Raw genomic sequence first — 72089 nt, 5'->3', positions numbered from 1 at the left:
CCAAAGTAGCACAAAATTATTGCCAAGCAACAAGAGATCTTGTTATGCAACATGCTTACGAGTCAATCGACTAAGACAAGATCAAAATCCGTAGAATTTCACCACCTAAATCGAGCATCGATAGAGTTATAAAATATTATCATATCACAAAAAAAGACACTGGCCACCCTAATGGGTGTTGGGTACCACACCATTCAATCGATCCAATCAGCGACAATCATCCTTGACTTGATTCAGCCGATTGCAAAAAGCATTATACTCTCTTCTCACCTCACTGATGGTCCTGACTGTAAGTATTCTTCATATTCGGAACTATAACATCCCGACTTCCAGGTATAAGAATTATCATCTGTATGATTTTCCATTCGAACTTGGCGATTTAGGTAGCCTTAACTCGGCGTGTTGAGGAATGTTTTGGCCGCGGGACATAAGGAAGCAACTCAGCGAGTTGAGGAGCCTCAACTCGGCGAGTTGGCAGCTGCGAAGGAAAGCCTAATTTTTAGGGTGTTGCACCCTATTTAAAGGCCTTAACTTCCTTCGCTAGCCTCCTTACCAGCCTCCTCTATCCAAAAAACCTGAATTCGACTATCATCTTCTATAGTTGAGTGTGTGAGCTAATGGAGAGCTTTGAGTGTTGATTTTTGGTACTCTTTTGAAGTAGCCTTGAAGTTAAGGTGTCTACCTTGGTGGAAGGGATTTAGATCCAGAACATCCCCACTTATTGCAGTCTCTGTCAGGTATAAAGCTTGTACCTTTCTTCTTCATTGATTACATCTCTTCTTTTGGGTTTTTATCTTGATTATTGGATTCTTTGATGGACTGTCCAACGATTTGAGTGTTTCATGGGTTGTCATTTTAGATCTGGCCATTTTGTGGCCTCATTTGGTTTAAAGTTACAAGATTTATGAGGATTTTGGTGTCATGCATGCATTAAGTCAATTCTCAAGTCCATTTTAAGCTTAAGAGCTTCATTTAGATATGCATGAACGTAAAGTTGGCAACTTTACGTGGTTTTCTAGCTCAAGGAACTCATATCTAGGTTTGGGGGTCTGGTCCTTATGGATTAAGTGCTTATTGTATTAAGTTGTTGGGTTTTAAACAGACTCGACGAGTTTATTGATAAACTCGGCGAGCAGGATCGGTTTTTCCTGACTATGCAGTTAAATGGAAAAATAGGGCGAGTTGAAGGAATAACTCGGCGAGTTAGGGCCAATCAGGTCATTGACCTTTTTGACTTTTTTCTTTGACTAAGTTGTCCTAAGGGGGTACTTGAGGTAACCTGAATTGTAATAGAGGAAATTATAGGCTTAGGATAAGACTCATATGAGGTTGGTCCCAATTTGGAAAACTGGACCACTAGTAAGAATTTGTGGATCTTTTGGTTAATGGGATTGGGCCTCAGTTTTGGTTCATGTTGGGTTAAGGGTAAAATGGTCATCTTACCCCAAGTATGGACGACATGCCTTAGAATAAAACCCAATTGCTAATTGGGTGTTATTTTGATCTAATAGATTGGAGTTGTCGTCGGGGCAACAACTATGGATTCTTGTAGTGAGCTTCAATATTCGAGGTGAGTTTTCCTCACTGTAGTTGTCGTCGGGGGCAACAACTAAGAATTCTTGTAGTGAGCTTCAGTATTCGAGGTGAGTTTTCCTCACTGTAGTTGCGGGTCGAAGGAACCAAGGCTGGTCCTTTGGATTGTTATCCTGGTTTATCGTATGATGGTGTACTTTAGTGATCTGTTATATCTATATCCTAGTATGTAGGACAGTGCTATGCTTAGTGATCTGTTAGATCTACCTGTTATCTGCTCTGACTATATGTTTACTGGTTGTATCTGTTGATGTAGTGTGGTTGGGTTAAGACTATACTGCTTTGTGTTGCCAGTCAAGAAACCCGGTAATAATTATATCGATATTTTATATGTATTCTTATCTATTATGTATATGTCGACATGGTTATGTGTGGTTAGGTTGAGGTGGACCTGCTTTGTGCTGAAGGCCAACAGTATGACATCCCCATTTTCACGGCCAGAAAAGACTGATTTTGTTTATGCTTTATAAAAATCAGAGTACCTCTTTTAATAAAAATGTTGCGGAATTTGTTCCCAGTAAAACATGATGAATACGTTATCAAAGCACTTCCGAAGAAAATTATTTTTATTCATTTTTAAACATTTGGGATGTCATAGTTAATACAGAAACATAAGCATAAACAGAACTTACATTCATGATCACTACTGATTTATATCTCCTTAATCTCTCAGTGTAATGTGACTTCATATCAACACCTATGATATAAATAAACTGAGTGGGTCTGGTTGGGAAACCTGGTGAGTACATAGGGATTTCAATCCCACAATGTTATACCATATATATAGTTTAAAACTCACAAATTATACAATTTCACCATATATATAAACAACTCTTATCCCACCCCGTCGATCCTCACAACGAGACTATCCATACTCTCGGACCTAAGATTAGCCGTTTTACCTAATCCATACTCCCGGATCAGAAATGAACGACTTTACCTAATCAATACTCTTGGACTAGGGACGAATGACTAATCCATACTCTCGGATTAATGATGAATGATTATGCCTAATCCATACTCTCGGACTAGCGACAATGACTATGTCTAATCCATGCTCCCGGATCAATGACATATAATAAGGTTTTATTCTCTGAGTATAATTCACTCGTACTCGTAAGAAAAACTGCCCAATATTCCTCATAATCAATTTAGGTTTACTCTTTATCCTAAATCAGCATATATAATCAGGTATGTTCTTTAACAAGTATCTCAGGCAACATCAAATAATTTGCACATAAACATATGCTTAATACTTCAATCGATACTTGTATTAAAATCATGTTCATGAAAGGGACTATGCACTCACTTGAAAAGATGGTGATTGCGAACTCAGACAGCGCTTCACTTCTTAAAAATAATTTCCTTCGACGAAACAGTGGGTTTTATAGAAAACCAGGCTTTGCTTGGAGCAGCGTTACCGAGCCGAAAAGCTCTTCTTCTCGAAGCCGTCAAGCACTCCGGGGCTTCCGCCTCGTGCTAGGGAGGTTCCCTAGGCTTTTCGGGGGGGGGGGGGGGGTTCGGGGCTAGAGAGAGGTTCTAGAGAGAGAGAGAGAGAGTAAAAATAAGAAAGAATGGGAAAGGTGTGAAGAAAATGAGGGTGAGAGAGGTTCTATTTATAGGGTGAAAATGGTTGAAATTGGTGCCACATGTCACCATCTAGTGGCAATACTTGGGGAGAAAGCAATGGCCAAGGTTTTGCCACAACACCCATTTTTGCACAACACATTTCCGTTTTTGACGTTCTTTATATCCATGCATAGGTAAAAATAAGATCTACAACTTTCATCTTGACTCTGTCAGCTATTTCTCGACCGATCATAAATTTAATAGTACGAGGAGATTATACTATTAAATCTCCGCGTAAAATTCATAACTTCTACATACAGAATCTGTTTTCGTCTGTCTTTTTACCTTTGAGTTCCTATTAATGAGATCTTCAATTCTCATTTAGGTCACGTAGGCCAAAAACCGCTCGAACTAAAATTCGAGTTTCGGGTCATGCACTGTTATGCCAAATCTTAGAAAATTCATAACTTCCTCATACGAAGTCAGATTTAGGCGTTCTTTTTTGTATGTTCTCGGTTTAACATATACTACAACTTTTATTTGGATCGATAAGGCTAAAAATTTCTTTATAAAAAATTCACTATTTACGTCTCCCGGTGTCGTGCCGGTTTTGCCGTAAAACTTCGACAGACCATAACTTCTTCGTTATAACTTGGATTTCGGTGTTCTTTATATGTACGGAACCCTTGAGACATATTATAAAACTTGGTTAAGATTATTTATTCTAAATAATCTTTTGAAAAGTCATTTTTGACCGCTATTATCTTTAAATTGACTAGCCCGGATCTACGGGTGTTACAATTATCTCCCCCTTAGGATGATTACGTCCCGGAATCATCAACGAAATAGGATCACATGATGACTCCATACGTTATCTCTTCATCCTAAGTAATAACCGTAACTTTGATGTTTCTTCGAATGAATATGAAACTCTAAGACTTGCTGATTGCATGCAGTGCTCGATCTTGCACTTGCTCCCTATCTCACGTTAGACTCCAAACTATGACCTTCAAGTCACAATCTCGATCCTTATTGTAGACTGCTTCTTCTTCTTCTTAACAAACTTAAGATGAGTTATTTTATTACAAAAATGGATCGATGTGTCCTATTCTAATGGCTTGTCATCGTATGTTCCCACGCTTAGACTCAGGTTTCTTAGAGTCTTCCAGAACAGACTATACTTTCGTTCATGTTCCAATCTCATCTTAAAAGGTAGAATTTCTAGCTACAAGAAACTATCGCGATACCTCTACTGATCACTTTGATTGTTTTTCTCTTCACACTTTTAGTTTAAGTTAGTTGCTACATCGGACTTGATTCTCTAAACTATTTATCATACTTATCGTAGTCAGACTCAATTTGATATGACCGCTAGGGTTGGTATAACAAACACCTTCTTAGTCATTACTGAAACGATGGTAACGATATTCTTGAATAAAACAGTACCAATTACTAGTTTCTTGGTAACCTTGTGACCATCCCTGATCCAAGTGCAAGTCATGTGCTTCCGGTAGTATAGGCCTCTACTACCATTCACACCTACTCATACTCATCCCAAGTATCATCTCGCAGTTTTCCCAAGTCACCATAAAATAAAATCACACGACAGCCTAACACATTGGATAGAAAAACGTAGGTTTTTATATTATTCCTTGAAACGATTTCATAGGTGTTCAAGTTCACCCTAGACTATGCCTCTAATAGGCCACATCATATGATATTATGGCTACTGCATAACTCAATCTTTGGATATGAAGTCCTCATCCTTGACTCCTCGCGTTGTCATCTGCTTCGTCAAGGATCATCTGAAATGCTCTTGCCTTTGGTTTTGGCGGCATATTTGGCTTTGTAGCTTCTTCTTTCCTTAGGCAGTCTTGCTTGAAGTGTCCCTCTTCACCACACTTAAAGTAGACTTCTCTCTTGGTTGTGCATTCACTGACGTAATGACCAGTCTTCCCACATTTAAATCAGGTCATCTCTTTAGAGCATTTCCCAATGTGCTTCTTTCTGCACTTGTCACACCATTGCGTTCCTTCTTCGAACTTCTTTGAACCAAACTTTGAGAATTTTCTCTTCTCGTCGGACCTTAAGGATCCTTCAAACTTTCTCTTCTTGCCAACCTCCATCTTGTTGGCGACTCTTCCCTTGATCATATCTTCAATAGACTTGGCAGCCCAGATAGCTGCCTCCATGGTAGGTGCCTGACGTACTAGCACTGCATACTCCCATGGAAGTCCCTTTGCGTATGTAACGACCCAATTTTCATGACCAAAAATTTTGTTTTAAAAACATTACTTTTGGAAAATATTAAAAGCTAAAACATTGTCTGATCAAGTCATCACACAAGTGAACCATGTCTAAAAGCCAATTCATACATTCGATCAAAATATCAGAGTACAAATCCCAGTGAAGCTCGTAAATGCGGAAATCTGAGAGTGTGTGTGTGACGTGTCGCTACCGCGCCGGCTCCTTTCCCCTAGCTGAGGAGGTACCTGAAACCAAAACTGAAAACTGTAAGCACAAAGCTTAGTGAGTTCCCCCATAATACCACATACCATGCAACATATGACAACCATTGCTCAGCTAGGAGTTACGGGCCTTGCCCACACTCGGGAAGATACGGGCCCTGCCCACACTTCGCTAGCCGAGAGATACGGGCCCTGCCCACACTTCGCTATCTGGGAGATACGGGCCTAGCCCACACTCCAACCTCGGAGAGATACGAGCCCTGCCCACACTCAACCGCCAACTCATAACATACAAGTATCACGCAGACAACAAGTATTAGCAATTCTACCATATTAACACATATATCATACTTGACTAAACCCAGAGATACGTGCTCGGCCCACACTCTAGTACTAACATCTCGTCTACACGGGTCGGCCTTGGTGCCTTGGACCCGTTCCTACTGGAAAGGAAACTCACCTCGAAATAGCTGCTAGTCTGTGTGGGAATTGATCACCTACTACTGCTGCTGCTGCTCCGGAAACCCTCCGGCTGCAATTCCCACAATAAACTCAATCAAACACTGCTCACTGACCTATGGGTAAAATGACCATTTTACCCCTGACCTTGCCCTAAGTCAAAGTCAGAGTCAACTTTTCAGTTGACCTCGACTCGCCGAGTTGGCTTTCTAACTCGCCGAGTCCCTACGCAAACGACTATCCTGAATCCTGGTCCTACTCGTCGAGTTAGGCGACGACTCGACGGGTTCACCTTCTTAACCAATATTCAAGTCCTTCATCCTACTCGCCGAGTTGTATGAACAACTCGCCGAGTTCATCTTCATCCGATGAACACTTATGCGAAGACTCGCCGAGTTGTATGAACAACTCGTCGAGTCTGTTCTTGATCTAAGGAGATTGCCTTGAACTCGCCGAGTCAGAGCATTGACTCGCCGAGTACCTCCATAGATGAGTTAAGCTTCCGACTCACTGAGTCACACCCCATGACTCACTGATCACTCGATACTACGAAAAAGGGGACAGACTCGGAGACTCGCGAACAGACTCGCCGAGTCATATGAACGACTCGCCGAGTCGTTGCCATGCACCTACTGAATACACGGATTTGCTCGATTCCAGTCCATGCCATTCATAGATCTGAACTTCTAGGACACGAATCACACGTAAAGTTTCCAACTTTACGTGTGGATATTCACCAATGTGGATTTTAGGGCTCAAAATGTCTCAAAAGGGTAGATCTAGGGCTAATAAGCAACATGGGGCCAAAAAGCTAACAGATCTGAGCCCCTGGAGCTCAATCTTGCCTAGATTCAAAGGCCAAACGCCTTATTACAACATACAAGGCACATACAAGCTTGGGGATTTGATCAAGAAGGACCCAAATGAAGTTTTAAGCATAGAATCAAGGGGAAAACGGGTTATACCTCAAAGGAACTGCTGGAAGAACACAAATAACGCTTGGATGGCTTCCCTTCTTCTGGATCTACTTCCTTCCTCTTTCAAAGCCTTCAAAAACACACACACTAACCTCAAACTCTCAAAGAATAGCTTAGAACGAGAGATACAGGGCTCTAAGGGTCAATGGGGGCCGGCTTGGGGCTGATAAGTCCTTTAAATAGGGTGCAAACCCCTGAAACTTAGGGTTTCATCCAACAGCTGTGACTCGCCGAGTCCGGGATATGGACTCGCCGAGTCACCAACTTAAACGTGTCCCGGGTCCCGCATCCACTCGGCGAGTCGGACCTATGACTCGCCGAGTCCAAGGCTAAAAGAAAGGAAATACTCAAATAACATTTACGTACCAGGAACCGGGTGCTACAGCGTACTTGTCAATTTTTGTCAGCTCGTCCAAGACAAAGCGCAAAGCAAACTCCATCTTGTCCGTGAAGTTGTTGGTGTATTCATCGATGGTCATGTTTCCTTTCTCCAAGGTTAGGAATTGGTTCTCCAGCTCGAGCATGTTTTGGGCAGAACAGTACTTACGTTTGAATTGCACCAAAAACTTTGCCCATGTCAGTTGCAGGGGATCATTGGGGCTTAAAGTCTTCCCCAGGGTGTTCCACTAACGAACAGCACCTCCTCAGAACTGTCGTACTGCAAACTGTTGGATATAGTGTCTAAGTCCATAACTATATTTGGTATGTACTTGACCCGACCCGGCATGGTCCATTTGGGTTGCAGTTCACCCAAACTATTTATGGATAATCTTTTGAGAATAGTACAAGTTATGATTTATTAATATATTATAAGTTCTAATATATTAATATAATATCATATTATTTAATTAGTATTGATCTATAATTAATCTAGGATTAATTTAGAGATGAAAGATATTACTAATTAAATATGGGCTTCTATATTTATATAGTGTGGGCTAAGGCTTATTTGGAATGGGCTAGGCTTGCATGGAAAAGTCCATGGATACTCCATGGAGCTTTAACCCATGGATCTCATGGAAATGAAGAGACATGGGTATTAGGGTTTACATGGATGTAACCTTAATCCACCACACTATATAAAGGAGGCTTTGGTTCTTGAAATCACACTAGTTGACACTTGTTGAGGTGAGGGCCGATTTCAATATAGTAGTGACTATTCTCTCAAAGTTCCAAGTTTGTGGTGATTTGTGATTTCCATTTGAGGCATCCACACTATTGGTGCTAGGCTCTAAAACTCCAAGGAATCAACTACAACTACAAGGTAAGTATTTCTACTAGCTTTATTTGATTCAAGTTCCCCATGACATGCTAGTTAGGATATGAACCTTGGAAAAATAATTATTTGCATGTATCTTAGACAAACATAGATCCAAGGTTTATTAGGGTTGCATGTACACTTAGGAAGTGTTAGAATGCTCAAAACCCATCAGTGGTATCAGAGACTAGGCTTGTTTGTATGATACTTGATGCAAAATAGTTGAAAAAGTCGAAAAAACTTGTTGTCTGCCTGATGAACTCGCCGAGCCCATGGGGGGACTCGCCGAGTTCATGTGTATCTTCAACCTACTCGCCGAGTAGGTTCATGCACTCAGTGAGTAGAAGCCACAGAGTGCAGATTTTCGACTTTAGTTGCTGGAAATGGACTAGAAACATTAGCCTAAACTGTTTTGGTACTTGAAAACTTGTTTTAGATGGTGTAATGTCTTTGCTAATCCATTTACAACAACTTGTTATCAAAATTACAAAGTCTTATGTGTAATTTTTTTGATTCATGAAAGTGTTCATATTCATGTTCTTGATCTTATGATGTTTAGATGATCATAGGAATTATTTGTAACCTATGTGGTAGTTTAATTCTTGATCATAATGTGTTTTAATGGAGTCCATAACTTGTCCTCAAGTTATGGAAAATCAAAAGTCACTTGAATTAAAAACCATTAAAAGAACACAAGAGTTAGAAAAATGAAGAGTCTTCATTTTTGTTACTCTATTAAACTCATAAGTTACAAGAAATGAAAAGTTTTGAAAGTTTACAAAACTGGCCCTCAAGTTTTGGACCAAGTAAAGTCATATTAAAAACTTTATTTCCAGCCCTTAGAATTTTAAAAGTTAAAATTCAACCCTTATACTTATAATATTATAAGTTAATAATATATATATATATATATATATATATATATATATATATATATATATATATATATATATATATGTATTTATGTATGTATGTATAAGATTAAAGTCGTCTTACCGCTAGTACGCCTCATTCACGAAGCCGGTCTATAAGAAATGAAAAGTTTTGAAAGTTTACAAAACTGGCCCTCAAGTTTTGGACCAAGTAAAGTCATATTAAAAACTTTATTTCCAGCCCTTAGAATTTTAAAAGTTAAAATTCAACCCTTATACTTATAATATTATAAGTTAATAATATATATATATATATATATATATATATATATATATATATATATATATATATATATATATATATGTATGTATAAGATTAAAGTCGTCTTACCGCTAGTACGCCTCATTCACGAAGCCGGTCTATAAGGTGGGTATAAGGTTGTTGTCTATAAAATGGCAACTTAATGGGTGTCCACTCTCACCACCGCTTGCTTGACTGGTGGAGGGTCGTTAGCCTAACGGGTAAGACAAGGACTTATAAATTCTCATTAAAAGTATGATGAATATTATAAAGTAACTAAATGTTTTATTAAATTCCCAATCTTAGTTACTTTAGGAAAAATGTGAATAAGGTGCTAATCCATGAAATTACACTTTACACTTTGTCTAAGTCGTTAGTGGAGCGTGTGTGGTTAACCGGCACACTAACTTGGACTTAACAAGGTAGGTAAAAGGTGACTTAATATTTATCATAGTATCGATGGAGCGTGTGTGGTTAACTGGAACATCGATTGAGGGGTAATTTATTAAGAGTACCAAGTAATTTGCATGGTTACTTCACACCTCGTTTTGTGATCCTCGGCATCCCAGTCACAAAACTTGGAGGGCACACTCGAGATTGAAACATGCCTTTGAAAAGTTCATTGAATCTCAAAAGAATCTAGGAGTTTCTTAGAAAAAAATTAAATATTTTAATATTTCGACTTTGGTGGAAATTGGTGAATCGTCATTCACCTACCTTTGAAATATGTTATTACTTAGATTACGGCATACCTCTTCTAAGTATAATATATTGTGATTGGGTCCTAGCCTTAATACTACATTTGGGTGTGTTATTAAGGACTATCTCTATATCTAAACTAAACCTTCTTTCTTCTCTTATCAGATGTCTGCAAACAACGCTGCTTCGGGATCTAATCCTAATGGCTCCTTTTCTCTTATGAACTTGTGTGGGAAAGTCACTTTTGATGGATCCAACTTTAATGAATGGATCAGAAACATCAGAATGATTACTCGCTACGAGGACAAGGAAGATGTCCTCGATAAGGAGCTTAAGGAGATTGATGAGACAATTGCTACTCCTCAAGAGATCGCTGAGTTTAGGGCACATAAAAGGGATGCCACCAAAGTGGCATGCATCATGATGGCCACTATGACCGCGGATCTCCAAAAATCCTATGAAGATTTCTACCCCTATGAGATGCACCAAGATTTGATGGAAAGATACCATCAAAGTGCTCGTCAAGAGAGGTATGAAATCATCTCCTCCATGATAACAACTCGCATGAAGGATGGTGAACCCATCACGGGCCACATGCAGAAAATGCAAAGATTTGTGGACCGTTTGCTGAAGCTAAATGTGAACTTCCCTGCGGAGCTTGCAATAGATATCATTTTGCACTCCTTACCTTCATGTTATGATCAATTTCGCATGACATACCACATGAACAAGGAAGAGGTCACACTCAGAAAATTTCAAGGACTCTTAAAGACCGCGGAAAGTGGTCTTAAGGGTAAGGCGATTGTTACTCCTACTCCTACCAACTCCGCCCCTGTCTTGGCAATCGGGAAAGCATGAGGGAAGAAGAGAAAGAGTTCTTCGAAGGGTACCAAGGTTAGGACCCTTGATGGCTCTTCTTCAAATGGAACCAAGAAAGGTTTCATCACTCCTTCTTCTGACCCAAAAGAGGCTGAATGCTTCTATTGCCATGAAAAGACACATTGGAAGCGGAACTGCCCAAAGTACTAGCAAGATGTGAAGGATGGGAAAGTTAAACCCAACCATGCAGGTATTTACACTATCATTTCTAATAACTCACCCCATTCTAAATCTTGGGTCCTTAATACCGGTTGTGGTATTCATATTTGTTGTGACTTGCAGGGACTAAGAAGAAGTGAGAATATGGAGCAAGGAAGAATAAACTTAATCATGGGGAGTAGGAAAGTTACACCTGTCACCAAGATTGGAGTTTATACTTTGTCGCTAAGTACTGGGTTAAATTTAGATTTAAATAAGTGTTGTTATTTGCCAGAAATGGCAAGAAATATTATTTCCTTTCATGCATTGTATAAACAAGGTTTCACCTTTTCATTTGATAATGAAGTTGGTTCTATTAATGCTTTCTTTAATAATGCTCTTTATTTTAAAGCATTACCTTGTGATGGCGTGTATGAAACAGTATCTGTGGTTGATAACTTAGGAAATATTGTATTGTGTATTGATTCTGTTAATAATAATAACTTGGATAAAGCATCATTATGGCATTGTCGTCTTGGACATATAAGCAAGAAACGCATAGGCCAACTCCAAAAGGATGGAGTCTTGGCGTCGTTTGACCTAAAGTTAGATGATAGTTGCGAATCATGCTTACTTGGAAAAATGACAAAGTCACCCTTCGCAGGTTCTTGTGAGAGGGGTGAAGGTTTGTTGGACCTTGTACACACGGATGTGTGTCGACCATTCAAACATGCCACAAGGGATGCTAATCGTTATTATTTGACTTTTACTGATGATTACAGTAGATATCGATATGTCTACTTGATCAAGCATAAGTCAGAGACTTTCGAAAGGTTTAAGGAATTTAAACAGGAAGTCGAGAATCAATTGGGCAGGAACATTAAGATGCTTTGATCCGATCGAGGTGGTGAGTATCTTAGTTCAGAGTTCCTCGAATATCTTAGGGAATGTGGGATTGTCTCACAATTGACACCTCCCAGGACACCACAGTTGAATGGTGTAGCTGAGAGGCGTAATTGAACCTTGTTGGATATGGTTCATTCCATGATGAGTCGAGCTTCGCTACCAATCTCATTTTGGGGGTATGCCTTAGAGACTGCCGCCCATATTCTTAATCTAGTCCCTACAAAGAAAGTTGCCAAAACTCCTCACGAGATGTGGACTGGTAAAGTACCCAACCTAGACCACATCAAGATTTGGGGTTGCGAGGCTTTTGTGAGGCGCGAGACTCATGAAAAGCTAGAACCCCGAAGCGAGAGGTGTATTTTCATCGGCTACCCACAAAGATTCTTTGGTTACCTCTTCTACAAACCTAGTGATAATGTGGTCTTTGTAGCAAGAAGAGGAGTCTTTCGAGAGAGAGAGTTTATAAGCCAAGGAGACAGTGGGAGGCAAATTGATCTTGAAGAAATTCAAGAGTCAAGTGGTGAAGGAACTTCAAACGCTAGCCCTCAACTCGAGGAGGAAACTCCTATTGAGCCAATTGACGAATCTGTACCTCTGATGCGTTCCACAAGAGTTAGGAATGCACTTGAGCATTACTATGGTTTCCATATTACTGCAGAAGGTGAGACACTTATTAGTGATGAGACACTAGTAGGTCTGGATGAACCTAACAGCTACACGGAAGCCATGGCAGGCCCTGAGGCTGCTAAATGGAAAGAGGCTATGGATAGCGAGATACAGTCCATGTATGGCAATCAGGTTTGGAACTTGGTTGACAATGTACCTGATCGTAAGGTAGTTGGGTGCAAATGGATCTTCAGGAAAAAGACCGACATGTATGGTAATGTACATACTTATAAGGCACGACTGGTTGCAAAATGTTATTCTCAAACTCCGGGAGTTGATTATGATGAAACCTTTTCACCAGTAGCCAAGATAAAGTCTATTAGGGTTCTGTTGGCCATTGCTGCATTTCATGACTATGAAATATGGCAAATGGATGTCAAAACTGCTTTCCTTAATGGAAAGTTGGCTGAAGATGTTTACATGGTTCAGCCAGAGGGTTTTGTCAGTACAGAGTACCCCAATAGAGTGTGTAAACTCGAGAAATCCATTTATGGATTGAAACAGGCACCTCACAGATGGAATCTTTGCTTTGATGAGAAAGTCAAGGAATTTGGCTTTTCAAGGAGTGAAGATGAATCTTGTGTCTATATCAAGGCTAGTGGGAGCATAGTCAGTTTTTCGGTACTGTATGTGGATGACATACTACTCATAGGAAATGACATCCCAACCCTGCAGGATGTAAAGTCCTGGCTTGGGAAGTGTTTCGCTATGAAGGACCTCGGTGAAGCTGCCTATATCCTAGGGATAAAGATTTTGAGAAACAGGAGTAAAAGACTTTAGTCAAAGCACCTATGTGGACAAAGTGTTGAAAAGATTCAACATGCATAACTCCAAGAAAGGTGAATTACCCATTCAGAGTAATGCCAGATTGAGTAAGACACAAAGCCCTAGTACTGAGGCTGAGATAGAAGAAATGAGTCGACTACCTTATGCTTCAGCTGTAGGATCGATCATGTATGCTATGACGTGTACTCGACCTGATGTAGCCTTTGCTTTGAGCATGGTTAGCAGGTATCAGGGGAACCCTAGCAAGGCACACTAGACTGCGGTAAAGAATATCCTCAAGTACCTACGGAGGACTAAGGACTGGGTTCTTACCCTCGGTGGGAGTGATGACTTAAGAGTTGTAGGGTATAGTGATGCTAGCTTCCAGACTGATAGGGATAATTTCCGCTCTAAGTCGGGCTGGGTCTTTACCTTAAACGGAGGAGCAATCACTTGGAAGAGTTCCAAGCAGGAGATAGTGGTTGATTCCACTTGTGAATTAGAGTATATAGCAGCAAGCGAGGCAGCAAAGGAGGCTATATGGCTAAAGAACTTCATCAGAGACCTTGGAGTTGTACCTGCTATAAAAGAGCCAATGGAGATTTTCTGTGACAGCAATAGTGCGGTTGCCTTAGCCAAGGAACCAAGAGATCATGGGAGATCCAGACACATTGACAGAAAATATCACTTCATCAGACATCGAATAGAAGAAGGAATCTTCGTGGCAAAGAGGGTATCATCGGATGAGAACCCAGCAGATCCCCTCACGAAGGGACTGAGTAGGGTTAAGCATCTTCAGCATGCTCGGAGCATAGGGCTGAAGGATGATATAAATTTTAGTAGTTAGATAAATTTTGAAATTTGTAAAGTGTAATTGACATTAGATGATGAATAAAAGGTGTTTTATTTATGAGTAAAGTGTTGCTATCTCTTGTCGATCGTTTACTATATTTCTTTTGCATGTTTTGACTTCCAGAATAATTATGTTTGGTATATTATATTATTCAAACCTCCACAGTCGGTCATATGTCGGAAGTAGGTATGAATCAAGACTGTCATGATTGGTTGCAGAGGTCTAAGGTGTTGGACATGGCTACAACAATCATGAGTGCTCATAAGTTCTGAGCATTGGACTCAACCCACGTTCACTGGAATCACTTCATGTAATTTTATCTCGAGTGATCGTGAGACGGTAATATCATATAAGTCTTCAAACCTAGAGATATGATTTGTTACTTATGAGTTGGTTATGCATTGATTGTACGAAAACGCATTGGTAACTCGATGTTATAAAACGTGCCTTTGTGTATAATTCAATGAGTGGTAGAACAAACATATGAGTCGAAGTTTATCTGTTCCTTCTTGGATTAGAAGCTGATATCTGGGCCCCTCGATGATTTTGTTTTGACCTATGTACCGGGCCCAGTCAGAACTAAATTGATGTGTTCAGTTAAGTTCTATGTTAAACAAATCGGAAATCGGGAAACAAATGCTGGGCAATAAGTAAGACCATGTTCCATGTATTTGTCCGGCTGATATCTAGAACAGAGAATTATATGATCACTTATCTAAAATGGCGCGTTCTAGTTCAACAGAGTTTAAAGAGCTACGATTGTTGATCGGTTCCTGAAGTCATACTCTCAACTATAGTTATTAGACTTATCCAAGTGGGAGACTGTTGGATATAGTGTCTAAGTCCATAATTATATTTGGTATGTACTTGACCCGACCCGGCATGGTCCATTTGGGTTGCACTTCACCCGAACTATTTATGGATAATCTTTTGAGAATAGTACAAGTTATGATTTATTAATATATTATAAGTTCTAATATATTAATATACGATCATATTATTTAATTAGTATTGATCTATAATTAATCTAGGATTAATTTAGAGATCAAAGATATTACTAATTAAATATGGGCTTTTATATTTATATAGTGTGGGCTAAGGCTTATTTGGAATGGGCTAGGCTTGCATGGAAAAGTCCATGGATACTCCATGGAGCTTTAACCCCTGGATCTCATGGAAATGAAGAGACATGGGTATTAGGGTTTACATGGATGTAACCTTAATCCACCACACTATATAAAGGAGGCTTTGGTTCTTGAAATCACACTATTTGACACTTGTTGAGGTGAGGGCTAATTTCAAGATAGTAGTGACTATTCTCTCAAAGTTCCAAGTTTGTGGTGATTTGTGATTTCCATTTGAGGCATCCACACTATTGGTGCTAGGCTCTAAAACTCCAAGGAATCAACTACAACTACAAGGTAAGTATTTCTACTAGCTTTATTTGATTCAAGTTCCCCATGCCATGCTAGTTAGGATATGAACCTTGGAAAAATAATTATTTCCATGTATCTTAGACAAACATAGATCCAAGGTTTATTAGGGTTGCATGTACACTTAGGAAGTGTTAGAATGCTCAAAACCCATCAAAAACGTGGTCTTTAATTTGCCTTTGCAACCACATGTCATGAAGGCCAACTCCATCTCCGAGATCCAATCCATAACTCCGATCGGATCTTCCTTTCCAGTGAAAGTCGATGGCTTGCAAGTCAGAAAATCTTTGTACTTGCATCCATTCCTCTCGACTCTGTCATCTTGATTAATCCATCTAATTCTCCGGTGCATTGGCTTGACCAACGGTCGCACTGTAGTTCCCTTCCTCTGACTGCCCATCATTCAGTTCGGTCTGTTCGATAGGCATCATAAGTTCCTCTCGAGTTTATTGAAGTAAACACCTTGTTTCCTCCTTTTGACAATCCAACATCATCTGGATCAACGCTTGAACTTCGGCCATTATGATTGGCTTAGGAGCGACTACTACAACAGGTATTTGCTCAATCACTGGGGGCAGATCTCGGTTCCCATTTGCATTCACGTTTCTGCTACGTGTCCTTGCCATCTTGATCTATACACCGAATAAGGTGAATCTAGATCTTTATTTAGGATTGACGTTTAAATCATCCTTATCACTCTGAAACGTTTACATGCTAGTTCTAATATCATAGTTAAACGCTTAGAATCCTAAACACATAAGATTTCCAGATCCAGTCGGCAATAAACCATAGATCCGAACAAATAACAGCATATCAGGCACAAGCATTTAGCACATAAAATCATTTTACGCATAATTCCTAAAATAAGCTAGTTCTCACACCTCACAATCATCGCTTAGCATTCTATTTTTAAGTCTAGAAATAAATCCATATTCCTAGTTCGCTTAAACTAATGCTCTGATACCAACTATGACATCCCCATTTTCACGGCCAGAAAAGACCGATTTTGTTTATGCTTTATAAAAATCAGAGTACCTCTTTTAATAAAAATGTTGCAGAATTTGTTCCCAGTAAAACATGATGAATACGTTATCAAAGCACTTCCACACATAGGTAAAAATAAGCTCTACAACTTTCATTATGACTCTGTCGGCTAATTCTCGACCGATCTTAAATCTAACAGTACGAGGAGATTATACTGTTAAATGTCCGCGTAAAATTCATAACTTCTACATACGGACTCTGTTTTCGTCTGTCTTTTTACCATTGAGTTCCTATTAATGAGATCTTAAATTCTCATTTAGGTCGCGTAGGCGAAAAACCGCTCGAACTAAAATTCAAGTTTTGGGTCGTGCACTACTATGCCAAATCTTAGAAAATTCATAACTTCCTCATACGAAGTCAGATTTGGGCGTTCTTTTTTTGTATGTTCTCGGTTTAACATATAATACAACTTTTATTTGGATCGATAAGGCTAAGAAGTCCTTTATCAAAAATTCACTATTTACGTCTCCCGGTGTTGTGATGGTTTTGCCGTAAAACTTTGACGGGCCATAACTTCTTCGTTATAACTCGGATTTGGGCGTTCTTTATATGTACGGAACCCTTGAGACATATTATAAAACTTGGTTAAGATTATTTAATCTAAATAATCTTTTAAAAAGTCATTTTCGACCCCTATTATCTCTACATTGACTAGCCCGGATTTGCGGGCGTTACAAATAGACCCAGGGCATCCCGAATAGACTGAAGGCGAGTGGGGTGTACTAGTCAGGCTGAACGCCTGGAGAACGTTCCAGATAGGCTGAAGGCCCGATGAGGCATACTATTCATGCTTAAGGTTCTGTGAGTGTATAAGATAGAGTGCAGGCCGATGGGGCGTTCCAGTCATACTGAAGGCTCTATGGGTGTACCATATAGACTGCAGGTCTGTGGGGCATTCCAGTCATACTAAAGGCCCTGTATGTATGCTGTTATTTGTACATGTTATCCGTTTGTGTGTTGGTACTATGGGGGAACCCACTAAGCTTTGTTCTTATAGTTTTTTGCTATGGTTTCAGGTGTTTCAGAGAATCCTGGCAAGGCAAAGGCGTGACCGTACACATACTAATTTTTATGTCATTGATCTTGGGAGGCACTAATTTTTAAATAATTTTTTGAAGAACATTAATGTTGTAAACACTTTTATTAGATAAAGCGATATTTTGAAAGTTTTTAATTGGTTGAAATTTTGGAATGTTACAAGTTGGTATCAGAGTCTTGGTTTGAGTGAATTGTAGGAACAGTCATGTGAATCCAGTCTCAAACTAAGAGAAAAAAGATTTTAAAAATAATTTACAAAGTAAAGGTTTTAAAAATAACTTTCATAGTTGCTTTAAAAATAACCAAAAGAGGATGCGATGTGTACGATCAATCGGAGGCAGTAAGTTGAACCCAAACTACCACACTGTTCTTTGATATTGTGATATGTTAGAACAACATGCTAGTGATAGGCTAGGGATCTTCAAGAATTGCATGATAGAATTGTCTTATTATATGATGCCTTGTCTCATATAGAATCCTTGATTGATTGTGGTATGACTCTTTCGTGTGTGAACTAACTATTGAGCGAATGCGCTAATTCACATGTTGCATGAGTTAAATGGTGTTAGGTTAAGGGATTTGGTCCTATTGCGCAGCTCTTGTCTGAGTCCAATCGTTGCAGTATTGAATCTTTTATCCAAATATTGTTTAAGTTGTGTAGTATGTGATAGTGTTGATGTGATAGTTATCTGGCACCAATGGAGGGTCGTGGGGCAGTAGGTGGTAGGATGAGTTATGTGGGGTCAACCAGCTGTAACGCCCATAGATCTGGGATAGTCAATTTAGAGATAATAGGGGTCGAAATGAATTTTCAATAAAATATTATTTAGAATATGTCTCAAGGGTTCCATAAATATAAAGAACGCCAAAATCCGAGTTATAATAAAGAAGTTATGGCCCGTTGAAGATTTTCGGCAAAACCGGCACGACACCGGGAGACGTAAATAGTGAATTTATGATAGAGGACTTTTTAGCTTTAGTGATCTAAACAAAATTTGTATTATACGTTAAAACGAGAGCATCCATAAAAAGAACACCCAAATCTGACTTCGTATGAGGAAGTTATTAATTTTCTAAGATTTGGCATAGTAGTGCACGACTCGAAACTCGAATTATGGTTTGAGCAGTTTTTGGCCTACGCGAACTAAATAAGAGTTGAAGATCTCATTAATAGGAACTCAGTGATAAAAAGACAGACGAAAACAGAGTTCGTATGTAGAAGTTATGAATTTTACACGGACATTTAACAATATAATCTCCTCCTACTGTTAAATTTAAGATCAGTCGAGAATTAGCCGATAGAGTCTAAATTAAAGTTGTAGATCTTGTTTTTACGTACGTGTGGATATAAAGAACGTCGAAAAGGGAGCTCATATGCGAAAGTTACAGGGTTTAGAAGTCGGCAGGGTGCTGTGCGAAACCGGGTGACGTGGCTGAATATGGGCCAAGGCTTTCTCCCCAAGGCAAACCACCAAATGGTGACACCTGGACATGGACTCGATGAGTAGGACCTCCTACTCAACGAGTAGAGTAGGATACTAGCCTATAAATAGAGGTGTCAGGTTCCCTCATTCTACACACCATCCCAACTTCACTTTCTCTCTCTATACTCTCTCTAGCCTCCTTTAAGCCCCCTAAAGTCTAGGTAAACCCCCTAGCACCCGAAGGAAGCCTCGAGGCTCCCAAAGCCCTGAGAAAAGAGCCTCTCGGCTCGGGAATGTTGCTCTAGCGAAGCCCGTTTTTGTGAAAAACCCATTGTAAGTAAGCTATGCCTACCCTATCTTTAGTATATCTTATGTTTTAATATAGTAATGTTATTATGACCTTATAATAAGTATTTGGGCTATTATTATGAGTTATATAAGTGTTGTTATAATATCTTTTAACCACTCATGGTACGGGGAATCTGGTTTAAAGGGTCGTATAGGGTTGTTGGATTTCAGAAGTCCTATATGCCAAAATGGTCCTGCCCTCTGGTGTTTTATGTCTGGCCCCTGTCTATATATAGTGGTTGAGAAATATTGTTTCATGCTTATATAATAGTAATAATAGCAAGACTATTAATTAGCCTCGGTGAATATTAGACTAAACTCTAGTGGTAATGATACTAGGTTTTTGTCAAAGGAAAATTGTGTTAAGAGTAACGAAGTGTTGTCCGAGTGCCAAGTCACCACCTTTTCAATTGAGTGCATGGTCCCTTTAATCTTACACATAGATATAAAGTATTTTATATAAACTATGTGCTATTTGTGCATAATGTCTGTATAATTGCTATCTATGCTGGATGATTGATTTTATACAAGTTTTATATGATTTAAACTGTATATGTATTTATATCTACATAATATGTTGGGTAAAACATGGTTAGATGAAATATGAGTTGGATGATGAGTTGAAAGGTGATATAGACCATGAGGTAAGGGTGAGAGGGGGACGATGTGAGAAGCCTTGTTCCCAAATGCTGGCCCCGTCTTCTAGCAGAGAATGGATGACAACCACGGACTACTCTAGACAGTCCAGTGGAACACTAGCAGGCTCGCAACCTGTAGGTGTTGTGAACGATGTGTTCACCGGTGTACTCTAAAAACCCATTGACATGTATTGCGAGTGAACTATCGAAAATGATACTGTCAATAAACGAGATAACCCTAGCAACTGTGCCCGAAGGACAATACTCGCAGCTACGCCTCATAGAGAATGTCATAATTCTGGCAGTTGTGCTTAAGTGATAGAACTAGCAGCTTTGCTTGACAGCTGTGTCATTGATAATGATGGACTTCATACCTATTCCTTAGGATAATTCTTAGGAATGAATGAATGAGAAATAGTTGATTCTTAGGGTAGATCCTTAAGAGTAAAGAAGATAATGGGGATGGGTAATTGGTTTAACTGTTTGATGATTAAACATAATAATTATATTGTTGTGGGTTGAAAACCCTATGTATTCACTAGGTTTCCCAACATGACCCACTCAGTTCATTTATATCACAGGTGTTGATATGAAGTCACATTACACAGAGTGATTAAGGAGATATAAATTACTAGTGATAATGAATGTAAGTTATATTTATGCTTATGTTTCTGTATTGACAATGACATCCCAAATGCTTTAAAATGAATAAAAATACTTTTCTTCAGAAATGTTGTGATAACATATTTATCATGTTTTACTGGGAACAAATTCCGCAACATTTTTATTAAAAGAGGTACTCTGATTTTTATAAAGCATAAACAAAATCGGTATTTTCTGGCCGTGAAAATGGGGATGTCACACCGGCCAGTCGCGATATGTTTATCCTTCCTATAGGGAATGAGGATGGAGTGCATGAGTATGCTAGTATGTATCAAGGATGGTGGGAGTTAGAGATCAGACCTTCATGCAGGAACCCGTTGGCTTTTATTATGTTTCAGTACCAGTTGACTCCATTGCTTGAATGATGCTTGCTTTGTGCTTTGTTGGACTCTTAAGTAATGTGAGTTAGCTATAAAGTGAATATGTAATGTCACATGTAATTAAGCTTGAATAAGCTTAGATTGATGGTTTTGACCCTATTACGCAGCTCTTGTCTGAGTCCAACCCTTGTAGGGATAAGTCTTTTACATGAAGGATTATCTAATCTTTATTACATGTGATTGTGTTCACAAAGTAGCTAAATGACATTATGAGGACTTCTTCAGCATCTTATGGTAGGGGAGATGGGGGATCCAAGGAGAGCCTAGGATGTATTTTAGTGCGGTTGTTTCGTTGTTGAGCAGGTATTGGGAGTATTATCATGATTAGGTCTTAGAGGACCCGAGATGATCTATGAGGAAAGTATGGATATGTGTTGAAGGTAGTATTAGGCTCGTACTACTGGAATCATAGGATCCATACTCGAATCATGGAGGTTTCGGGTATTCTAAGGACTGGTCGGGGAAGATAACATGGTTTAAGGAAGTGTTTCCATATATGTCGATCTTTTGGATTATGCTGCACAGGGAGGAAGCGGTTGATACAATCAGTTTAGAAATTACATCTGGGATTTAAGTGGCAGAATGTCAGATTAGATTCTCTTTATCTATGACAAAGATCTTCCCCTTTAGATTTCCGAGTTCGAAAGAGTGAGCAGGCTTGTAACCTCGTGAGTTAGGTTGGATTCTCAGCTTGAGGTCTGTTGGTCGCGGTGGTCGGCGACAGTATGTCAGCGTCGGTGTGTGCAAGTGGTTTGAGGTGCCACGGGTACCTTAGCGATGCGAGCAAGGGCCGTATTCTTGGGAGATGGGAAAGTCATGTGTCAGATTTTCGTTTGGGTTGCAAGCAAGGGGTGCATGTTTGGATCGTAAACCGGTAGTTACATGTGCTTTGTAAGTGGTTATTATTGGAAATTCAGAGTTTTTTAGCTTGAATTTAGGTTTTTCTTTGGGTTCGTTTGATCTGTATCAGGTGGACCATTTTGCAGATGATATTCATTCTATGGTCAAGTATGGTTGTACCTGGTTGGGCTGGTTCGGTTATGTTTTGGTTTCACTGCCAGTGGGTGGTGATTTGAGTCCCAATTGGGTGAGAATTGGGATTCTCAGGTTGCATGTCAGTCATTGAGTAAATTCTCAGTGCACTGCCGGATTACTGCTATCAAATTTGTTGGGCAGACGTTGATTGGTGAACCATTTCTAGAAGCGGGCATTTTTAGCTCAATGTGGCTTTGTGGTCCTTTGGTTTAGGTGTCAAGGTGTTCTAGACCATTGGTAGTTACGTTCGTCATTTAGAGGGAATTCTTCGAAGGATTCAAGTGGTGGAAATTAAAGATCAAGGAATGCGTCTCCTACCCTCCAGTGCAGTATGTTATGTTCCCTTGGTCCCTGGGTATGTTTACCCTCAATGGTGAAGTGGAATTTTGATTCGTAGCAGACTCAGGTTTTGGTAACATATAGGATCATCATGGAGGTCTTCTCGAGCTAGTGGTGTAGTGATGGAATCCGTTCAATCTCAAACAAGTATGGGGTCTTGTTTGACCGATCATGAGGATGTTTTATGTTTTGATTAAGGTGGCCTTTCGATTATCTTTGGTGTTTCTTTTCTCTTCGGATGAGATTGTGGGTTTCTTAAGTATGTGTATGGGGGTTCTCTTTATGAGCTGGGCAAGAGGGCATTGGGGTCTTGTTCGAATTATATGTATGGTTCACTTGGGTTTTAGCTTCCGATTTTGATCAAGAATGCAACTGTTATCCAATCTGTGGATCGTGTGCAACTTCGTTTTCGTAAGGTTTTGCTTTGGTAGCAATTATGTTGTGCTCAGTTGCTGCTGTGAGAGTGTCGACAAGGTCGGTGTGTTATCAGGAGCTTTCCAATCATGGGCTATGGGCTTAGTGATCATGATGGTTCATTTCTTATCCTTATAATGCTTTCGGTGTTGACACGCTGATGGGACTTGGGTGAGTCGAAATTATGTTGGTTAGATAAAGGGAGCAATAAGGGTTGTATGGAATATCAGTTAGGTATATGAAAGTCTATGCATGATGTGCGCATTATATTTCCAGGTGTTTGCAAGCTTGTAACGCCCCGATTCTCAGGTATCGATTTTATAAGAATTTTCTTGTTTTCAAGGTCTACCGGATGAGTTGGTTGCCTTACTCGTCGAGTAGTGGTGGGTTGGTCCGCGTGTTTTAGTGACCTACTCGCCGATTCCATGAAGGGACTCGACGAGTAGGAGCTGGCAGATGAAACCCTAAATTCCAGGGATTTGCACCCTATTTAAGGACCACTTATTCCCCTTAGCCTCTCTTACTACTTCCCTTGAGTTCAGAAACCCTAATTCGTGGATGCTCTCTATAATTCTATGCTCCTTAGCTTGGAAGAGGGATCTTTAGAGTAAAAAGCTTGGAGTTCAAGAAGTTTGGAGCAAGGGGTTGTTGTAGATCCGGATTCTTCTCTGTCTTGGCATCATTTTGGAGGTAACAAGTTGTTACCTTGGTTCTCTCTTAGTTAGATCTCTTCTTTATGGGTTGGGATTTTAGGGTTTTGTGTGGTGGTTCTCCGATTTGGGTCAAGATCTGAGGTTGCAACCTTAGATCTGGACTCCTTTAGCCCCTCTTTGTCATAAAGCTTCAGTCTTTGTTGAGCTATGACCTTTCCCTTACATTAAGCCACTTCTTTAGCTTGTTTTTGGTCATTATCACCTTGCATGCACGTAAAGTTTGCAACTTTACGTGATAAACATGCCTTGGGAAGCTGGATCTACAATATGGAGCCTTAGCATGGCTAAAAAAATCTATATGGGTGAAGTATTGAAGGGACTCGGTGAGTCGCAAGGTCGACTCGGCGATTCATATGAAGATGGCCATGAACTCGACGAGTTGATGAAAACTCGGGCAGTCCGATGGATATTGCCTTGGGCTCGGCAAGTCAGTCGGATGACTCAGCGAGTCGGCTAGGGTTTTCCCAACCTTTGGACACGTATGAACTTGTCGAGTTGTAGGGAAACTCGACGACTCAATCAAGGATTTCATGACTTCTTGAGTTCAGGGAGGACTTGACGAGTCGGTGAACTGCACTCGACGAGTCGGGTCAACATGGACTGTTGACCTTGACTGTTGACTTTGATATTGACCAAGGGTTGACCAGTTGACCTGTGAGGGTATTTTGGTAATTTGGGAAATTTATGGAAAAGGTATTATGGTAACTATAGGTGGTAGAGTTCGCGTTGGTGACTCGTGAGTTTGAGCCTATCACTTCAGTGCGACATCTGTGAGGTGAGTTATCCTCACTATACTCAAGGGTCTAAGGCACTAAGGCTGGCCCTTTAGATTGTTATCTGGTTATATTACGCTAGTATAAACTGTTAGATCGGTATCCTAGAGGGTAGGATAATATTATGTGGTACGTGGCACGACCTGTTAGTTCGATATCCTAGAGGGTAGGATAATATTATGTGATATGTGGTATGATCTGTTAGATCAGTTGTTGTCTATAGACTGTTATGTGATTATCTGTTATATGTGCACATGTTTGTTTGGCGGTTGAGGCTTATATGCTTTGTGCGAAAGCCAATAGATATGGTCATTCCAACCTGTTGGTTGTGGGCCATGAGTATTCCATCCCGAGGATGATTGGACTCATAGTATGTGGGCATTCCAACCTGTTTGTTGTGGGCATGGGGTATTCCAACTCGATGGTTGATTGGACCCATAGTGTGTTGGCATTCCAACCTGTTGGTTGAGGGCCTGGGGTATTCCAACCCAATGGTTGATTGGATCCATAGTATGTTGTTTATGATTATATGTGTATTGTTGTGGGTATGGGTATTTTGGGGGAACTCACTAAGCTTTCGGGCTTACAGTTTTAGTTTATCGTTTCAGGTACATCAGGGGATCGCGGCAAGGCGAATGCATGATCGTACAGCTCCTCATGATTTGTTTATGTTTCTGGGAAAACTTTGATATTAGATATTTTGAAAACAAACTTTGTAATGACAAATGGTTTTAAATGTTTTGAAAAAGTTTTAATTTGGCATGAAATTTTTGGGTCTGACAAGTTGGTATCAGAGCCTTGGTTTGACTGAATTGGAGGAACCCTCATGTGACTCCAGTCTCAAATCAAGGAAAAGATTTTCAAAATGATTTTCAAATGGTTTTCAAAATAAGTAATGGAGGATGAAGTGTGTACGATCAGCCGAAGCCAATAAGTTGACCCCAAAATACCATATAGTTATTTGATTATGTGATATGTTAGAACAGCTGCTAGTGCTAGGCTAGGGATATTCAGGAATTACATGATAGAATTGCCTGGTTACATTATGTCTGGTAGCCAAGGGTTTTCCTCATATGAGATTGACATCATTACTGTAGTTGCTTAGTGTATACATCTCGGTCGTACATAACTAACATCTTATAGCTTGAGAATGTTTGGTTTGGCCTTATTTCCTGTTCTTGTTTGATGAAGGGCTTAGGGTAGGATCAAGTATTCGAAAGTCTATAGGGTCCAGCGTTATGTATGACTAGCATACACCAGCACTACAGGGTTGATGGAAGTTTCATAGATGAGTGGGTTGTGCGAGACTAGTAGGTCAGTTCTGAGACAGTTAGCCTTCCTATAGGAGTGAGGTTAAGCGACCACCATGTATCTGTATAGTGTTAGGGTGTTGTGGTGATACTTGAGACAAATATAGGTAGGTGTGGAAGGTAGTAAGGGCCCATACTACTGAAAGCACATGACCCATACGCGTAGCAAGGAAGTCACAACCCCTAGGGTTTAATCGGGAGTTGGTTCCTGGCCATTTATGCATATTTGCGGATATCTTCCTGTTATATTTTCAGTATGGTGGTTACGAGGCGTTTCGTGACATGATCCAAATCGGGATCAGGACAGGGTGCTCAGGAGGCCCCAACAACACTTGAGATTATCGGCCAGGAGGGGTCATTGTTGACAGAAGATCGAGTCAGGGAGATCATCCGCAAGGAGGTGGTTGGGATTGTCCGGGGTCAGATTCCGGAGTTATTTAGGACTATCAAGTCCGCTATGATGGAGTACTTTGACGACATATATTCAACCCTTAATGAGACAGCTGCCGCTGCAGCCACATCGGCTGTAACAGCGGCAGGAGGGGGAGCGGGTCGAGTTTTTCAGTATCGGGACTTCGATAACACAAAGCCCCCGACTTTTGATGGTACTCAGGATCCGATTGTATCCATGAGGTGGATTTCGGATGTGGAGGGGTGTTTCTTTACATGTTTATGTCCTACTGACCAGAAGGTCAGGTGTGCCCTAAACCTGCTGAGGTCCGGGGCAAAGGACCGGTGGAGATTGATGACAGGGTCGTATACGGATGACCAAAGAGCTGCTGTTACTCTGGAGCAGTTTAGGGATATGTGTCGTGCTTGCTACATTCCAAGGGTCGAGCGTGAGCAGTTATCTCAGGAGTTTTTGGAGTTGAGACAGGGTACTGAGACGGTGACAGAGATCACCCGTATCTTTACTGAGAGGGCGATGTTTTGCCTAGAGTTTGCCTCGGAGCAGGCTCCGATGACACGCTATATGAGCATGCTCAAGACTAACATCCGTCAATTTGTTGCCACTCAGAGATGCGATACTCTAGTGGAGTTACAGGAGGCCGCCAGGCTGCGTGAGTTAGAGCTTGAGATACAGTCGACAGAGCAGTAGCATGCACCAACATAGTCGCAGCCGGCGCTGAAGCGGTCCAAGACCATTGATACCAGGACTGGGGGACAGCCAGGCCGCACTTGTGGGAAGTGCGGAAAGGCTCATTCAGGGACGTGCCGAGCAAGGAGTGGGTGCCACCGATGTGGAAAACAGGACCATCTGGCCAGGGATTGCAGGCAGCCAACTCCGATTTCCGGAGTCAGGCTTTGCTATCATTATGAGCAGGTGGGCCATATGAAGGCCCAGTTTCCTCTACTAGCTGACAAGCCGGCGTAGGCTCTAGCTCCGACTACTTTGAGGATTGCGGATGGGGGACCAGTCAGGGTAGAGCCTCCAAAGGCTCAGGTTCGTGCCTTCCAGCTTACAGCCGAGGAGCCCAGGGCAGCACCAAATGTGGTTGCTGGTATGTTTCTATCCTTACTCTTATTTGTTATATTTATTATGTGCTTATCTATTGTACCTGTGATTAGGTACGTTTTTAGTCAACTCCTTACCCCCATTGGTGTTATTTGACTCGGCGGCGAGTCGGTCGTTCGTATCTCAGACTTTTAGTAGGGAGTTCAATATGCTAGTAGGTGAGCTAGAGTGTTTGTTGCGAGTCTCCATCCCCATTGAACATGGGATTTCTGCTTCTTCGGTCTACCGAGGATGTGAGTTGGATTTTTTTGGAGTACCCTTTCCGATTGACTTGATACCGATTCCCATGAGGGAGGTGTGCGTGATTGTAGGGATGGATTGGCTTAGTCAGTTCGGTGCCATGATAGATTGTGAGGGCCAGCGGGTGGTAGTTCGCACCCCAAGTGGGGGAGAACTGATTATATATGGCGAGGGCACCAGAGTGGGATCAGGGTTCTGTTTAGCTGACAGGGCTCGACAATACATTCAGCACGGGTGTGTGGGTCATACTGCGTATGTGGTGGATACGCGGGCTAGGGACCCGACTCCAGTTTTAGAGGTTCCATTGGTTAGAGAGTTTGCTGACGTGTTCCCGGAGGAGTTTCCAGGACTGCCTCCAGAGAGGCAGGTCGAGTTTTGGATTGACCTGGTGCCGGGTGCGGCTCTTAACGCCAAGGCGCCATACCGACTGGCGCCACCCAAGATGCAGGAGTTGTCATCACAGCTGCAGGAACTGCTGGGCAAGCAGTTCATTCGACCTAGCAGTTCTCCATGAGGAGTACCGATCCTCTTCGTCAGGAAGAAGGATGGCTCGCACAAGATGTGCATTGATTATAGGGAGTTGAAAAAGTTGACGGTGAAGAACCATTATCCACTCCTGAGGATAGATGATCTCTTTGATCAGTTGCAGGGGGCATCTTGGTTCTCCAAGATAGATTCGAGGTCGGGGTATCATTAGGTCCGGGTCAGAGAGGAGGACGTGGAGAAGACACTGTTTCAGACTCTTTATGGTCATTACAAGTTCGTGGTGATGCCGTTTGGGCTTACCAACGCGCCAATAGTATTTATGGACCTAATGAATCGGGTCTGCAGACCGATGCTAGATCGATCGGTCATCGTGTTTATAGATGATATTTTGGTGTATTCCAAGACTCGAGAGCAGCACGAGGAGAATCTCAGGGAGTTGTTGGGAGTTCTGAGACGAGAGTGACTGTATGCCAAGTTCTCGAAGTGCGAGTTTTGGTTACGAGAGGTCCAGTTCCTCGGGCACCTCGTTAACCAGGATGGGATTTTGGTTGACCAGGCTAAAATCAAGGCAGTTATGGAGTGGGAGGTTCTGAAATCTCCCTCGGATATCAGGAGTTTTCTGGGATTGGCAGGGTACTACCAGAGATTCATACAGGATTTCTCCAAGATTGCAGTACCCATCACTCGTCTGACGAGGAAGGGGGTGGATTTCTGGTGGGGCCCTGAGCAACAGAGGGAGTTTGAGACCCTCCGTCAGCGGTTGTGTGAGGCTCCATTTTTGACACTCCCGGAAGGAGTTGAGGATTTCGTGGTGTTATGTGATGCATCCATCACAGGTTTAGGGGCGGTCCTCATACAGAGGGGATGGGTGATAGCTTATGCATCAAGGCAGTTGAAACCGCATGAGGCGAGATACCCTACGTATGACTTAGAGCTAGGGGCGGTGGTGTTCGCTCTCAAGATATGGAGACATTACCTTTATGGGGTCTGTTGTACCATTTACACGGATCACAAGAGCGTGATACATATCATGGATCAGCCAAACCTGAACATGAGGCAGTGTAGGTGGTTGGATGTAGTTAAGGACTACGATTACGAGATCCTTTACCACCCCGGTAAAGCAAATGTGGTGGCGGATGCTATAAGACGCAAGTCAGCTGGGACTCCCACCCTAGCGATATGTATGAGGATAGTAGTGGATTCCCCACTTGTGAGTTTGATCAGAGATGCTCAGGCGGAGGGTATACGGCCAGAAAATTGGAAACTGGAGAGGATCAGGGGCGAGAGCGCCCGGTTTGTGCAAGATAGCCGGGGGTTGTTGACCCGATGCGGTCGGGTATGGGTTCCGATGACTGGTGGGGTCAGACAGATGGTCATGCAGGAGGCTCATAAGTCTCACTTCTCTATTCACCAGGGAGCCACCAAGATGTACCGGGATTTAAGTTTGAGCTATTGGTGGCAGTGCATGAAGCGAGAAATCGCTTGGTATGTCGAGAGGTGCTTGACCTGTAGGATGGTCAAGGCCGAGCATCAGAGGCCGCATGGTAAGCTGCAGCCCCTAAAGATTCCTATGTGGAAATGGGAACAAGTCATGATGGATTTTACTACCAAGTTGCCGAGAACGGTGAAGAGGTTTGATGCTATATGGGTCATCGTGGACCGATTGAACAAGAGTGCCCATGTCTTGGCAATATGGGAGAGTTCGTCGGCAGAGAAGTTGGCCGACATATATGTCTGTATCGTTGCTTGCCATGGGGTTTCCGGTCTCCATTGTCTCCGACCGAGATGTTAGATTTACCTCCTGCTTCTGGCAGAAGTTCCACGATGATCTGGGAACGCGGTTGCACTTCAGTACAATATTCCATCCGCAGACTGACAGTCAGAGCGAGCGGACCATTCAGACCCTCGAGGATATGTTGAGGGTGTGTCTCATTGATTTCGGTGGGAGCTGGGATTCCCACCTATCGCTTGCAAAGTTCACCTACGACAACAGCTATCATTCCAGCATTGGCGCCCCGCCTTTCGAGATGTTGTATGGGTAGAGATATCGTACCTCGGTTTGCTAGGGTGAGGTTGGACCAGGGTAATGGGACAGACGGAAGTAGTCTTGTAGACTACCGAGAAGATTCAGCAGATTAGGCAGTGACTGCAGACCGCCCAGAGTCGACAATAGAGTTACGCTGACAGACGCCGATCTAAGTTGGAGTTTTAGGTGGGAGATATGGTACTCCTGAAGGTCTCACCCTGGAAAGGTGTGATCCACTTCAGGAAGCAGGGGAAATTGGGTCCCTGTTACATCGGGTCGTTCAGGATCATGGATTGAGTTGGAAAAGTGGCTTACATGCTAGAGCTACCGGAGGAGCTTAGTCGGATCCACAACACTTTTCACATTTTGCAATTGCCAAAAAGCATTATGGATCAGGAGGCGGTAGTATCGTTTGATGATATTCAGGTTGTTGAGCGCATGAATTATGTGGAGAGTCTCTTGGCCATTCTGGAGAGGAAGAGGAAGCTTCTATGGAATAAGGAGATACCTTTGGTAAAAATACAAAGGGGGCATCGGAGAGGATCCAAGTGGGCTTGGGAGCCAAAGGAGGAGATGCAGGAGAACTATCCGGAGCTGTTCACCGCAGCAGACTTTGAGGACGAAGTCTAGTTCAAATGGGGGAGAATTGTAACGCCCCGATTCTCACGTATCGATTTTATAAGAATTTTCTTATTTTTAGGATCTACTAGATGAGTTGGTTGCCAAACTCGTCAAGTAGTAGTGGGTTGGTCTGCGTGTTTTAGTGACCTACTCGCCAAGTCCAAGAAGTGACTCGACGAGTAGGAGCTGGCAGATGAAACCCTAAATTCTGGGGATTTGCACCCTATTTAAGGACCACTTATTCCCCTTAGCCTCTCTTACTACCTCCCTTGAGTTCAGAAACCCTAATTCATGGTTGCTCTCTATAATTGTTTGCTCCTTAGCTTGGAAGAGGGATCTTTGGAGTAAAAAGCTTTGAGTTCAAGAAGTTTGGAGCAAGGGGCTGTTGTAGATCCATATTCTTTTCTGTCTTGGCGTCATTTTGGAGGTAACAAGTTGTTAGCTTGGTTCTCTCTTAGTTAGATCCCTTCTTTATGGGTTGGGATTTTAGGGTTTTTTGTGGTGGTTCTCCGATTAGGTTCAAGATTTGAGGTTGTAACCTCAGATCCGGACTCCTTTAGCCCCTCTTTGTCATAAAGCTTCAGTCTTTGTTGAGCTATGACCTTTCCTTTACCTTAAGCCACTTCTTTAGCTTGTTTTGGGTCATTATCACCTGCATGCACGTAAACTTTGCAACTTAACGTGATAAACATGCCATGGGAAGCTGGATCTACAATATGGAGCCTTAGCATGGCTTAAAAAGCATCTGTACGGGTGAAGGATTGAAGGGACTCGGCGAGTCGCAAGGTCGACTCAACGATTCATATAAAGATGGTCATGAACTCGATGAGTTGATGAACAACTCGGCAAGTCTGATGGAGATTGTGTTGGGCTCAGCAAGTCAGTCGGATGACTCGATGAGTCGGCTAGGGTTTTCCCAACCTTTGGACACGTATGAACTCGACGAGTTGTAGGGAAACTCGATGAGTCAATCAAGGATTTCACGACTTCTCGAGTTCAGGGAGGACTTGACGAGTCAGTGAACTTCACTTGACGAGTCGAGTCAACATGGACTGTTGACCTTGATTGTTGACTGTTGACTTTGACCAAGGGTTGACTAGTTGACCTCTAAGGGTATTTTGGTAATTTGGGAAATTTATGGAAAAGGTCTTATGGTAACTATAGGTGGTAGAGTTTTCGTTGGTGATTCGTGAGTTTGAGACTATCACTTCAGTGCGACATCTGTGAGGTGAGTTATCCTCACTATACTCAAGGGTCTAAGGCATCAAGGCTGGGCCTTTGGATTGTTATCTGGTTATATTATGCTAGTATAAACTGTTAGATCGGTATCCTAGAGGGTAGGATAATATTATGTGGTACGTGGCACGACCTGTTAGTTCGATATCCTAGAGGGTAGGATAATATTATGTGATATGTGGTATGATCTGTTAGATCAGTTGTTGTCTATAGACTGTTATGTGATTATCTGTTATATGTGCACATGTTTGTTTGGTGGTTGAGGCTTATATGCTTTGTGCGAAAGCCAATAGATATGGTCATTCCAACCTGTTGGTTGTGGGCCGTGAGTATTCCATCCGGAGGATGATTGGACTCATAGTATGTGGGCATTCCAACCTGTTGGTTGTGGGCCTGGGGTATTCCAACCCGATGGTTGATTGGACCCATAGTGTGTTGGCATTCCAACCTATTGGTTGAGGGCCTGGGGTATTCCAAGCCGATGGTTGATTGGACCCATATTATGTTGTTTATGATTATATGTGTATTGTTGTGGGTATGAGTATTTTGGGGGAACTCACTAAGCTTTCGGGCTTACAGTTTCAGTTTATTGTTTTAGGTACATCAGGGGATCACGACAAGGCGAAGGCATGATCGTATAACTCCTCATGATTTGTTTATGTTTCTGAGAAAACTATGATATTAGATATTTTGAAAACAAACTTTGTAAGGACAAATGGTTTTAAATGTTTTTAAAAAGTTTTAATTTGGCATGAAATTTTTGGGTGTGACAAAGTTGTTGTTTAGGTTTTGATTTTTAGCTGGAAATTTCTTATGAGGTCGCAAGTCCTAATGTTTTTCAAATTTGTCTCAAGTGGTGGTCCAGGCAGGGGTACACCTGAGCGTATAAGTGGTTAGAAGTAGCACGGAAATTCTTGGTTTAATCATCTTCTCTTGATAAAGTAATGGTTGGTAATATCATAGGAGAGAGCCAAGAATTTTAAGGTTTTGGTTTATCATATGGTGTGGTTTTGGTTAAAGTTTACAGTTGATGTGTTTCGAGGATCTCTCAGCGTGTTTCTGGTATTGCCCAGTTAGGGATTGGGGTGGATTCAAATGGATATTCATCCGTTTGAGGAAGGTTCCGTGAGGAGGTATCATGGGTAGCCATTTCGAGCAGGCTTTTGGTGGAAACTCATGTTGGGAATCATGAGTGGGTCCATGAAAATTCCGTATCCCGACAGTTGAGGAAGTCTGTATTTTTTGTCTCATTGTGTTTATGGAATTGTTATCATCAAAGTTTGAATAGATTGTTCGATGGATAAGTGTCATGGTTTTAGCAATTGGTTCGGTTTGGGAGGTCTGTCAGGGAGTTAGACTAATTCGATACCCAAGTTCAGATATATAAGGTTGGGTCTTTGCATGGGATAATGGGTTGTTCTTCTTCATGTTGGCAGTTTCTGTTTGGTTTGATTGTTTTGGGAAGGCCGTTTTATGTGTAGAATTTACGGTTGCGTTCCTTGGGATGTTGGTATGATCTAATTTAAGTGGGGGAGAGTTGTAACATCCCGACTTCCAGGTATAGGAATTATCTTTTGTATGATTTCCAGTCGAACTCGACGAGTTGGGTAGCCTCAACTTAGCGTGTTGAGGAATGTTTTGGCCGCGAGACTTAATGAAGCAACTCGGCGAGATGAGCAGCCTCAACTCGGCAAGTTGGCAGCTGGGAAGGAAACCCTAATTTTTAGGGTGTTTCACCCTATTTAAAGGCCTTGAGTCCCTTGGTTGGCCTCCTTACCAACCTCCTCTGTCCAGAAACCCTAAACTTAAGTATCATCTTCCATAGTTGAGTGTGTGAGCTTGTGGAGTGCTTTGAGTGTTGATTTTTGGTACTTTTTTGAAGGAGCCTTTAAGTGAAGGTGTCTAGCTTGGTGGAAAGGCTTTAGATTCAGAACTTCCCCACTTATTGCAGTCTCTTTGAGGTATAAAGCTTGTACCTTGCTTCTTCATTAATTAGATCTCTTCTTTTGGGGTTTTATCTTGATTATTGGATTCTTTAATGGATTGTCCAACGATTTGAGTGTTTCATGGGTTGTCATTTTAGATCTGGCCATTTTGTGGCCTCATTTGGCTTAAAGTTGCAAGCTTAATGAGGATTTTGGTGTCATGCGTGCATTAAGTCAGTTCTTAAGTCCGTTTTAAGCTTTAGAGTTTCATTTGGACATGCATGAACGTAAAGTTGGCAACTTTATGTGGTTTTCCAAGTCAAGGAAGTCAGATCTAGGTTTTGGGGTCATGCCCTTATGGATTAAGTGCTTATTGTATTAAGCTGTTGGGTTTTGAGCGAACTCAGAGAGTTTATTGATAAACTTGGAGAGTTGGATCGGTTTTTCCTGACTTTGCAGTTATATGGAAAAACACGGCGAGTTGAAGGAACAACTCGGGGAGTTGGGGCAACTCGGGCCATTGACCTTGACTTTTTGACTTTTGTCTTTGACCAAGTTGTCCTAAGGGGGTACTTAAGGTAACCTGAATTGTAATAAAGTAAATTATAGGCTTAGGATAAGACTCATATGAGGTTGGGCCTGATTTGGAAAATTGGGCAACTAGTGGGCCTTTGTGGATCTTTTGGTCTTGGACCTTTTGGTTAATGGAATTAGGCCTCAGTTTTGGTTCATGTTGGGTTAGGGTTAAAATGGTCATTTTACCCCAAGTATGGATGGTGGGCCTTAGAATGAAACCTAAATGCTAATTGGGTGTTATTTTGATCTGATAGATCGAAGGTGTCATTGGGGCAACAACTAAGGATTCTTGTAGTGAACTTTAGTATTCGAGGAGAGTTTTCCTCACTGTACTAGCGTGTCGAAGGCACTAAGGCTGGTATTTTGGATTGTTATCATGGTTTATTGTACGATGATGTATTGTTGTGATCTGTTAGATCTATATCCTGGTATGTAGGATGGTGCTATGCTTAGTGATCTCTTAGATCTGCCTGTTATCTACTCTGGCTATATGTTTACCGGTTGCATAAGTTGATATGTTATATGTATGCTTATCTGTTATGTATATGTTGACATGGTTAAGTGTGGTTGGGTTGAGGCAGACCTGCTTTGTGCTGAAGGACAACAGACCCAGGGCGTCCCGGATAGACTAAAAGCCAGTGGGGCGTACCAGTCAGACCGAAGACCCAGAGAACGTTTCAGATAGGCTGATGGCCTGGTGAGGTATACCAGTTAGGGCTATGCAAAAAACCGCAGAAACCGTCCGCACCGCGCCAAACCGCACCGCATAATGCTATTTAGAATTTCGTGGTGCGGTTTGCGGTTCATCATTTTATCAAACCGCACTATGCGGTGTGGTTTGCGGTTTGTATTTATAAAACTGCGGTTAAAACCGCACCGCACCGCATGTTATATATATACTTTTTTTTTTTTTACTTTGTTATAACTTCAAATCACGATTTAGAAATGATGTATATAAATATATTTCTTACAATAACCAAATATCTGTAACATAACATTAAATCACTATTAGATCAAGATCTCATGGTTTACAAGAATATAGCAACTATAACGGCAATATAAAGCAATAACAATGATACTTACAAAACTATAGTAGCATGAGTCACAATTTATTAAAAACGATTTAACTAGAAAATTGTATTTTTTATAAAATGAAAGCAATCAATTTTTTAACCTGGTCAGGTTTTTGGTTTTTTGATAGATTTAATATTGAACAACTCATCAAACCGCACAAACCTCAACTAAACCGCATAAACCGCCCGCATCACGTGGTTTTGTACATTTGTGGTGCGGTTTGCGGTTTCTAAAATATTCAAACCGCATATGCAGTGTGGTTTGCGGTTTTGACTCGAAACCGCACAAAACCGCACCGCGCACACCCCTAATACCAGTCATGCTGAAGGTTTTGTGAGCGTACCAGATAGAGTGCAGGCCGGTGGGGTGTTCCAATCAAACTGAAGGCTTTGTGGGTGTACCAGATAGACTGTAGGCCGGTGGAGCATTCCAGTCATACTGAAGGCCCCGTATGCATGTTGTTATTTGTATATGTGATCCGTTTGTGTATTGGTACTTTGGAGGAATTCACTAAGCTTTGTGCTGACAGTTTTTGGTTATGGTTTCAGGTGTATCAGAGAATCGTGGCAAGGCAAAGGTGTGGTTGTACACATCATGATTTTTCTGTCATTGATCTTGGGAGGCAATAAGTTTTAAATAATGTTTTGAAGAAAACTAATTTTTTAAACACTTTTATTAGTTAAAGGGTTGTTTTGAAAGTTTTTAATTGGTTGAAATTTTGGAATTTTACAAGAACACCTTGAGATGTTAACATAACGAACTCCTCTACACGTCTACCCATACTTGATACAATAATTTCATCTTCCTCAATCTACTGATGAACATTGACTGTCTCGAACCTCTTAGCTTCCGGTTGCATCTGACCATACATTAGCACCCCTTTCCTCTGTCGGACCTTCCGTCTGGACCCTGTAATCATAAACTCAACCTAAATTGGGAACACTCGCTATTCTCAAAACTAGGTCGAACAGTTGACTCATACCATGATCTCCACTTCGACCATCAAACCAATAGAACAATAAATCTCTAACATCCCTTCGATGAACCGAAAATTGCCTCCTTGGGGATGAAATTGATGCTGAAAACCACATTCCCTCTATTCTATCTATCAACCGATAAAGATCCGATCTACTCCCCTTCAAACTCAGGAGACAGGAATATATAATGCTATTATAGAAAACAACATCACAAACTATTGGCTGACCGTCTTGAAAAAGGATGGAACCCTCATGTCGATCATCACAATCGTTTCCTTCTTAAGTCTCGCGACTCAACTGGTACTATCTCGAACAAGACCTTTAAGACCATAAAATCAATCAACTCGTGTAGGCATGCACCATTCAGACCCAAACTACAATGGCCACTTAGGCCCGAACAATTACCAGAATCATCCTCATCATGACCAAGCATAACCATAAGGTCGATAGAGACGAAAACAAGCTACAAATGAACCATAGTGCCATACTACACTATCTAGAATCTACTAGTTCCTTAACAACCTTTTGACTCTTTATGATCCTCATACAGATCATGTGCTTTCGGTAGTACGGGCACATGCTAGCTTCCACACCTATCCATACTCATTCCAAGAATTGTCTCAAGATTCCCAAGTTACTACTAATAAACACTACCAAGTGATCTAACCACATATATCCATGCGGAACAAGTACACACTGCTAGTCTTCCTAGATTCTCCTTCTAGGATCTCTATTCTACAACTACCCACACTAGCACATCCTATCACTCTTCCTATGTCACTAGGAGTTCCCATCCCACCCTACCATCAGATGTGAAAGAAACTTCTACCAATGTCAATTAACTATCTAACGAACACAATTACATGCAACAAAAATTAAATAGTCCTTCGACTGAAGGATCCTGCACTACAACGGTTGGACTCAAATAAGAGTTGCGCAATATGGCCAAATCAAACATTCTAAATCTATTTAATCTTTACATCATGCAACGTAATGTATTCTCTTAATAGTTAAGTAATATCAATATAGGTTTCACATAGCACATAGCAAGCAACATTCGAGCAGCAAACCTAACAGAAAACAAGGAATCATAAAGATCATGTATTTCCAACTCGCAATTTATGAAGATCCTTAGCCTATACAATATCATGCATCTCTAACAAGTCGCATATAAGACATAGAAGACATCTCTCCTAAGCATACATTCTAGCATGCACCCCTGAGCAGATCCTTAGCCCTATACTAGCCTACAACTCATATAATGACATACTGAAACATAACATTCATGTATAGGTATTTTGGGAATCACATACTTGAGCTAGACTGATTGCATGCATCACAACCCATTATTTATAAAACCTTTTTACAAAATCGTTCTTTTTAAGATTTTAGTAATCCTCAGTTTAAGTTCATACACAATAAAAAGTGTGTCTGAATCCCTCAAACCAAGGCTTTGATACCAACCTGTAACATCCCCAAAATGTAGAGTAAAGTTTCCAGTTTCAAATAAAACAAAACCAACAAAATGTCATTTCATAAGAACATCATATTATTAAAAGTAGTTTCAAAAAAACATCAAAGTATCTGTAAAGCCTGCAAATTCGGGCTAGTCAATTTAGAGATAATAAGCGCATAAGTTATGACCCGAGGATTCTGTACATATAAAGAAAACTGAAATCCGACTTATAATGAAGAAGTTATGACCCGTCAAACTTTTGCGACAAAATCAGCACAACGCCGCGTATCGTAAAAAGTGAATTTTTGATAAACTATTTTTTAGCCTTAGAGATCTAAACGAAAGTCGTATATATTAAACCGAGAGCGTGCATATAGAGAACGTTCAAATCTGATTTCGTTTGAGGAAGTTATGATTTTTCTAAGATTCAGCATAGCAATACATAGCCTGGAAATTGAATTTTAGAGCGATCGATTTTAGCCGACATAACCTAAATGATAATTGAAGATCTCATTAATAGGAGATCAACAATATAAAGACAAACGAAAACGGACGTCAGATGACAAAGTTATGAATTTTTAACAGACTTTAACTGTCTAAGTCTGTTAAAATATAACTTTTAAAACAATAAATCACAATTAGCCGACGGAAACGAAACAAAAGTTGTAGATCATATTGCTACCTATGCGTGGATATAAAGAACGTCAAAAACGGAGCTCGTATGCGAAAGTTACGGAATTTAGAAGATAATTAATGTTTAGGAATAACCAGAGAGTGACATGTGGCAAGATCTGGGCCACACCTTCCTCCCCACAGTTTGGAACGAGATTGCGACAGGTGGACGGATTATGCCCAAAGTAATTCGAAGTATGCCCGGCATATTGCTATTTTGTCCATTACGCCCAACGTACCAATGCGTACGCCCAGCGTACGAGGCTACTGGCAGCCTATAAATAAAAGGCGTTTTCACTCATTTTTCTCACATCTTCTCATCCAACTCTCTCCCAAACACCCAAATCCCTCCATTATTTCCCCTAGAACCTCCTAGGTGTTAGTAGCGAGCCCTAGAGCGCCAGAAGACCCAGATAAGAAGAGCTTTTAGCTCAGAAGTTCTGCCCGTGCAGAACCCGTTTTTTCGCTAAACTCCATTGTAAATGATTTATGCTTACCATACTTTAAGTATACCTTATGTTTAAGTTCATTATTGTTATTATGAACCTATAAACAAGATTTATCAGTGATTCCAAGTCGTTATACCGATTGATCTACTTACAGGATGATGTCTAGGCTATGATTTAGTGAGGTGTTTAAAGTGGGATTTCCAAACAGTATACTTCGTATACGAAACAGACCATACTACCGATACGATCCTACCTGGTTGTTCCTTACTTGATAGATCATGAAAGTAGACTTTGAGTTAATGATGAATCTAAACTAATAATTAGTCGCAATAAATATTAGACAAAAAAAACTTAGCGATAATAATGCTAGGTTTCATCGAAGGGAAAGGCGATTGTTAGAAGCGAAGTGCTGCCCAAATTTTGAGTCATCACTTTAACAAGTGAGTGTATAGTCCTTTCATGAACATGATTTTAATACAGTATTAATTAAAGTGTTACATATATGTTTATGTGTGAAATATTTGATATTGCCTGAAATACGTGTTAAGAGCATATATGATAATATATGATGATTTAGAATACAAAATAAAATTAAATTAATTAAAAAGAATATCGGGTGGTATATTCTTATGAGTACGGGTGAGATATACACGGAGGGTAGAACTTTAAAATTTGTCATTAATCTGAGAGCATGGATTAGACATTGTAATTCGTCCCTAGTCCGAGAGTATGGAGTGGACATAGTCATTTGTCATTGATCTGAAAGCATGGATTAGATATACCTGAATCGGGAGTATGGATTAGGTAAAACTATCTATTTTAGATCCGAGAGTATAGATCGTGTCGGTTTGGGGATCGACGGGGTGTGGTAAAAATTGCTTATATGAGGTGAAATTGTATGTATTGTGAGTTCTAGTATATATATATATTTATATATATATATATATATATATATATATATATATATATATATATATATATATATATAACATTGTGGGATTGAAATCCCTATGTACTCACCAAGTTTCCCAACCTGACCCACTCAGTTTATTTGAATCACAGGTATTGATGCGAAGATACATTACACTGAGAGATTAAAGGATATGTAAATCATTAGTGTAAATGAATGTAGGATCTATTTATGCTTATGTTTCTGTATTGACAATGACAATCCGATATTTTAAATAAAAATACATTTCTTCGGAAATGCTTTGATAACATCATTATCATGTTTTCTGGGAACAAATTCTGCAATACTACTTTTCAAAAAGGATACTCAAATTTCTAAATAAGCATAAATAATTTTTTTTAAATGACCGTGAATTTGGGGATGTCACAGTATCATAAAACAGAAATGTGGAATCTCCGGTGGATGCAATACAATCAAGCCTTACTCTTCCCCTTGCTATAAGAAGTACCTGAAACAATTTAAACTTAACATGAAGCTTAGTGAGTTCACCAAGATACCACATACATCATACCTATAATGGGGCCCACCCAACAAGTATATAAATGGGGCTCCCCAACTACACAACGGGCCCTGCTTAACGAGTATAACAGGCCTCACCCTAACTCACATAACGGGCACCACCCAACATATAAAACATGCAAGTATCACATAGACAACTAACATCCAACAAACATAATCCATTGGGTCGGTATTGGTGTCTTCGACCAATAACTAAATCTAGGAAGCTCTATTTTTAATGAGGGTTTTCCCTAAATGTTAATAATTATATTTAGTTTCTGTGATAAATTGGGCTTGGTCTGCTTCCATTCCTAAGTCGGATGGAATTGGAATTTCTCCTAGGTTGTTCCGTAAAAGTGTTGTTTTCATTAGTCGTTTTGTAAAATGCATAGTTAAATATAGAAAAATCTAAATTGCATGAACTCAAAGGCTTAATTTATATGGAAGGGTATAGTTTGTCACATAATTTTTGAATGGAAGGATTCTCATCCATTCTAGGGTGTTGATGACAATTTTCTATGATTGGTCAATTAAGGGGACAATACTTATAATCAACTTGTGTGATCTTTAGAGTTTGATAGTGAAACTAGCTAGAGAATGTGTACTTTATTATGAAAATATAATTAAATATATATTATAAGAATTAATATCAACCCAAATATATATTATAAGAATTAATATCAACCTTTCATGGGTTTGGGGGTTGAATGAGGTTTAATGGCTCGCAAAACCAATTGCAACTACGATAATAAAAGGGAAGAGGAGTTTTAAGGGTTTAATATTTAGATGGACACTATTAAGTACTTAATGACACAAAAACATTAGCTGTAAATGGAGGTTCACATTAGCCCCCATTGATTGGTGGTGAGATTGTAGTGCTAGGGCCGATCCTAGGATGCTCAAAATCCTCATACCAAAACCATTTGAACGAATTGAAGCCAGAACTTGAATGGAGAAAATAATAATTGAAACAATAGCATTTTATAAGCAATGGATTCTAGCAACAACATCATCCACAACACCATCTCTGATACATTGCGGGTGGTGACTTTTCGGTAGATGTCGTCATTTTTGCTGGTAGTGGTGGGTGGTGGAGCAAGACACAAAAAAAATATAATAATGCTTGAAAGAAGAAGGTATGCCAATATGAAGGTCCTAAAAAACAAAGCAAGAACACAACACTTCTCTCCTCTCTCACATCCTTCTCTGGTGGCGCCCAACGCAGCTCAGAAGAGCAAGAATCCAATGAGCTTCTTTCTGACAGCTTCCTTCTTATTTTCTCAATTGCTTTCTTAATCTTTCTCTCTCTCTCTCTCTCTCTCTCTTTCTCTCTCTCTCTCTCTCTCTCTCTCTATATATATATATATATATATATATATATATATATATATATATATATATATATATATATATATATATATATGTTAAAAACCGTAAGAACCATTATTTTGACTTTATAATTCTAAGCATTTTGATTTTTTTAAAGTTTTCATTATTGAACAAAAAACAAGAAGGGCATCAGGGTCATTTTAACATCATATACATTGGTAATATATTAGAATCGATCAAACATTTTATCCTACATTTCTAAGTGGGTGTTTGGCAAAACTTTTTAAAATAGCTTATTAGCTTTTTAGCTTTTCAAAAATCTAATAAGCTAAAAAAGTGTTTGTGTAATTGAAAAGCACTTCTTAAAACAGCTTTTTGGATAAGAAAAAGTAAAATTTTCAAAAAGCTGAAAAATCCTAGCTTTTTAGCTTTTTAACCATTTTACTCTTAAAAAACTGTTTTTCTTATCTAAACACTTTTTAAAACCAGCTTTTCCTAAAAGCTATAAGTTAATAAGCATTTTTCTTAAAAATCACTTTTATGCTAAAAAAGCTAACCCAAACATGCCCAAATCTCCAACTCATGAACACTTTCAAACTCTCCCACCAACACCAAATTCATTGTTACCGGCTGCCACCATCACCGGCCTCCAACACCATCATCTGCCACCACCTCTCTGTCGTTGTCTGATACCAGCAACGAACCACCACTTTCACCCGTCGTCTCCGGTTGCGTGATTCCGTCGACTCTGTTTTTTGCTTTTTCTCATATCTATTTAGATCTAAATGATTCGGTGGTTTTTCCTTATCTGTGATGGTGTTCGTAGTCCAGATCTTGTCGTATCTACAATCTTCGCCTTCGAATCTATAACATCCACCATCCGATCTATCTTCATTGCCTAATCGCTGCCTCTTGCCATCGTTGTCAATCTGACCACCACCGATCATCGCCTTCACCGACCGTCACCTTCATAGCTATAACATTCACCTTCAGATTTGGCCAAACCTACGATATTCTCTTCTAGATCTAAGATTTACGCTTCCAAATCTAGTTTGCCTCTAGTCTCTACCATCAGATTTATACAAATTAGGTAAGATTTTCTATGTTTTGTGATTACATATATGATGTATGTTATACACACATTTTGTTTGATAAATTGTTTCACGTTGTGTTCTCTTCTTTGATATGTTACTGGTATAAAATTTTATAGATAAAAGTTCAAGAAAAAATGTGCACACAAAGTATTTGACGAAATGCCTCAATAAAAAGATTGTATATTTTAAGCTGTAATTAGTATCTTAAACTAGTCTATTAAGTTGTCAAGTTAATGTTTTAATCTCTATGTGCATACAATGTTTTAAACTTGAGTTTTGGCAACCTTAACATCATTAAAATAACTACGCTTGAAACACACGGGGCTCCGGTCCATGTCAAATGCAAGACTATAATTTAATTTTAGTGTTAGTAATTAAACATCCAGTTTATCAGTTATGATGCATCCATATATATATATATATATATATATATATATATATATATATATATATATATATATATATATATATATATATATATATATATATATATATATATATATATATATATATATATATATATTATTGTTAAGAGCAACACTGTAGCACATTTTCTATGGATTAAATCATAGCTAAGTAGTTATTGCACCTTTTTGTGATATTTTATGAAGTCAAACTAAATGCCAAGCCACGTGTTTTCAAAAGAAAAACATACCTAAATATGGTTTATTTAGAAAACACCGTTTTTACAAAATATAAACAAATGTGAGTATAATTGATATTTTGATATCATGAAAAATATTATCAAATATTGTGAAAGATGATAATTGTTACAATATTCCTATTTCAAAAAATGTCATGTTTGACTTTACAAATAGTTTAGTGAAAAATTATACAATCTTTTAATATTTTATTTTTTGTTTATTTTTATCGATCATATTTTTTTCTGCTATTAAGTTGTGAATCTATGTTTTTTTATATTTGTTATAATATTTGCCTTAAATTGTTATTCAATGTTAGGTTTAATGGTTGTTATACTTTCAATTGAATTTAGAATGTTTGTTGTTATATTGTGAATTGAAGCTGTGATTTTTATGTTTTTAACTATGAATTGACTGTGTTAAGTTAAGAATTTTATATTTAAACTGTGAATTGACTATATTAAGCTGTGAATTTTATGTATTAAACTGTGAATTTTTTGTATTAAGTTGTGAATTTTATGTATTAAATTGTGAATTTATTGTATTAACGGTTTTAAGTTGATAATATGGTTGTGAATTTATATTTTATGTGTATTAAACTTTGAATTTATTTTAATAAGTTGTGGTTTTGTGTTGTGAATTTTTAATGGATTTTGTGTTAAAAAATGAATGTTTGTATTAATTTTCTTTTGAATATATTTATTTTTTGTGTTGTATAAATATTTAAGAATATGATAGTTTTTAAAATTATTTTGCATTAAAATCATAATAAGTGAACTAACTGGTTTATTAAATTACGAATATACTATTTAAGTTCTCGGTTAATGATTTGATGTGTAGATCTAATTTAGAAGCAAAGATAATTATGATGGTTACACGTGTGGTTGATGGTGGCATATGGTTGTTGGTGATGGTGAGAGAGTTTGGATTTCATTTATTTGAATCTGTGAATTAATGTAGAAGTGATAGTATTATGTTGTTAGTTATATATATTATATAAATTTTGCGTTAAAATATAAATGAATATATGCATGAAGATATTAGACTGCGTATTAATGAACTAATATGTCTATTAAACTGTGCATATGATAATTTAAATAGTGAATGACTTATAAACGATACATTTTTTTTATGAAATCTACAATCTAAAAAATAGAAAATTGAATTTATCAAGACATAATTTTTTATATTATATTTTCTATATTTTGCTACAAAAGTGAAATGATATGTGTTAAAAGGTATTGTAAAAAAATAAGAGTTACAATGTTTATTGTATTAAGCTGTGAATATGACCAGAAAAATGTCATTAAATTTGCTGTTAGCCCGACGATGGTCAAGCGTCGGTCCAATGATAAGTGGCAACTAGCTATAAACTAATGAATGAAAATTTTGATTAATAAATTATAAATGTTGGATTTGTCAATAATGTCATTAATGTCTTTTTTTTTAAATGGTTCCTAGGGTTTTTAATCTTTTTGGGTTCTCATTTGAACGACTCCTTATATATATATATATATATATATATATATATATATATATATATATATATATATATATATATATATATATATATATATATATATATATATATAGGGGGAGGTTCAATAGAGAACCATAATTAACCAAGGAACAATTTTTTTTTTTTTCAACTTTTAGATCTTATTTTTTATCAAAAAAAAAAACTAAAAATACAGAAATTCATAAATTTTTATCCTTTTTCTAATGATATCAAGTTCGATATTTATTTATTTATTTATTTATTTTTACGTCAAATTAAAATTGTGAATTTTTGAAAATTCTCAACGTGAATCCGGATTCACACGGTGAATCCGAAAAATATTTTTCACATTCAAAATGATAATATATGAATTTAGATATTTTTAGATTTTTTTTCGATAAAAAATAATTATGGTTCCTTGAAGAACCAATAATTATGGTTATCTATTGAACTTTTCCCTATATATATATATATATATATATATATATATATATATATATATATATATATATATATATATATATATATATATAGGGCTAGGTTATTTTGTTTATTACATTTATTGTGTGCTAGAATGCACCAATAGGAATTTAGTAAAATTAAATAATTACTTAATTAATAAAGATAGATATTAAATGATTTCCGTAATTGTATGCATATTAAATGATATCCATAATTATAATTTTCTTTTTGTGGAAAGTAATTAAATTCATCATTAATGTCAATAATAACATTCTTTCAGAATGGATTCGTATCTAGGTTTTTATGTTAGCAATAACATTATTTCAGAACTCACTGACTTAAAATACAATAAAATTGTATGGAATATGAAGAGTGAAAGTGTATTCTAATAGAATATACCATCGTTCTACTTGAATACGCTCTTATTCATCTAGATACGAATTCATTTTGAAAGAATATTAATCTTGACATTAATGACGAATTTAATTAGTTTCCATAAAAAAATTATAAGTATGGATTTCATTTAATATACATTTAATGTTTTCTAAATTCTTATTGGTGCATGTAACACATAATAGATGTGAGAAACATTTGAACCTACCTCTCTCTCTCTCTCTCAATATATATATATATATATATATATATATATATATATATATATATATATATATATATATAGGTAAAGGTTCAAATGAGAACCAAAAAAGAATAAGAACCATAAGAACCATTACCTGATGCGTCTAAGATCTATTAACTTCAAATTCTCCCCTTTTAACATTTAGAGAAAAAATCTTTATTTATATCCTTCAACCACCAATTTGATGAATATCATCATTGTCATCGGCTATTGCACCACCACCACCACCAGTGACGACAACTTTACCACCACCACCACCACCAGTGTTGATGTCTCCACCACCACGAGTATCTCTTATATGGTGTGTTTTCTCATATTCTGATCGGAATATCTTCCTCCTACCTTCGATGCAACGTCATTACCATCCCTATCATGTCTGAACATCCATCGCCACTGTTTCTACACACTCTTTTCTGCAGTTCTACGAGATCCAGCTCCAGATCTATGATTTTTGACGCTAGATCTACAATTTCCTCCTTTAGATCTACAAGTTTTTCAGCTAGATCTTGTGATGTGGAAGGAGTTCTGATGGGATCTCGAGATGTGGAAGGATTTACGAGGAAATCTAATGTTCAGACAAAGGAGTTCCGATGGAATCCAAGCTGGCACCAGTGTCGCCATCTAGATGTGCGATTTCTGCTCTAGATCTATGAGATCCACCACCATTCAACCATTGTAGAACCACCAGTAGTGTCTTCCTCCTCCAAATTTGTAATTTCTGCCACCAATCACCACCATCAACGGCGACTACAATGTCACTGACGATTGACGAGGCGAGTTACAGGAGCATCAACATCCGACGAGACCAGATCTGTGAGATCTTGCGAGTAGCAAAGCTAGGTAGATAAGATTTGGTGGTGTTGTTACAACTGATGTGTCACTCATCATCTTCTTCACATCAGGTACATTATGATGAGGCTCATATGAGTGTTTTTTTAACCTCTGTACAATTATTTTCATGTTTATTTATTGCATTTTACATCTTACTCCATCATTGATACCTATTATGTGTTAAAGGCTTAGTAAAAATCAGAATCAAGAATCATTTCATGATGCACACAATGTGTTTGATTATTTGCCTGAATGAAAATTTGAAACTGTAAATAGTGTTTTTTGTACATTAAGTTGTGAATAAGTGTATAAACTTATGTATTAATATTTGAATAACCTAAATGGTATTGTGATTTTTTTTTTGTATTTATGAATAATCTGAGTTGTATAAGTATTATGAATGGTTTTTTGATGCACACAAGGTGTTTGATGATTTGTGCGAATGAAAATTATAAAATTTGGAAAGTGTCTTTAAGTTGTGAACACTATAAATGAGTGTCATAAACTACTTTATTAAAGTGTGAATTAAAATTTTGAAATGTCAGTTTTAATTTGAGAATATAATAATGAATGTATAATTTTTGTGTATTAAACAACAAATTTATTATATTAAGTTGCGAATTTGTGTATTAAATTGTGAATTTACTGTATTAAGCTGTGAATTTTGTATATTAAACTTTGTATTAACTGTATTAAGAGTTTCAAGTTGATAATATGGATGTTAATTTATATTTTTGTGTATTAAATTATGAATTTATTGTAGTAAGTTGTGATTTTATGTATTAAGCTATGATTTTTATGTTTTAAACTGTGAATTAACTGCATTATCTGTGAATTTTTTTGATTAAATTGTATTAACTATATTAAGTTGTGAATTTTTTGTATTAAATTGTTATTTTTGTGTTTAAAAATTTAAATTAATTGCATTAAGCTGTGAATTTTCTGTTATATATATATACTAGGTGTGAGACCCGTATATTATACGGGTTGATTTTAAAAAAAAATTAAACATTAAAATGTAAACATAAAATATTTTTTAATGTATAACTTTAAAATAAGAAAGGAATAAATTAATTTATTGTAATTTAATATCATATATATGATATTTAATACTTTACATATATAAATATATGACTTTAATTTAAAAATTGAAACAAACAAAAAATTGACAAGTGGATAATATTTATTTCAAAATTACTACAAAATAACAAGTGTCAAAACTCACGAGAGATTGACACGTGGCAAAAAAAACCTTCATTTATTAAGGAAGATATATATATATATATATATATATATATATATATATATATATATATATATATATATATATATATATATATATATATATATATATATATATATATATATATATATATATATATATATATATATATATATATATATATATATATATATCTCATTCTCGTTGCTTTTGGTTGTCAATCACACAGAAGGAGCACTAATGGAGGAAATAACTTAGGGTTTTGAATCAAACAGAGATATGATATCGTACAGGAGGTATCCTAAGCCATTAAATCCGAAAATTACAACTTAAGTCCCTATAGTTTCCTCAAAATAATTATTTTGTCCCCTTACACCATATCTTAACATTAGAAGTTTCAAAAGCATCCCTAAATGGTCCTTCGTAATCTTTTTCTTCCTTTAATATCATTTATTATTATTATTATTATTATTATTATTATTATTATTATTATTATTATTTCTTTATTTAATTAACTTTTTGCTTAAAAAAACCATTTAAACTTATTTATACTGTGACATCCCCATTTTACGGTAAAAAAAGACCGATTTTGTTTATGCTTGTTAGAAAATCAGAGTAACATTTTAAATAAAAGTGTTGCGGAATTTGTCCCAAAACAAATAATGATAAAGATTTATCAAAAGCATTTCCAAAGAAACGTATTTCTTTGAAAGACTCGGGATGTCATGTTCGATACAGATCAAAAGCATAAACAATATAATATAAGCCTTACTACATTATTTCATATCTACAGGCCTATATCCGTAATCCCTCATCCAAAACATCACATCTATGCTCGAGCGCCACTACCTGTAATACATGAAACTGAGTGGGTCAGGCTTGAGAGCCTGGTGAGCACATAGGGTTTTCAACCCATAATAAATAAGTTATTTAATTTCATCAACCAAAAATAACCCGATTACCCGTTCCTGTTATCCTCACTTTACGTCCCTAAACACCTATCATAAGAGACCTAACCTAAGGATCATCATCGGGATGGACACTACTGCTAAGGGGATTCCTTAGCAATAAATGTCCTTAAGGCAACCATGTGGGGGATGGAGTACACCGGTGAACACATCGTTCATAAACACCTACAGGTTGCGAGCCTGCTAGTGTTCCACTGGACTATCTAGAAGAGTCCGTGGTCGTCGTCCATACTCCGCTATATGACAGAATCAACAACAACATCGATGCCTCTCAACATTTTATCACACATCGTCTTAGTACATCTACCCATGTTTTACCCCAACATTTTTGTAGATATAAAATACATATACAGTTTAAATCATTTAAAACATGTATAAAATCATTCATCCAGTATAGATAGCAAGTATACAGATAATATGCACACACGACACGTAATTTATATAAAATACTCCATATCTATGTGTAAGATGAAAGTGACTATGCACTCACCTGATTAGGTGGTGACTCGGTACTCGGACAACACTTCGTTATCTCAAAACAATTTTCCCTTGACAAAACCTAGTATCAATACCACTAGGGTTTAGTCTAATGTTAACCGCAATTAATTAATAGTCTAGCTATTATTATTATTATTATATAAGCGTTAAACAACACCCTATATAACTCATAATAATAGCTCAAATAATTATTTTAAGAACCTAATAACATTACTATAATTATTTAAAATCTATATTAAAAATTTCATAGGCGTAGCTCACCTACAGCGGATTTTAAAGAAAACTGGGCTTTGCTTGGAGCAGCGTTTCTAAACCGAAAGACCATTTTTCTCGGGACTCCGGGAGCCTCGGGGCTTCCTTCGGGTGCTAGGGGTTCACCTAGAATTTAGGGAGGGTTTAAAACCCTAGAGAGAGAAAGATTGTAGAGAGAGAAGTGGAATTGATGTGAAAAATCCAGAAGAGTTCGCATCTATTTATAGAAGGCGAAGCCTGTCGGAACGCTGGGCGTTCAGCAGCTACGCGCCGCGTAGCTTTGGATAAGGCTGTCATGTGGATCCAGCTAGCTCGCACTCGGAAGGGGATAAGGACCGAAGGAATGTTGGGCGTTCCCACTTCGGACGTGGGGCGTAGAGCGAAGCGAGGCGACGTGGCGTGATCTGAGACGGCGCATCAGACGGTTGTGGCTTGGCCACGTCATCAGGTTCGCACCAAATTTCATGATTTCGATTCCAAACTTCAAAAAATCGTATCTTCCTCATACGAGCTCCGTTTTTGACGTTCTTTATATCCACGCGAAGGCGGGAAGGTACTCTACAACTTTCATTTAGACTTCGTCAGCTAATTTTGATCTACTTTAAAAGTTATATTATTAATAGGCTGAGATAAGATTGGTCCGTTAAAAATTCATAACTTTTTCATCCGACGTCCGTTTTCATCCATCTTTTTATCGTTACGCTACTATTAACGAGATCTTCGATTCTCGTTTAGGTTGTGTCGGCTAAAAACCGCTCGATCTAATATTCGAATTTCGGGTTGTACAATGCTAAGTCGAAACTTCGAAAAATCATAACTTCCTCATACGAAGTCAGATTTGGGCGTTCTTTTTATACACTCTCAGTTTAATGAACACTATGACTTTCGTTTAGATCGCTAAGGCTAAATATCGCTCTATCGTAATTTCACTATTTACGCTTGTCGGTGCCGTGCCGGTTCCGTCGCGAAACTTCGACGGGTCATAACTTCTTCGTTATAACTTGGAGTTCGTGGTTCTTTATATCCCCAGAATCCTTGTTTTGACCACTACAACTTTATGTAAAGATATCGGGTTTATCTCACAATTTAATTTTGATGCTTATTTTTATCTTTTATTTATTATACATTTATAAATAAGCAATAAGCACATAAATACACATAATTCACATAGAATGTGGAATACTTGTGCTTATTTCAGGTACCTCTATTTCAAATGGCAGCAATGAGTAGCGAACATTAAATGATTTGATTTTATAAGATGTTATAATATGGTTAAAAAATCATTAAGATTTTATATATAAAAATAGTGTAAGAAACAATTATTTCATAGTTAATATCAATAACATATTTATTTTCAACATGTATTAATCAAAATTTAGTTATACAATATTATTTTTCACAATGCACGAATATCCGCCAAGTTTATCGTTAAATATATTTTAGATTTAGCAAGCAGTATGATATAAGATATAAGATACATAATCTAAACTAAATCATTAAATTATGCAGCGAGTTACATAGACATAACAATATCAATTTAACACTTATAGATCTTTAATTAAGTTAACATAATACAATGAATAAATTCTATTATCCTTTCAATAATCAACGCATAATCAAATAAATTCATCTATATTTAAACAAAAGTATTTGAAACTTAACCCATAAACAAGATAAAAGAAACAAAAGAATTAAAAGGAATGTCAAACATAATGCAAACAGATACAATAAATTCTTTTTTTGCCTCCGCTTCTACTCTACTCTGAATCTTTTGTATTTTTCAGTAATTCTTGTCTATTGTCTAGGTCAAACTTAGGGCTTTATTTATAGCATTTCTGGACGAACTTAAATCGGTACGCGATTGAGAAATTGCGGTGCACTCTCGTAAAGTTGACATTTATCTTCAGAATCTTTTGATTTTTTCTTTGATATCTTCAAATTCCTACTATAAACATGGGTTTTAGCGACGGAAAAATCCGTCGCTAAATGTTGTTTGCGATGGATCGGCGACAGATTCACTCCATAGGTAATAAAAAGGTGGCTAATTTCTCAGCGAGAGTTTTAGCGACGGATCGGTTTTTCCTTGCGACAAAGGTAGCGACAGAATATCCGTCGCTAAATGTCACTCAATGCATTTCGTCGCTGTTCTGTCGCAAATTTCCATGAAGAGTTTTTTTTTTTTTTTTTTTTTTTTTTTTTTTTTTTTCGTAGCTAATCCCTTGCAAAATTCATATACTATTTTTTTTTTCCGTCGCCGATCTATCGCAAACTTTAGACATGATTTTTTTCCATCAGTAATCCCTTGCAAAATTCATACATTAAATTTTTTTCCTTTCCGTCGCTGATCCGTCGCACACTTTAGACATGATTTTTTTCCGTAGCTAATCCCTCGCAAAATTCATGCATTAAAATACTTTTTATTTTCTCACCACGAACTTTTAATATCATTTTTTTTATTATGATTCTAAAAGAAAAAAAAATACTACAATCATCAAATTGTTATACTAAAGAACATCAAATAATGATACAACCAAGCATTACAATATCAAAACTATCAAAGTTTACCAAAGTGTCATTAAAAAAACATCCAAAAATGAAACTATCCTTATAACATCAAACTCCCAACGGTTTAACTTCAAAATAACATTTTAGCACCAAGAAATCCAAAGTATGCAAAAGAGGTACAAACAGAAAAAATTTTAACCTTCAAAATAACATTTTAGCTACTCTCTTCATTTCATGTCCATCCTATAAAACATTATTCAAAACAATCAAAAACATCAAATACAAAAGGTTAACAAGTCATTCAAAAACATCAAATACTAATGGTTAACATCATATTACCTCTAATTTTCAATTTCCCATCATATTTTGCAAGGCTGCATACATCTTCTCCATTGCTTCATATTTTGCATCGATTTGTTGTTGTTTGGCATCTATTGTTGCAGCTTTGGCATCCATTTCCTCACACATTTGTTGATGTTTAGCTTCCATTTCTGCAGCTTTAGCATCAATTTTGCCACGCATCTCGTTTTGTACACGTTCATAGACAACCTAAAGTACAATACCATGATAGGAAACTTTGTAAGTACAATGCCATCATAGGAAACTTTGTAAGTACAATGCCATGATAGGAAACTTTGTAAGTACAATGCCATGATAGGAAACTTTTTAAGTATAATACCATGATAGGAAACTTTGTAAGTACAATGCCATGATAGGAAACTTTGTAAGTACAATGCCATGATAGGAAACTTTGTAAGTACAATGCTATGATAGGAAATTTTTATAAAGTACAAAATTAAACGAACCTCTTGGGATGTTATTGTACTAGATGTTCCTTCCAAAAAGCTCGCTGGATCAGACACATATCCGAATCCATATATTCTTCCTTTCTTGACTCCTCCGGAAACATCACACCATGTTTCATTATCCAAGAGGGGGTGGCAACTAGTATCATCACCAAACTTAGCCACCATAGCACTTTCATAAGCCTCCTATTATAGCAAAAAAAATATGAAAAATAAAAACATGAAATAAGGAATGGAATGATTCATTCCATCCCATTAAATTCATAATCAAGGAATAGAATGAACCACTTCATAAGCCTCCTATTAATTAATACTCAAACCTTGCATAAAGTTGATTACTACTTACAAAACACTTAATTACAACTAGGTAGAGGATCAAAATCATCTTCATCTTCATAACCTAAATCCTCATTTGGGATTTTTTTTTAATGTGTTCTCCTTCTTTTAATGGAATCTGTACTGTTGCTGCTGCTTTTGGTTTTGCTTTTGGTTTTATCTGTAGTGTTGTTGTAATGTGCATTTACAATATCTTCAATGATTTTCAAAACTCGATCCCCATACTTGCTTACTTTTTCCCTGTGTTGTTATTAACATTTCTCTTATAACATAAAATAATCATATCTTTAGCACTACCTTTTTTTGAAAAATGTAAGGGTAAAATAGTCATTTGGTCTCCTTCAGACACAACTTATGTATACAACACTTTTACATTCATGTATACATGACTTAATTGAAGAAAAAAATATTTAAGTTTTTACTTGATTAAAACAACACTTTCCATTTCCTCAAATATTTTTAATCATCATTAATAAAAATAAAAAATAAAAAAGTTAGGTGATCAAAAAATGTATTACTTATTACCTCCAACAATGGCACACACATTTGTCATGAAATGTAAAATGGAGATATGTGTTTCTGTAAATGTCACCTACAAAACCCATAAAAATATATATTATATATTTTGAGTTTAATTAAATATTTGTATTTTTTTAGATAAATAAATAAATAGCTTAATTAGAGAAAGGTCATAGAAGAAGAAAACACCAGGGAGAGACCTTCTGCTAACTTCAGGGTCTTATAGTGTTCAGTAACAGAAAATTATAAAACACCAAATTCATAAAATGTTTTAAACTTTTAATATAAAATAGATAAATTTATTATATGAATAAAACATTTTTTTATTTTTTATTGAATAATAATAAATACCTGATTTGATTGAATAGTGTAACCTCTAATGTTCGTGTAAATCGTTGGTACCACCTGGAATCAAGAGAAAAATATATAAAAATAAATAAATAAATATATATGAGCTTTTTTCATTATTATATTATATAAAATTGAATAAGTGGAGCTTAAAAAAATAAAAACTAACCTTTATAAAGTACTGATACATTCCATTTGGAGATACTTGAAACCAATGCACCCTGAATTTTTTAAAGAAAAATAATTATAAGCAACAAATAGAAATAGCAATGTACTTTTATTTATTTACTTTGATTTTTTTTTTGTTATCAAGACATTGTATTTTAAAGAATCTAACTAATTACACTATTTTATATTTAATTTTTCTTATTAGGGCATTGTACTTCAAATATTATCCAATTATTGAAAATAAAAAAAATAAAAATGAAAGTACGTTGTTATTTGTTGCATTTAAAGAAAAATAAATAATAATTTAATTAGTAATTACCCATAAAGAGGATTTACAATCCCAGGATAATAGCTTCCAAAAGCTAATTTATTTATCTTGTGACTTATCTGAAAATACACATCATCATTAGTAAAAGTAATAAGAAAATTTAATGGATATATAAATGGAGAGCAAAAAGGTAATTTTAATTTATCCATGAATAACCATAGAGACTAAGCATATTACAAATAAAATTGTATTTAAACACACTAAAATTGAAATTAGAAATACAAGTTTTTTAGAACAAATAAGTAAACCCCTGAAAGAGGCTGCAGGCTTGACATAAGTAAACCCCTGAAAGAGGTCAAATGAGCCATATTCTAATGGTTATTGCAGTTATTCTCTCCAAATGTTGCAACTGTAGATAAACAGTGCATGGTTGTTTGTGTCCTCTCTTCTGTTGTATCTATCAGTAGTAATAAGTAATGTTAGGTGTCGTTTTTTTCTTTAGATTGTAACTTTGTACTTTGTATGGTGTTAGGACTTAGGAGTTCGGGTGCTAGTGTCCTTCCTTCCTTTTGTTTATATCATTATACATATGTATTACCATAAGAGCATGTTTGACGTATTTAAAGATCAAAAAATCTTATGTCTACTTTAGCAACTTCAACCATCACATGACTACATCTAAAGGGATTAGTTGAGAATGTATTTTTTATGTGGTCAAGCATGGTCAAGATTCAATTTTTTTAAGAAAATAAATACACTTACCCCTTTCAAAAGGGTGTGTGCTTCACTTGACAAAAACACAGGGAGCTTCATCTTGTCTTTCACTATCTTTTTCTATACTTTGTCCCTGTTTCCTCCATGAAACGGTGGCTGTTCAAGATTAAATTAGACTTGATAAGGGCAAAACGGTCATTTCACTAGGAAAATTTTACCAATAAGAAAATCACAATCACCTGTCCTGTCCTGTGAGCATCTCAAACAACAAGATTCCAACACTCCACCAATCAACAACCTTGTCATGGCCTAAATAAATAAATTATTTTGTCAAAGTTAGCAATGCATCCAGTTTCATCCAGTTTATGATTCTTTATTTCATCACTTCCTGTTACCCCATTGACTAGCCTCTTGCTTGGATCCTTTTGTAGCAACTAAAAAAAATAATTTTTTTATGTGGTCAAGCATGGTCAAGATTTATTTTTTTTAGAAAATAAATCCACTTTCATCTTGTCTTTCACTATCTTTTTCTTTACTTTGTCCCTGTTTCCTCCATGAAGTTGTAGAGCTGTTTTAGAGTTTAGTTTCAGTCTATATTCCAATCAAACAGGGTGTGGACTTCTAAACAGTGAATGTGTATTGTAGGTTTGGCACAATATCTTATGTTTTCAAACTCAGTAAGTATATATTCAAAAATCCTAACTCCTTGTGCATATTGGCAAAATAACAAAATAAAGAACTTGGTAATCACTCCTTGTCTGAGAACTGCCTTCCAAGTAATTAGAAAACGAATTCAGCTACAAATTATATAATCTTCACTTATATAATTTTCATCAACACATAATAAACCATGGATGAGCCCATAAGAAAAATACATAAAATTTTCATTATGTTCATTCCAACTTTTTAAAATTTAACATGAACTATTGCTTTAATCAAGAAACAGGGGCATTAACTGAATTTTGAAACTGAAATTAAAAAAAATAGAAATTCAGAAATGACAAACATGAAAATGAGTGCTATTAATGCATCTTCCAATTCTTCAACAGGTTGAGTAGCATCCAAAACTTCTTCCAGTTCTCCAAGAAACAAAATTTCTTTTCCACAATTAGTAACAAACCAAAGGGAGTTTGGCTTAGTCATGCCAGAAGTTATTGGAAAGATAGGTGTTTATATTTAGGTGTGTGTGATTTATCCTTTCTGTTAAAAGACCAAGCAAACAGGCCTAGTAATTTTTCTTTTCTTTTCTTGTGAGTGAAGACCGATAGTGGGCCCTCTAAATTCCAAAAGACAAACTAGGACCTAATTTTGTGAATGGAAGACTCCAAGTGGCAGACTATTAATTGTTCCAATTGCTATAGGAGTGTAAACGAGCTCAATCCATGCTTTAGATTGTTAATTGTTACAAAATAAATATTTTGAATAAAAACCTTACACTAGCATGGAATTTAAAAAATAAAAAAGAGGGTGGAAAATCTACAATTTTTTTTGAATGGGTGAAAATTTTGAAATTTATGGTCTACAAAATTCCAATATGGCACTCTGATTATAAACCCTTGTTTTGCACTGCGTGTAATAGGCAGATAGAGTCTGCTACAATTAAGCAAGTATTTATATCATCACATTTTTTTTTATAAATAATAGCAAATAAAAGAACCTGACCTTAGCAAAGACATCCTTCAGTTGTCAGTAAGTTTAACTTCAAGAATACAAGCCTCGCATATGCCTACAATCATATTTGTATTTATGAAATACCAGATGAGGATTTGGATTTGGAATTGTTTGACAAGGTGTGTGAGATTCACACAAACACTTCAAATCCAAAACCTGAAACTGAAAGGAAGAATATTGGAGGACGAGTATTACCTTCTTGGTGAATATGTCACCCGCAGAATTAATTGTACAGTGCTAGACCAGAAAAAGAAAACTATTATGATTGATTTAAGGCTAGGGTTTATTGATTTAGGGCTAGGGTTTATTGATTTGTATACAATTCTAGACCACAAAAAGAAAACTAAGTCAGTCATTAGGTGTCCAGATTAAGTACCCATTAAGTAAGAAAACGAACAGCTCCTTTGTTATAATGAAGGATAAGTCACCTGTTTCTTCTCAAATTCACGTTGCCACCTCCTAAATATGAAAGAGAATTAGGGAAAACCTAAAAACGTAAGGGTTCCTGAATCCTTAAATTCTCATGAAGTGGAAGACAAACTATGATGAATCAAGCCCTAACTCAAGTTCTAATTCTAAGTGTCTATTCTTATATAGATGCAATCGATGGTAGACCTGAAACTAACTTGCAGATAATGAAGAAGGCATTTCATATGGCTACGAAACACAATAACCAGAAAGTTTCAAGGTAAATTAAACCCTAACAAAGTATATTGTGAAATTGAACTAAAACTAACCTAAGAGGGATGAGATTTACCTGAATCGGAGGTTAACGAAGAATACTTTCAGATTTAAAGATATGGAGGTTGCCGGAATCGGGTGAGTAGCGTCGTCATCTGTTCGAACAGAGATGGTGAGATAAAGCAGAAGCTAATTACACTTAGTAAAGAGTGATAAAGTTGGAGGGAAGGAAAGTTACACTACCTTCGTGAAGATGGAACTGGGTGCCAATTTCAGCGAGAGAAAAAAGAAAACGTGCGCACCCCAAATAAATTTTCCGTCGTCGTTCTCTCGCTAAACGCGTACCATATGCCACAATTTTTTTATCCCTCGCTGAACCCTAGCTAAGTGCCTTCATTTTTCGAGTGATTAGCGAGGAATAGTGATGTATCGTTAAATAATTGCCAGATCCGTAGCTGATCCCTCAGTAAATCCTCACTAATATTCCATATATTAAATAAATAAAATAATTATCAAAAACATGGTAGATCTGTCGTATTTCCCTAGCTATAAGTCTAAATTTTTGCTAGAGAATAAATCTGTAGCAAAATCCGTAGCTGAAACTCAAGTTTCTAGTAGTGAAACCATTTTTCTTGTTCAATATTTCACGAAAATATTCTCTGATTAGCCCTTTTAACTTCTATTTTACTAATATATCATTTTTGGCTACAAAACATAAATATAAAGCAAATAAGCATTTTTTTTCTCCTATTTTAATCATAAAAATTTTTGCAGAAAAATATCTAAAATATCTCTTAAAATATGTATAATTTACGGTACATATCGGATTTTATCACACTTTTCCTTTAGAATTCTTTTTAAGGTGATTGCCTTCTTTTTCGCACTAAATAAAATAAAACAAACAACATTAGAGATCATTAAATGAAGAAATATAAAATAAAGTAAAATTTGGTAACATGATGAATAAGTAATTCTACACTGCATTCTTTGTAAATGAATGGGGATGAATCGAAGACTTTCCCGTGAAAGACATTTGGATTAATGACTAAACTCTTAAAGAGAAACAAATATTGTTGGCTTATTATTGATAAATCGTCTTCTCATGGTTGGATTTGGAATTGACATAGACAAGTGGGGGTGCCGAAGAGGTTCGGTTCACAAATTTAGACTAGCTTGTTAAGTTGGCTTATATATCGGATTACGAGGATAACTTGGTGTGAGATTTGGATTATTCTGCTAAATTTTATGTTTACTTCACTAGACTTTATATAGACGAGATGATTTTTGAATGTATAAATTATTCTACAAGATGTAATAGTCTTGTTCCAAAGAAGATTAACATCTTATTCTGCAAGATTTTATTGAACCGGGTGTCAACCAGTCCGAATCTTGGTTGCAGATTGCTCATTGGTGTGACATTGTAATTCACAATATGAACCGTGTTAGATTTATTGTTGCGGATAGATTCATTGTCTTTATCTAATATACAAGCATAAAATGTGTGGCTTTGGATGCGATTAATATGACTTTTATATGGACAATGTCGAGCTTTGGGAATGATTTGGTGTTTGGGTTGCAAAAATATTAAAAATTCTATGTTTTTATAGATTTCGTTTCAAATGTATTTTATGTGTCATTTTATTCAATTCTTTTAGCTTTTTATTAGTTTTAACTATTAGGATAAACATATAACCTAGAACAACTTATTAATTATATTCAAAATTGGTGCATGTTGACGCTTTGACTTTTCTTGGTTTTTTTTTTTTTTTTTTTTTTTTTTTTTTTTTTTTACGTCGTCGAAGCTTCATGACTATAGATCCAAGAGTCTCTTTATATTAGTTTATTTTTCCAGTGTCACATGTGGTTATTGTATACATATGAAATTGTAACTAAATGTTAGAATATACATAAAGGAGAAAAACACAAATATAAAGTACTTGGAGAGTGTGTTTCTAGTCTGTATTTATTTATTTATGGGTAGCCCTTTGAAGAGAAAATAAACTAGTAAACTTAGAGTAATATGTATAACTGAAAAGTCCTATAAGTATAACTCATTTGTTTTGAGTTTCAAAAATGGTGTCCCGAAAAAAGTTATTCCTCTTGTAAAACTTTTAATTCTAAATCAAATTAAAATAATTTTCTTTATTACTGTTAAATAGTATATCTAAAATATCCTTCAATAAACACATAAAGAGCTAGATGATCAAGTAAATTTAAACTAAAGTCGAGAAGACTATGCGCTTTCGCTTTGTAAAAACTGCTTTGTTGATTCTTGAAGTGATTTAAGTACGTAAAATTGGTGGTGATTTTATGATAGAAGATAAAGTACCTGATACGACAGACTTACCCTTTTTTGCCATTGTAGGTTTGAAACAAAGGGCAACATAGTCATACTATAAATTGGATGAGTTGATAACCAATAGGACGCAAGTCAAAATCAGATATATTGACTTTAACACCACTCTATGGTATAACTGGACCACATGCAGTAGGTAAAATATATATGTTCTTCACAAGTATACATTCATGATTCATCCCTATATAAACCATTACCCTCCATCATTCCGATCACCCACCATAACACACCAAATACAATCAACATGGCTCTACCATCAACTTTCTTGCCTGCCGCTTCTCTCTTTCTTACATTCTGTCTTTGCTTGTACCCTCAACTGGCATTAGCAAATCCTGGTTCCACTGGTATTACCAGGCACTATAAGTTTAACGTAAGTTTGATGTTTACTACAGATTCTATTCTTTTATCGTTTGTTTTATATCTTTATTGATATATGATATGTGTATTCAGATACGGATGCAAAATGTGACGAGGTTGTGTCAAACCAAAAGCATAATAACTGTCAATGGCAAATTCCCGGGTCCCAGGATTATCGCTAGGGAAGGCGACCGATTGGTGATTAAAGTGGTTAATCATGTCTCCAACAATATCACTATCCATTGGTACGTATTTAACTTTTCTTGATTGTCGGATTTACCATCATTTTTTTTTGCCTTGTGGTGTTAATATTAAACAATTGTTTGATGAGGGTAGGCATGGAATTCGACAACTTCGGAGCGGATGGGCTGATGGGCCAGCATACATAACACAGTGTCCGATTCAAACTGGCCAATCATATGTCTACAACTTCACCATTATCGGGCAGACCGGAACACTTTGGTATCACGCCCATGTTTCGTGGATTAGATCAACCCTTTATGGCCCAATTGTCATTCTCCCTAGACGCAATACTTCGTACCCTTTTGTGAAACCTTACAAGGAAGTCCCTATTATATTTGGTAACTAATTAACGGGCCTCTTTTTCTTAGTTAACCTTGTTTGCGAATTATCGTTTTTGTACTAAACTAAACTAAACTACGTCTTGTTAATTAATAGGGGAGTGGTGGAACAGCGATACGGAAGCTGTAATTAATCAGGCCCTTCAGACCGGAGCTGGCCCGAATAATTCAGATGCTTATACCATTAATGGGCTTCCTGGACCATTGTATAACAACTGTTCTTCACCAATGGGTACATAATTATTAAAGATCGTTGTATAATTAATAAGTTTATATCTTTTTGTTCTCTTCTTGATTTTGTGATTGCATGCAGAAACGTTTCAGCTTACGGTGAAGCCAGGAAAGACATACCTTCTTCGTTTAATTAATGCTGCCCTCAATGACGAACTCTTTTTCAAAATTAGAAATCATACATTTACCATTGTTGATGCCGATGCGAGTTATGTGAAGCCATTTGAAACAGATACAATCTACATCACGCCGGGCCAAACGAGTAATGTTCTCTTCAAGACGAAAACCCTCACCTCCAATGCCAAATTCATGATGGCCGCAAGACCCTATTCCACAAATGCTGCCGGAACTTTTGACAACACCACCGTTGTCGGAGTTCTTGAATACATGAGTGATTCCATGTCGTCATCTTCCATTAATGCTTCCATCAAAGACCTTTCCTTACCTACACTACCAGTTATCAATGCCACTTCCTATGTGGCAAATTGGACCAATAAATTTCGTAGTTTGGGTAGTTCACAGTTCCCTGTGAACGTTCCACAAACTGTACAAAATCGGTATTATTTTGCGGTAGGTCTTGGAACTGACCCATGCCTGATAAATCAAACATGTCAAGGGCCGATCAATGGCACCAAGTTTGCAGCTTCAGTTAACAACATTTCCTTCACTTTACCAACAATAGCACTTCTTCAAGCTCGGTACTTTGGAAAATCAAATGCAGTTTTCACCACTGATTTCCCTACCACCCCTCTGAATCCATTTAATTACACGGGTAGCCCACCCAACAACACCATGGTTTCCCATGGTACAAAAGTGGTGGTGCTGCCATACAACACCACCGTGGAGCTGGTGATTCAAGGTACCAACATTTTTGGCTTTGAAAACCATCCTCTCCACCTTCATGGATTTAATTTCTACGTAGTGGGACAAGGTAAAGGAAACTTTAATTCTACTACAGACCCAACTAGCTTCAATCTTGTTGATCCCGTTGAAAGAAACACTATTGGTGTGCCTTCTGGCGGATGGGTGGCTGTCCGGTTCCGAGCTGATAATCCAGGGGTCTGGTTTATGCATTGCCATATTGAGATCCACCTGAGTTGGGGACTAAGAATGGCGTGGGCAGTCATGGACGGGAAGCTCCCAAACCAGAAGTTGCTTCCACCACCTTCCGACCTTCCACAATGTTGAATTTGATATCATATGTGTACTTTTGACTCGGTGAGTCTTTTGTTTTTCGATTTGAAATTATGTACTCGTGAGTAATTGTTTCAATGGCGTTTTGGATCTGGGATCGAGTCGACTAATTTTTAATCAATGCCCAACCAAAGATCTTTTTGTTTAAATGTATCATTGATAAGACAATTGTCTAAGTATTATAAAAATATTTGATTACGAATATTATAAAAAGTAGGTGTGAAACTCATGTATTACATGAGTTTATTTAAAAAAAAATTAAATATGAAGTATTAACAATTTGAAAAGTTTGAATTTATAAAAAAAATGAAAAAAATTTGACTTATTAAAATTAATGAGACTTTAATACATTGAATATATTATATATATAAAACCTTTCTAATAAATACCTTACATATATATTACCTTTAAATGTGGAATTTAATTTAATAAAATGAAAAATACAATAAAATGACAAGTGAAAAATAGAAAATTCAAAAATTCTAGAAAATATCATGTGTCCAAATTAAGGAGAAGAAAAATGTGACAAAAATATTTTAATTTATTAGGGAGGATATTTGATTACGAATTGCATTGGAGCTGATACTAGTTACCATTTTTCTTCCGTGTATTGCTTGAAAGATATGAGAAACTTTATAAATGTGTTTGGACTGACTTTTATTTTATAAGCGAATTTGTTAGTTACAATAAACTAATTGTTAATAAATTATCTAATGGTTAGTCAATAAGTTATCTTAAATAACTTACAATTTTTTTTTCTTTTTCGATTTAAAATGATATACTCAGTGAGTGTTTGTTTCAACCGCGTTTTTAGATATGGTAATTGATTAAATTTGATCAATGCCCACTAAAAGATCTTTTGTTTAAACGTATCATTTGATAATACATTATTTTGTTTAATATACAAATATATCATTACTAAACAGCGTTTTTAGATATGATAATTGACTAAATTTGATCGATGCCCACTCAAAGATCTTGTGTTTAGCTGTGTTTGGTGCACCACAGGTAGCTGATAAGCTAGCTTATTTTTCGAGCTTTTTTATGTTGTCGTGTTTGTTAAGCCAAAACGTAGCTTATAAGCTAGCTTTTTGAAAAACTACTTAGACTATGTTTTGCGTACTAGCTGAAAAGTTGGTTGTTAGCTGAAAAGCTAGCTGATAGCTGAAAAGTTAGTTGTTAAATAAAAAGCTAGTTGATAGCTGAAAAGCTAGCTGATAAAAAATAACATTTGGTAAACTAGCTGAAAAGCTAGCTGAAATATATAAAATTACATAAAAGGACATGTAAGAATATGTATTTCTATAATTAATTAAGGGGTGTATTTGGAAAATTTTAAAAAAGCTCCTAAAATGCTAGTCTAAGTAGCTTTTAAAAAAGCTAGCTTATAAGCTACTTTTTGGTTTACCAAACACGACAATATAAAAAGCTCAAAAAATAAGCTAGCTTATCAACTAGTTGTGGCGCGCCAAACATATTCTTACATGTCTTTTTATGTAATTATATATATTTCAGTTAGCTTTTCAGCTAGTTTTACCAAACGTTATTTTTTATCAGCTAGCTTTTCAGCTATCTGCTAGCTTTTTATTTAACAGTAATTAGTTTTTCAGCTATCAGCTAGATTTTCAGCTAACAGCTAGCTTTTCAGCTAGTACGCCAAACATAGCCTAAGTAGTTTTTCAAAAATCTAGCTTATAAGCTATTTTTTTGCTTAACAAACACAACAACATAAAAAAGCTCGAAAAATAAGCTAGCTTATCATCTTGCCTTTTATGAGTTTTTAAAAAAAATTTCAAATACACCCTTAATTAATTATAGAAACACATACTCTTACATGTTCTTTTATGTAATTTTATATATTTCAGCTAGCTTTTCAAATAGTTTTATCAAACGTTATTTTTATCAGCTAGCTTTTTAGCTATCAACTAGCTTTTCAGCTATTAGCTAGCTTTTCATTTAATAGTTAACTTTTCAGCTATCAGCTAGTTTTTCAGCTAACAGCTAGCTTTTCAGCTAGTACGCCAAACATAGCCAAATGTATCATTTGATAATACATTATTTTGTTTAATATAAAAGTATACGATTACTAATTATAGGCGGGAGCCAGTAACAACTAAGTACTTTCTATTTTTCTCAGGCGTATTGCTAGAAAGATATGAGAAACTCTTAGAAGTGTTTTGTGCGGTAGCTGAAAAACTACCTTATCAACGATCTATCGCGCATAGCTTACAAAAAAAGCTAACTAATAAGCTACGATAAACTACTTTTGTGGTCCCGTCAAACACTAACTTGCAATAAATTCAAAAAATAAGCTAAATTGTGCAAAAAAATCAGAACCTTAAAATGACTTGTGAATAAAAAACATTAATTCTACTCGAAACAAAGAAAAAAAATGTAAAGGTGTTCACCACTCCAAATTGATACTAAATCAAAACAAACAATAAATTTTAAACGCTCTAAAATCTAATGGTTCATGGGTATGATTTAGGAAACGAAATTTAAGTCCGGAAAGATCGGATATTACTCTGTTATAGTAGAAGCGGGAGGAAGTTGGATGCGGTTGAAACTCTTCAAATACTCGAGAATGTGGAATGTCCCAAAAATTACAAAAAGATTTTTCATTTTTAAAATATGTTAACCAATTTAACATTTGTTTCAAAAACCATCGAATAACATTTAATTGAGGGAAAAATATACATTATCAAAGTTAAGTTTACAAAATCACGGAAACAAATATGTTTGATTCGTGTGTACAATTCCACTGAGTTCTTCTCACCAACGACCTGCAAAATGTTTGATCCATAACTATAAGCATAAATCTTAGTGAATTCCCTAGTACACGATATATTCCATCATATAATACAATGCATCCACACAAAGTGTTTGACTCTAGCATCGACCTACCAAATCTCCTATCAACATAATATAGGTAGCAATCATATATGAAATAACGAGTCTACTCAAACCCCAAGTGTATGCTATAGGCCTGATCACACTCTTACAGTCATATCTTGCCATGGGCCAAATTATGGTCTTTCCTTGTAATGCTGATGGGCAAATCTCAGTCTTACATACAACTGTCAGAGGCCAAAACATGTTCTTACATACAACTGTCAGGGGTTAGATCCTGGTCTTTCATATAATACTCATGGGGCATATCTTTATCATCCATTGTAATATTTTGTTTCAAGAAGTTTCTTATTTCAGGATTGTGGACAATAAATGAATCAAGTAAAGGCCTTGGGCTTCAAGGGAATAGGGTTTAGACCCTATTGGATGTTGATAATATGGATTATGTGATCTAAGCCCTTGGTTTTTGTTTTGGAGTCATAGGGTAAAATCGGAAAAGTGATGTTCCAAACTTCTTTCATGAATTATGGATTTTAGTTTGGTGTGTTTTAAGTCATAAGTAATTAGATAGAGTTGTGAGGCTCGTCAATACCTTTTTGGGTATATAAAGATCACCGAAAATGGAGTTGAATGCAGAAATTATGTTTGATTAAAGATGGAATGGATTTGGGTGAAAACCATCGCTATGGAGTGGAGATCAGATCCCATGGAGTGGCAGGCCATAGAGTTGAGAAACATGGCCATAGAGTGGTAGTCTATCAGGCTTAAGCCTGTGATTTTAGGGTTTTTAACGTATATAAGCATAAGGTTTCGCATTTTGGGCATTTTAGTAGCCTCCATCATATCTAGAACCCTTTAGGAGAAACCCTAGCTTTCATCTTCAAGATATGAGCTCCTCCCCTATCTTCTCTCCTCTTTTGAATGCTTTTTATGGTATTTTGATGAAGCTTAAAGATCAAGAAGGTTTGTTGGTTGCAAGGAATGATGCTTCAAACTTGGATCCATCAAAGGCACTACATTTATGGATTATGATGAGTATATAGTTCCAATCTTTCTTTTTAGTTCTTTAGATCTCTTCATTTGTGGTTTTTGGCACTTTTTGTCCATTTTAAGAGTGATCTTGGAGTTGAGTCACCCCAACATCTTTTGATCAGTTTGGAATGCTTCTTGGACCTTATGGACTAGGAAAGTTATGATCTTTTGCCTTCCCTTTTAGCCATGCAAGATATCTTGGTCCTTTAGGCCATTTTGGTGTATTAAAGTTTAGATCTTGAAAGATTGTGACATTATTATGGATAAAGTTGTAAACTTTATCCATCTAGACATCTTGTTGATTCATATATGAAAGTGAGAGACTTGGACTTAATGGGTTAAGTTGAGAAAGCTGCATTTTCGGTCATTTTGAGACTTAAAGCCTAGATCTTGGAGGTTTGGACCATCCTAATGGATAAAGTTGAAAACTTTATCCATTATGAAGCTATTAGGAATCAGATATGAGTACTTTAGCTTTGGTCCTATTGGATTAAGACCTTATTGAGGAAAAACCTTTCAGACTGAAGACCATGGTTTGGCTAAGGAAGGCTACGGTATGGTGGCAAGAATTATCATGTCTGTTTTGTCCAGACGTGCCCATGACATGGAATGATGCTTGCCTTGACATGACGACGGGTTTATTCGCGACTGCTTTGTGTAGACTCTGCCACGACATGGTGACATGTATGTTACAGCGTGGTAGCATATTTTGATAGAGACTGGATTGAGTGACCATGACGTGGCCATAAGTTGGTCACAACGTGGGCGTTAGCTGGAGTTGAATTTTTGACCAGTTTAACTTTTAGTCAAGCTTAGGTACAATTGAGTAATTGACTAAAGATTGGTATCGGTTCGGCTTTAGGAATCTTAGGTTGGTTGTTTTGTTAATGAGGTAGCTGTTGGGCGTTGTTGAACAGTTCAGGTGAGTCTCTTCACTATACTCGTAGGTCGAAGGCACTAATATCGGCTCACTGGATTATATTTGTAGGATGTTGGTTGTCTTTGTGACTCCTATTGATATGCCTGTAACAGTCTTTGCGACTCTTCATGATATGATTGTATGATTTATGTATGTGGGGTGATATAGAATTGGGGTTGACATATAGACTCGTTTGGTTGAAAAACACTGATTGAGTTGAAATAGACTCGAGGGTGAAATAGACTCGTTCGGTTGAAAAACATCGATTGAGTTGAAATAGAATCGGGGGTGAAATAGACTTGGGGAAATCACTAAGCTTTGTGCTTACGGTTTATGTTTAAATTGTTTTAAGGTACGTATGGTTTCAAAAGGAAGGGTTCGTCTTGATCGTACTGCATCCTCTAAATATTTATTCCGCATTGACTGTTTTTGATTTTATTATGATGTTTTGAGAATACTTTTGTTCCGATCCTCTTTTGGGATAATGAAAGAATGGTTTTGACTTATTTAAAATGAAAATTTTAGTCAATATTTTTGGGATGTTACAAGTTGGTATCAAAGCCTTGGTTTGATGGATTTTGTGACAACCCCAAATATTTCATATATATATATATATATATATATATATATATATATATATATATATATATATATATATATATATATATACATATATATAATTTCAACAGTTTATCACTTCATTTGGAAGTCAAATTCATTTATGCCATCTTTTAGCATAATTTAAAGTCTGTTTTAGTATTCCGAGCCTTTCACACTTAAGGAACAAGCGTTAAAAAGCAACCACTAAAGCCCCAACACCAAAACAATGCCATAAACTCCATGAAATGGAGTTTACGGCCGTAAACATGGAGTTTACGGCGGTAAACTCCGGGCGGTAAACTCACCCTATATAAGGATTGAGTGAACTTCATTTGCACTCTTTCCACACTCTAGATACTTTCTCCCTCTACCCTCTCTCTTTAAATCCCGATTTCTCCTAAGAATCTTCAAGTTTCGTCCCCAAATTGTAAGTACTTTTACCCTAGAGTGTATTAAAGCTTATTACATGTCCATATATCATTGAAATCACCCAAAAATCACAAGAACAAGGTGTTTACAGCCCAAGAACTTCTTAGGCCGTAAACCCTTAATTTGGTGCCAAAATGTCCCCTAACTCCTTCCTTATGCTTAGAACCTAGCTTAGATCATACCCTTGAAGCATTAAAGACCTTAAACATCAAGTTTTGGAGGTTTGAATGAGGGTTTACAGCCCAAGATCTTCTTACGCCGTAAACTCCCTCAAATGGTGTAAAGTGTGCCCTAATCACCTTACCTAGGCTTGGACCTTAACCTAGAATTATACCTCGATGAGTTAGGGACCTCAATCAACGAATTGGCACTTCACACCATGAGTTTACAGCCATAAACTCATGGGGAAGTGGTACCTAGGTCGTAAACCCTATACAAGGCCACTCTTGGACCTTAAATCCACCCAATCTCTTATTTAGGCCTTGGAACACTTAGCTAATTAAGTTATAATAGTTTTAAGACTTGTTTGGTGACCCAATTGAGAGTTTACGGCCAGGAGTAAACTCCCCTGGGCCGCAAACTCTAACAAACATGGTCAATTGACGCTACACTCCCATATAAGGCCTTACACTCCTTTATTGCAACCTAATAGCCTCCTAGCATTTGACCAAAGTGTTTTTCTTCGCATTAGGATGTTTATACGTTATTAATTAGTGTTATAATCACTAATTATATGTAAACATATGTCTTCATATGTTACTAGGGTCATTAAGTGTGTTCAAGTCTTCACTTGACACCAAACACTCAACCGACACTTCCATCCGATCCACTCGCTGCAGGTGAGTTCATACCCCTGATATAACCTTTTAAATGTTTTTCAATGCTTTTATGGGGGGGGGGGGGGGGGGGAATACAAGTTGAACCATGCTAGTTATCATATCAATCATATGTGATTAATAACCTGCATGCAAAAGGATTCATTACACTTTTATCTGTTTTACCAAGTATATTACTTAATATGGTTTTCCAAAATGTTTTTACTTGTTTAGATCGTTTCTCAAACTGACCTTCGTGATGTATGTTTTCCTTAAAAACCTGATACAGCAGTGTTTCAAACAAAGGTTTTCTTCACTTAAACTGCTTTCTCAAACCATTTTCAAAGCTTGTTTATTAAAAGGACATCAAGTCATAATTTCCTATTAAAGGTTTTCCAAAGGTTTTCAAAGGTTCTTACCAAATTTTCTTTTACGCTTTTATATTATTATTTTTATATGCATGACTACATATGTATAGTTATATAAGTAATGTTTAAAGGACTTAGGAAGGCTAACCCGCTGAAATTCCTTTTCCTCGTTTGGATGTGGTTTAAGGTTTCGGTTATTCGTCCGAAGGTCGTTTAAATATTAGTTATATATCATGTATACATATATGGCCATAAAAGCCCTCTCATCCAGTTCATTTCCTTTGGGTAGCAAAGGCATCGTTCCATTATTCATATTTCTAGAACCCTAGTAACTATTATAGGAATACTTAGGAGATTCTATTTACTCTCTCTCACACACTCTCTCTCTAGTACGAAGAATTACTCAGGAGTCAGTTCATTTGCGAGTCTATACTATTATTATAATACTTTAAATAGAATGTGACACACTATTTCCCAATACGACGCTTCATAACGCCATCACCGTGTTACCAGGGTCTCCCGGAGGGAGAGCGAACATCATGTGTATAGATCTATACAGGACCGACACTCCCGCACCCTGAACGCTAGCTACAGTCCGAGCTGGTAAGGCCCATGGGTGACATAATGTCACTAACTCTACGCGTGACCTGGAGGGTCATCGGATACTCTATCATTGATCATCATGTTTACATACGAGTTCACATTCAACCCTTTTATTCACCTTTAGACTGAGCCAGGCGTATCGTTCATTCGATACCCTCTTGGAGTCTATGTTTTATTCACCTTTAGACTGAACCAGGCGTATCGTTCATTCGATACCCTGCTGGAGTCTATGTTTTATTTACCTTTAGACTAAACCAGGCTTATCATTCATTCGATACCCTCCTGGAGTCTATGTTTTATTCACCTTTAGACTGAACCAGGCGTATCGTTCATTCGATACCCTCCTGGAGTCTATGTTATATTCACCCTTAGACTGAACCAGGTGTATCGTTCATTCAATACCCTCTTGGAGTGTATGTTTCATTTACTTTAGCTAGCAGTATTACTGCTGAGGTATATATATTATTTTCCCCCTATTATTTTTACTTGTGCTTTTCTCACAATCCCTTTTAAAGTAAAAACTATACTCTGGTAATGATAGTATTTTGGGGAAATTACTCCTTAAAACATAAATCTATCGGGTCTTGGTAGAAGACTGCTTTCGATAAAGATACTTCACGGTTTAAACATAGAACGATTGAGTCTTGGTAGAAGACTGCTTTATTTAGAAAATATAGGATTTTCTGGAAAAAATTCTAATAAATTGTAGATTCTAAACTACTATCTTTCATGAGGTTATTTTGAATAAAAATGTGTATTTATACTAATGTCACTAAATACTTATGAACTCACCAGCATTATAAAAATGCTGATACTCGCTTTCAAAATAACTTGTATTCTCAGGTCATCGATAGACATGTACATCCCGAGAGCTTTTGCGAAGTCAGCTTAGAACCAAGCTGCATCTATGTTATGTCCTGTATTTACTTGGATGTCGCTATGTAATGTAATCTATGTAAAATTATTACTATTAATGCAATGGTTTTTGTACTTTGATTGCTATACTGCATATATTGTGATACTTGACATGACGTCCTCCATCCCAGAACGTATTTCGCCGTTCTCGGTTTTGGGGTGTGACAGATTGGTATCAGAGCATTGTTTATAGTGAGCTCAGTATATCAATTCATAATAGATATACAACCTATAAATACATTATATTAAAACACTCTGAACAAGAATTATACTTTGAAATATAACCATATTTTACCAAAGTATAAGAACATCCAGAATCTAAACATTCGAACAAAGTATCACAAGAAGAACAAGAATAAAACTCTTTGGATGTTGACCATTACCATCAAACCTGGGCAGTTACGTAATCGTAAGCTGGAATAAATGTAACCTGATCAACTACATTTATTCGAGATGCGACTAACGTGTGCTTGGGAGTGATGGTAGTGTTGCAACAAATCTGAAACTTACCAATTAGGAATGCTAGAGCCAAACATAAAGTTTCAAATACTATGGGAGTATTTTAGGATACTAAAAGGCTCACATTAATCCCATAATCATATTCAGAAGTTAAGAGTCAAACAAGTAATTAAAATACCATAGGGGTATTTTAGGATCCATAGATAACCTTGTGTGAAAAGCTAAAAAGATCCTTATTGATATACCTATGATTAC

At 37.0% G+C, this 72089-nt stretch overlaps 2 protein-coding genes across 5 annotated transcripts; one reads left to right on the top strand and one right to left on the bottom strand.

Annotated features, from left to right (window-relative positions):
* Positions 1-52589: 52589 nt before the first annotated feature.
* Positions 52590-56919, bottom strand: LOC111907471 (uncharacterized). 4 transcript variants are annotated; one of them, XM_052767148.1, is made up of 11 exons: positions 56780-56919; positions 56013-56207; positions 55822-55929; positions 55111-55178; positions 54793-54844; positions 54627-54680; positions 54282-54348; positions 53767-53996; positions 53421-53606; positions 52954-53163; positions 52590-52857 (listed from the first exon to the last, which is right to left on the bottom strand). In XM_052767148.1, exons 3-8 carry the CDS (start codon positions 55870-55872, stop codon positions 53986-53988), a joined length of 303 nt encoding a protein of 100 aa, XP_052623108.1. In that variant the 5' UTR covers positions 55873-55929; positions 56013-56207; positions 56780-56919; the 3' UTR covers positions 52590-52857; positions 52954-53163; positions 53421-53606; positions 53767-53985. The 4 variants fall into 4 exon arrangements, with proteins under 4 accessions (XP_052623108.1, XP_052623110.1, XP_052623109.1 ...); XM_052767150.1 differs by having other exon boundaries at positions 56013-56082; XM_052767149.1 differs by lacking the exon at positions 56780-56919 and having other exon boundaries at positions 56013-56082; positions 56169-56207.
* Positions 56920-60695: 3776 nt separating this feature from the next.
* LOC111907470 (laccase-2) lies at positions 60696-63048 on the top strand. The gene is made up of 5 exons (XM_023903237.3): positions 60696-60851; positions 60932-61083; positions 61175-61419; positions 61517-61651; positions 61733-63048. Exons 1-5 carry the CDS (start codon positions 60726-60728, stop codon positions 62836-62838), a joined length of 1764 nt encoding a protein of 587 aa, XP_023759005.1. The 5' UTR covers positions 60696-60725; the 3' UTR covers positions 62839-63048.
* Positions 63049-72089: the final 9041 nt, after the last annotated feature.

Source organism: Lactuca sativa, chromosome 9 (assembly GCF_002870075.4).
Source record: "Lactuca sativa cultivar Salinas chromosome 9, Lsat_Salinas_v11, whole genome shotgun sequence".
NCBI lineage: Eukaryota > Viridiplantae > Streptophyta > Magnoliopsida > Asterales > Asteraceae > Lactuca > Lactuca sativa.
This window is presented reverse-complemented; position numbering and strand designations above follow the sequence as displayed.

Bases quoted from the DNA above. Each gene is read 5' to 3' on its own strand.
- LOC111907471 (XM_023903238.3), bottom strand. From the start codon at position 53,817: ATGAAGATGAAGATGATTTTGATCCTCTACCTAGTTGTAATTAAGTGT. The intron at 53,607-53,766 runs GTAAGTAGTAAT...TTGCTATAATAG, and splicing joins TAGTTGTAATTAAGTGTTTT to GAGGCTTATGAAAGTGCTAT. The intron at 53,164-53,420 runs GTTCGTTTAATT...ATTGTACTTTAG, and splicing joins GTACAATAACATCCCAAGAG to GTTGTCTATGAACGTGTACA.
- LOC111907470 (XM_023903237.3), top strand. From the start codon at position 60,726: ATGGCTCTACCATCAACTTTCTTGCCTGCCGCTTCTCTCTTTCTTACA. The intron at 60,852-60,931 runs GTAAGTTTGATG...ATGTGTATTCAG, and splicing joins CCAGGCACTATAAGTTTAAC to ATACGGATGCAAAATGTGAC. The intron at 61,652-61,732 runs GTACATAATTAT...GATTGCATGCAG, and splicing joins CAACTGTTCTTCACCAATGG to AAACGTTTCAGCTTACGGTG.